The 72,089-nt window shown below is 31.2% G+C and overlaps 5 protein-coding genes and 1 pseudogene across 15 annotated transcripts in view; 3 read left to right on the top strand and 3 right to left on the bottom strand.

Annotated features, from left to right (window-relative positions):
• LOC129289274 (uncharacterized) overlaps positions 1 to 6,107 on the top strand; it is a 9,114-nt gene extending 3,007 nt beyond the window's left edge. Inside the window, exons 4-6 of the mRNA XM_054926053.1 lie at positions 1,560 to 1,723; positions 3,205 to 4,062; positions 5,256 to 6,107. Coding sequence (XP_054782028.1) covers positions 1,560 to 1,723; positions 3,205 to 4,062; positions 5,256 to 5,911 — 1,678 coding nt within the window. The 3' untranslated portion in view covers positions 5,912 to 6,107. The remainder of the gene's footprint in view (positions 1 to 1,559; positions 1,724 to 3,204; positions 4,063 to 5,255) is intronic.
• Positions 6,108 to 6,135: 28 nt separating this feature from the next.
• Positions 6,136 to 8,531, bottom strand: LOC129288357 (chaperone protein dnaJ 8, chloroplastic-like). The gene is made up of 3 exons (XM_054924880.1): positions 7,899 to 8,531; positions 7,606 to 7,674; positions 6,136 to 6,721 (listed from the first exon to the last, which is right to left on the bottom strand). The coding sequence occupies exons 1-3, from the start codon at positions 8,112 to 8,114 to the stop codon at positions 6,536 to 6,538; spliced, it is 471 nt and encodes a 156-aa protein (XP_054780855.1). The 5' UTR covers positions 8,115 to 8,531; the 3' UTR covers positions 6,136 to 6,535.
• A 13,894-nt stretch (positions 8,532 to 22,425) lies between these two features.
• Positions 22,426 to 25,869, top strand: LOC129288355 (UPF0481 protein At3g47200-like). 4 transcript variants are annotated; one of them, XR_008587983.1, is made up of 3 exons: positions 22,426 to 22,641; positions 24,224 to 25,055; positions 25,140 to 25,869. XR_008587983.1 is itself a non-coding variant. In XM_054924878.1 (2 exons), the coding sequence occupies exon 2, from the start codon at positions 24,379 to 24,381 to the stop codon at positions 24,964 to 24,966; it is 588 nt and encodes a 195-aa protein (XP_054780853.1). In that variant the 5' UTR covers positions 22,426 to 22,641; positions 24,315 to 24,378; the 3' UTR covers positions 24,967 to 25,869. The 4 variants fall into 4 exon arrangements, 2 of the variants coding, with proteins under 2 accessions (XP_054780853.1, XP_054780852.1); XR_008587982.1 differs by having other exon boundaries at positions 24,224 to 25,066; XM_054924878.1 differs by having other exon boundaries at positions 24,315 to 25,869.
• A 139-nt stretch (positions 25,870 to 26,008) lies between these two features.
• Positions 26,009 to 28,351, bottom strand: LOC129288356 (chaperone protein dnaJ 8, chloroplastic-like; annotated as a pseudogene).
• Positions 28,352 to 35,056: 6,705 nt separating this feature from the next.
• LOC129288489 (probable protein phosphatase 2C 21) lies at positions 35,057 to 43,370 on the bottom strand. Of its 7 annotated transcripts, none has more exons than XM_054925093.1 (12): positions 43,255 to 43,370; positions 42,949 to 42,990; positions 42,684 to 42,806; positions 41,254 to 41,317; positions 40,312 to 40,420; positions 38,709 to 38,862; positions 37,843 to 37,968; positions 37,163 to 37,286; positions 36,946 to 37,022; positions 36,651 to 36,703; positions 35,971 to 36,025; positions 35,057 to 35,861 (listed from the first exon to the last, which is right to left on the bottom strand). In XM_054925093.1, exons 3-12 carry the CDS (start codon positions 42,798 to 42,800, stop codon positions 35,631 to 35,633), a joined length of 1,110 nt encoding a protein of 369 aa, XP_054781068.1. In that variant the 5' UTR covers positions 42,801 to 42,806; positions 42,949 to 42,990; positions 43,255 to 43,370; the 3' UTR covers positions 35,057 to 35,630. The 7 variants fall into 7 exon arrangements, with proteins under 7 accessions (XP_054781068.1, XP_054781070.1, XP_054781071.1 ...); XM_054925095.1 differs by lacking the exon at positions 43,255 to 43,370 and adding an exon at positions 43,177 to 43,191; XM_054925096.1 differs by lacking the exon at positions 41,254 to 41,317 and having other exon boundaries at positions 40,312 to 40,376.
• Positions 43,371 to 48,618: 5,248 nt separating this feature from the next.
• Positions 48,619 to 51,657, top strand: LOC129288712 (shikimate O-hydroxycinnamoyltransferase-like). Of its 2 annotated transcripts, XM_054925438.1 has the most exons (3): positions 48,619 to 48,744; positions 48,886 to 49,314; positions 50,521 to 51,657. In XM_054925438.1, the coding sequence occupies exons 2-3, from the start codon at positions 48,904 to 48,906 to the stop codon at positions 51,415 to 51,417; spliced, it is 1,308 nt and encodes a 435-aa protein (XP_054781413.1). In that variant the 5' UTR covers positions 48,619 to 48,744; positions 48,886 to 48,903; the 3' UTR covers positions 51,418 to 51,657. The 2 variants fall into 2 exon arrangements, with proteins under 2 accessions (XP_054781413.1, XP_054781412.1); XM_054925437.1 differs by having other exon boundaries at positions 48,685 to 49,314.
• The last annotated feature ends 20,432 nt before the right edge of the window (positions 51,658 to 72,089 follow it).

Here is a 72,089-nt window from a genome sequence, read left to right as displayed (position 1 = left end):
TTAGGCCAAAATAATTCTTGTTCTGTATTATCTTAATATAATTATTCTTTTTATTTCTTTTTACCAGCTCCATTTTTTGTTATTAATATATAAAGTTAGATTCTAATTTTATATTTTAATAAAAATTTATCTTTTTTATTTCTTTCTACCTATCTCAAATCCTATCAAGATGAAAGTGTGCCTAAAGGTAAGTATAAAAATGGATATGAAGTTTATAAATAATGATATGGTAGGGTGTTGAGTTTAGTATGCACAAAAGAAATGTAAATGATTAATTCTTGTGAATAAAGTTGATAGTCAATTGACATATTATTTAAAAACATTTTAGTCTAAACACACATAAAACTAGCTTCTTATGAGTGGATTTCAAAAAAGATAGCTAACATCTTGAAGACAAACAAAACATTAAAATATCTAACATTGTTATTGTATTAAGGGACCATTATATGGTTGATGTATCTATGTGAAAGGCATATTTAAGGCAAGGAGAAGGGCGTAGGTAACAATTGATGATGATTGCAAGGAGCAATAGCATTAGCTAAAATATTATTGTAATGAACCTAAGAGATGCAGCTTGTAGACAATTTTTTGTTTAGTGATTGAAAGACCATTGGAGAAGCCACATGTGTTTAAGAAACAAAAAAGAGGGGCAAATGACGATGCAACATCAAAGGCGAGGACAGAAAATATAAGCTTTAAATGTTCATGTTGTGAGAAGTATAGACATAGTGAAAGGACTTGTAAAGATCTCAATAAGCAACCTGCAAAGAAGCCTATGCGTGTTAAGTCCATTAATGCAACTCCTCAAGGGAACAATCAACCTTGGTTTCCGATGTCAACTTCTTATAGTTATGGAAATATGTGATGTTTTGTGGTACATGTTTTGCACATGGGATGTGACTTAAATGGTTCTTGGGATGACTAATTATCACTCTATCAAGACAAGTTATGACTTTATGTGCAATGGCTGCCTCAAGACCCGAGCTCAGTGGGGAAAACTAATTTGGATAAGAAAGAGAGAACAACTGATAGTAACCATTATCATATCATAAAAAAAAAAAAATACTACTTTAGCCACACACACAAAAAATCAAATACAAGCCATTAGACGAAGATGAGAGGTAATCTTCTCATATTTTTTAATTATGACAATAAAATATTTTTCTATATAGTTTAAATCCTCTATTAGTTTTCATCCATAAAAAAAATAAAATCATTTATTCTATGTCTACTTCTCTACGTTGTCGAGCGGAAGCATAAAAGGAACAACTTTGATTCCTTTTTTCTTAAGCCCACAAGCTATGGTATTTCTTGTCAGATCCGTTTGATCTCAATCTCACTCAAAGCTAAGTTAATCATTTGCCAATTGGGTCCATAGGAGATTGTGCATCTTGTATATTGTTCTCATTTGGACTGAAATTAGTGGGTTCATGTCCCTTTCGGTCCTTTTTTTATTCCCCCCCCCCCCCCAACCAACAAAAAAGCATCAAGTCAAGTATCACGTGGTCCCTTGTTTCATTATATAATGGGGTCCGTGCTCTGAATCCTTTCGTGCTCAGAACTCATAGGCCCTTTCTCCTTCACCTACATCTGCTTCCCTCTTCGCTGCCAGTTGGATTGACTTTCTTGGGCCCTTCTCCCAGATTTGCTCATCGTTTGAAGATGATATGGCCTTTGTCTTTAAAGGAACGTCTGCGTCTTCATTTCAAAAAAGTAATGGAAGGTCAGCATTTTATTATCTGATGTAACTTTTTTTATTTGATTAGATTAGTGAAATTTTATTAGATAGAACATGAATGACTTGATGTACTAAATTTATATAAAAATGTTTCCAAATTTAATGGTGTTAATGGACATGTTGGCATTCTTAATATTGTTTGTGTCACATCAAAATCCTTTTAAAATTATAAAAATCAAAACTTGTGTGCAATACAAGAACCAAAACTTATGTTTCTTTTTTATTTTTGAAAACTATTTTGTAAACCAATTTTCTACAAACTATGTTTTAAAAAAAATGAAAATGTATTTGATCATGTTAATTTTGAAAATAATTTTAAAATTAAAAAAATGATCAAAATGGTAGTTACTAGTGGTTAATAATAATGGGCTGTGATAGTGGTTGAGCATAATTGAAAATAATTTATAATAGTCAAACATTGTCTTTAAAAATAAAAAAAATGAAAACAACACTAAATTGTTTCCATCTTTAAAAAAAATAAAAAATGAGAACCTCTTTTAAAACATTTAAATGCAGTATGCTTATCCAAATAATTTTTAAATTTTTTTTAAAAGGAGACCAAACATGCCCTTGTTCTTGTCTACTAAAGTGCTTGTTTTCCTATTAAAATAAAACATATGAATCTTTCATAAATTATTTATTATATAAAAAATTTTATTATTAATATTTTAAAATTCATTTATTTTAATTTAATTGGAGAAAATTACATTAAATGTATAAGATTAACTGCTTAAATCAATCCCTAATTTGGAAAGAAGGGAATGGTCTCCTTATCCAAACAAAAGGAGCCTCTCCAACCAAACTAGGAGTAATTACTCAAACATACTTTTTTAAATCAAATTAATAGACCATAAATTTTAAACTTGGGGAAATGACAACAAAAAAAAAAAAGAAAAATAATAGTTAGATCTCAAAACATTGAATTAACGACAATCAAGTTCCTGACAATTTTTTTTGAAAATTAAGTTAAAAATATCAATCAAAGTAATTATAATTTAAGAAATTTCAATTGTAAATAAATATTTAAATATTAAATATAACTCTTAAATTATTTATAGCTGTTTTAATTGATATTTACAATTTATTTTTTTAAAAATTTTTTTTGAGCACTTAACTATTATTAATTCAATTATTTGAGACATGTCATTCTCCCAAAAAAAAATAAATTATCATAAAATATAATAATTATTATTTAGTCTTCATGAATTGTGTATCATTTTGGTTTTTGATCAAATAACATATTTTTCATTATTGTACATTAAGAAATGACTAATTTTATTGAGTTATTGATTAAAATAAAATAAAAAATAATTACTTTCTTTTTGCAAATTTATTGATCAATAAAAGTACAATTAAAGTAATGATTTTCATTGTACATTGGAATCAAAATCCCAGAATGTCATTCTTTCTATTTCATTTTGAAAATTTGGTTTGACTAATAAACTTAATAAATCGTCATGTGCAAGGCCCACTACGATGGCCGCCGGTGCTGGGGCTGGGGCGTCAATGGATCATTGACATTGAAGGGACACTGGAATTCGTAAATGAATTCAACGTAAAGACGCGCACCATTTGGATGGTTCCAGAGAAACTTAGAGCTACGGGCCTCAGTTACAGGCCTCAGCTTGTGGCCATGGGACCCATTCACAGGGGAACCGGAAGCGAACTGCAAATCATGGAAGACACTAAATGGCGCCACGTGTACCGGCTTCTTTCGCGTGCTGCCGCCAGTGAGCATAAGCGAGACTGGAGGGTCGCCCTTAAAGATTGCAGCGGGCGCCTGAAAAGCTTAGACGGTATAATTCGAGCCAGCTATGCCGATGGGGAGAAAATCAAATTGGAAGCAAAGGAGCTTGCCGGAATAATGCTACGTGATGGCTGCTTCCTCTTGGAGCTTCTGCACAGGCTCCACGAAAATGTCATCAGAGATCCGCCTCCCCGTGCCGATCAGATTGAACCTTCTCTGGATTTTACCGACGACAAGAAAAAGATCTTGCGTGTTCTCACTGATCTCACGCTGCTCGAGAACCAAATCCCTTTCCTTGTTCTCGATGTTTTGCATAAAAAAACTGGGCAAGGACTTCAACCCCTCGGACTTGCCGAGTCACTCTTTGGATGCAAGGTCTCCAGAGGTGACTTCCACGAAGGTGGTGTTCATCATTTCCTTCATCTCATGCACTCGTGCTCCCCGGATCCCTATGACAAAAACAAGAATGTGACATCCGTGAAAGCTAAACAAGAACTGAAGCGCTGCGCCAAGGAGCTCCAAGCCATGGGACTCGAAATTGATTCCAGCTCACCAACCATTAGAAGCTCTCCTCTCGGTAATGTTGAAGTAAAGGGCATATGGTTAGTGTTCATCCACAGTAGATGAACACTTACCACACACACACACACACACACACACACATATATATATATATTTTAAAAATAATTCTTATAGACTAAAATCTATTGTGGGTTGTCCCCAAAAAAAATTCTGATCATAATAAAAAATATTTGTGAACATAAAATTCATAATGAAATATAAGGTATAATATTTTTGGTAAATGTAAGAACTCTACTTATTATTTATTGTTTATATTTTTTATATGTATAAGATAATTAATTGTATTATAAAATATAAATTTAAATAATAAATCATAAAATAGAATGTTTTATTGCAATGAGATTACAAACTTAATTTATATAAATCATAAAAAAATGTGTATAATTTGATGTATAATTTTTATTATTTCAAATCTTAACTCACATGAAATAACAAATCCTATATAAAATATTCTTTAATTTTATTTTTAAAATATACATGATAATAAATTATAAAATAAAATAAAATTATATGGGATAAATATTGGCTTATTTTTGAAATTAAATTGAACATTGAAAAATTATATGTATGGCTTATAGTAAAAATGATAGGTAAAAGACCTATCATGACTTAATTGTATTGTGTATATATATATATATATATATATATAAAAGATAATATCACAATAATTTTTTAATTTTACTCTTAATAATATCACAATTAACATGTATAGTCAAAACTTTAATATGTATGGTCCAACCAATTTTTATTATGGAATAAATTATTATTTAAACTTTAATTTATGTAAATTAACAAAATATGTTATTTTGAGTACACAAAAATAAATTATTTTTATTTTTATCCTTTAAACATTTTTATCTTTCGAATTGTTACAAATGAATAGTAAAATAAATTTTAAAATAAAATAATTTTTATTTAAATTTAAATATGCATAAAATAACATATCACAAGTGCACAAAAAATAAGTTATTTTAAAATTTTCATTTTTTTTATTTTATGCTTAACCTTCAAATGATAAAAGATCCTTACAAATATTCAAAAAATATCTTAAATAAGTTTTTACAATACTTGTAAACAAGTAAAAAATATTCCGGTGCGTCAGCACGGGCCAAAATCTAGTTTATCTTCATTACTACTGAATTATTACTTAATTAGTAATTCACCTTTAAAATCTCGCTCATGTTGCAGACAACAAAACAGGAATTGTGGCTTCTGCGCTGAGGGAATTTGTGGAGATGTTCGATTTTAATATACATATGCAAGAGGACGAGCAGCTGAAAATCCCAACGCTGTGCATAAAAGAAGGAACGGAAGAGAAGTGGGGGAATTTCATTGCTTGGGAGCAGCTCGGATTAACAGGAATCAGCTACAAGTTCACCTCCTACGCGTATTTTCTCAAAGGCCTAATCTGTTCTGTTCAAGACATCGTACTGCTTAAATCAAAGAGCATTATTGTAGTGGATGAAGATTTTGGGATCAGCGACCAGAAATTACTGGCCTTGCTCCAGAATATCACAGCCGGGGCTGAAAATATGGATAACAGATACAGTGATTTGTGTGTGCAATTGAACGCAGTGAAACAGCGTAGTGTTCCTATGACAGGATGGTGGACCATGAAGCGGCATCGTTTCCAGAGTTTTCTAGAACTGCTAGGATCTCGGATCAGAAACACCATCAAAATCCTAGGATCTCAGATCAGAAACACCATCAAAATCCTATTTAACAAGTACATTCCTGACACGTGGATGCTCCTCAAGGTTGGGGCAGCTGCATCTCTTCTTGTCCTCACTGCTATTCAGACCATTTACACAGTGAAAACCTATCATGCCCCAACTGGCCATTGAGAGTTAAGAAAGGATCAGAAAAGCATGTGGAGTACAAATTCATGTCACTTTCTGAAATTTCTAATAATTTGCAGCCCTTATCTGTAATAATTATAATTCATAGGTCATGTCTTCTTCACTTGTCACCCTTTCAAGTTTCGATAATTTACAAGAACAATATATATATATATATATATTTGACATGATATAGCACCTAGCCTAGCTGATGGGAAAACATAACCAAATGAAGAACATAAAAGTATTGATTTGCCTTTTTGAAATGTATTCATAATTCATACGCATACACAAAAAGTCACTTGCTCACTCTGCTCCAATTATTGATCAGATGAGAGTGACTTTCGACCTACCGACACTATATACAAACACCAACCACTCCATACACATTGATTCAACTTTGAATTAGGAATCACACCAACCACCATATACATATGATCTTATCTGATCAACATGACTCAATTAGAATTAGTAAGAACACCAACCACCAAATAGATCTGACCGATGGATCCAATTTGACTTGAATTCGTAAGGACATCAACCAGTAGATACATCTCACCCCAACTTGAACTGGTTGAGTATTAACATGGCTTCTGAAGATTGAGAGCCATCAAAGCGACAAGGAAATGATCAAATGTAGGGATTAATATGAGAAGAGTAGTCCCGGATCCCAGCTCCTTCCCATCCCATCCACTCTTCCCACAAATCCCAATCTGGATTGTTCATTCCTCTCATTGATTCATCATTCTCTCCATCTCCATCATCACCATACATTTCACTTCCATTTGCTCCTCCTCTCAAATTCTCCATCACTATCTGCTTCCCTACATTTTCAACATAAGTTGTTGCTTTCATTCAAATTCAACTAACTAACAATAACATGACCAAATCAAATACATATATATGGCAGATATGTGCAATCGTGTTATATATATATATATATATATAACATGATCATGTATATATGTGTGGCAGATATGTGTAAGCATTGGATGAGATAAGTTTCATCCACTTAACCATTCCATTACTGTTCTCTTTCAACATTAGTTCCAACAATCAACTGCAAATTTGTTCAACAATTAACTCCTATTCACTTCTTCAATCTTCAGCAGCTTCATTTTTCACAAAAACATAAAACCGCAAATTTGTGAAAGCAAGATGAATGTCCAGTAATTATATATGTACATATATATACTCTCTCTGGTCTTAACTATAGGGCAAAATTTTAAAGACAATCCTAATTATAGGGAAAAATTGTGGTGCTTAAAACTCCTTAATTGCAATAAGTTATTGGCATCCTTTGAAATCCTATACATCAATTTATTATAGTAATAATTCTAAAAATGGGTAAAATTGGAAATTTATGTATTTTTAACAAATTTAAATATATAATTAAGACCAAAGGAAGTATATATACACATCAAGTGACTGATCTTATCTTCACTCTTATGGTTCTGCAATGAGTAATGAATCATACATGCCACTGATGCAATATTAAATATTCAATTCGCTACAAAAACAAAAACATGACAATCACAGAACAGCCATTGAATTCGATAAGGAGCTACTTCAGAAGCAGTAGCTCTCTCTCTCTCTCTCTCTCTCTCTCAATTTCAATGTAGTGCAGAGAAATGATTAACCGATATTCAATTCACCTACAGAACTATGAAAATTCTAGAGAAGGGATTAAGATAACTCACATCATAAGCCTCATTGATTTCGTGAAACTGTACACCACAATTGCTTCCTCTGCATACATCTGGATGAAACTGATGCATAATTAAAAAAAAAAAAAACCAATCAGTATTTTCCATTAGAAAAAGAAATGCCAATATAACCAAACCCTAGATATTGGTGAGACGAATAACTTTAAAGTGTAGACCCAAGAACGAAAAATCAAATTGGAAGCCAAATATCAAACATCATGCGTGCATACAACAAAAAACCCTAAACTTCTGGATAACAATTATGGCACTGAGATTGAGAATCAAACCTGCAAGGCAAGCTGTCTAAAAGCTTTCTTAACCTCAGATTCAGAGGCACCAGGCTGGATTCTTAAGGTCTTATAAGGATCCATCACAGAAGAAGAGGAAGAACAAGAAATCTTAACTCTGTTCAACCGTTTCTGCTTCTTTTCACTGTTTTTAAATTGAATCCAGGAAGAACATGACCTATTACTACCAATAACTCCAGCAACGGAAGCAGCCATTGTAACTCGTCAGAAATCAACAAAATCAGAAGAGAAAAAACCCATAAATACCTAGAAGAATCTTTGGCTATAAATAACAAAGCTATGATCTTTTCTGAAGGAAGATTTTATTTAGAATGGATCAAAGGGCACGCACGTTGATTTGGTCTTTGATGGAGACGGCGTGTTTGAACCCTAAAATGTGGCTTCTTTGAAAACTCAAATAATTGAGGAATAGATCAAAGGATAAACAACAAACCCACTAGAATCTAAAGACGAAGGCGAGATATTAAATATCCGTCGAGAAATTATATTGATTGTTGAAGAGGGAACAAAACTCAGACATTTTATACACATGTAGATAAAAATTGCAGGCGAAGAGAGAGATTCCTGGGCTTTATCCGTTTTGTTTCATAATTGGTCAGAATTGGACGCGGAAGATTGTTCTTTCGGTTTATTTGGAGGTATGTTCCTGGTTTGTATGAATTTACTAATTCAACCCCTTCTATTTTCTGTAAATACTATAGCGGTTATATTTATTTTGACATAATAGATAGATTTGTAAATTATTTTTGGAGGGTAAAGAAACAGGCAAAAGGAAAGAAGATGACATTTACTTTATTTGTTGGATCAATATCTTCTTATTAAGAAGTCATTTTAATTATAAAACATTCAAACTGAAAATATGGAAAAACTTTCATAACTTTATACATTTAATTTACTTTTTAAAATCAATTCAAACTATGCACATTTTTATTCATTTCTTATCCTATAAATAAAGTTAATTGTTATCACTTTTGAATCATTATTAAATTTAACAATGTCAGTCTTTTTTTCTTTTTAAAAAATAATTATAATGCTATATGACTATGATCAAATCAAACAAAGCCTGGCGGACCAAAATCCCATATGATCCACTTCTTTCTTTTTTTTATTCGCCAAAAGAAAAAACGAAATCAGACGAGGTCAATGTTAATTTGTTTTTTGAATAAGATGATTCATTGCTCAAAGATTACAAATTAAGCTGGAGCTAACTTAACAGCTTCTCACCATCCATTACTTTCCTATAAAAAAGTGGTGGTTTATTAAAAGTGTGAAAAACACCAAATCTGTCAGGCAATGTTTTAAGGGAAAATGATAATTAAGGATCTGTTAAGAATATTAATTTTAATTACGGACCGTAAAATTTTGAAATCTCAATTAAGGATCATGGTCCTTAATTATAATTAAAAAAATATAATTTGTGAGGTGGGATTCATTATTGCCATTTGAGAATTCACTAACCCAATTTGAGAAAATTTATAACGTATATTGTGAAAGCATGAAACTTCACTTGAAAATTGAATGTTTAACAAAAAGTGCCAGTTGAAAATTCACTAACTCGACTTGAAAAAATTTCTAACATATATTGTGAAAACATGAAACTTCACTTGGGAATCGATTATTTAATAAAAAACACCAATTTGAATAAGTTACTTTTTATTAATGATTCTTAAGTGGGGTTTCATTTTTTCACAATATACGTTAGAAATTTTTTCAAATCTAGTTAGTAAATTCTCAAGTGATGCTTTTTGTTAAACATTCCATTTTCAAGTAGGGTTTTATGTTTTCACAATATAGTTAGTAATTTTTTCAAGTTGGGTTAGTAAATTCTCAAGTTGCGTTAGTGAATCTACCTCACAAATCATATTTTTTTTATCACAATTAAGGACCATGGTCTTTAACTCTGATTTCAAAATTTCACGATCCGTAATTGAGATTAATGTTCTTAGCAGGTCCTTAATTGTCATTCTCCCATGTTTTAAAATCTAGGACATTAAGTAAAAAAAAAAATGTAACGATTGACAACTTCTTATGGTTTATTTGATTCAACCGGTGATATAATAATTATATAAAAATATTATATTTCTTCCGTTTAAAAATGTTAGACATTTTTAACTGAATTTTATCTTAATAAAATAGTTACATACTTTTAAACTAACCCTATCTTTTCATATTTATCTCCATTAAATACTCTACAATAAATATAAAGTCATTCATCAATAAGGTCACTTTTGAAAAAAAAAAAAGCAATGATTATATCTCAAAATTAAAAATATCTTAAATTTTTAAATATCCAACTCTTTAAAAAATATCTTACATTTTTTAACATAAGGAATATGTATATGCATAGATGCACGCACACATAATAACACTTGATAAACACAAGTACACAAAATAAACGCGGGATGCTAGCAAAAAATGTTACATAAACATAGTTAAAAATATCTAATAATTAATACTTTAAATGTTTTGTAGTGATTTTTAGTTTAAACATAATAATCAAATCATAATATCAAATTTTTTTGCTACAATTATAGGATAGATGAAATTAAATCCCACAATTAACTTAACTTAGTCCTCTATCGTCAAGGCTCATGAATTAATTTATTATAAAAAAAACGAAATCCCAAAACTGATAACTGCCATAATATTTTTCAATAGAATTAATATTAATATTAACATAATTTATTCATTTTGGGATTTCTATCACCAAAGCGTATGAGATACACTTCTTCCACCTTCACTCTCGGCTCCCAAGACCTTCCTTTCTTCCCTCTAGCTTCTCGTTTCTGACTTTATTCACTCCTGAGGCTTCATTGTCCTCCCTCCACTAGTTCCATCTCTTGCCTGTGTCTCTTGATCTTTCTTTCTTCGCTTTAGTTATTGTTCCCACAGACGAAGGATGACGATGAAGATTAGAGAAGAGATTATAAATCAAGGTCAGTGTAATGAAAAACCAAGACGGCATCACAGCAGGTTGTAGTCGCACAAAGAGTAGTAGACAGCAAGAGTAGCGAGTTGCAGACAGGAAGAGTGGAGCAGCGTTGGAATGATCAGTCAAAGCTTGAGGGAAGAAAGGAAAGTACAGAGAAGAGTGTCAGATGACGTCAAAGAATGGTTTTTGGGAATTAGAAGATGATTTCAGACGACCATTAGAACCTCTTTCAACCAGCTCCAGGTTCCTCAAAAGTTGGGACATCTTCAAAAGTAACAAAAGCCAATTTTTTCTTAAAACCCTGGTGTCCATTCCATCCGCAGATTGGTTGTACACTTCTGATTTTTGTAGTAAAACCAAACCTGAGATGCCAATTCTTCCTCAAACTGATGAATCTCAAGAACCGTGTAAAGAAAACAACAGTGCTAGGTACTTTCAGTATAGGATGGTGCCGTGCCGTGTATGTGTCTTGTGTACGTGTCTGTACGTTGTTGCTTAATAGTGGTGCATGTTATTCAGTGCTTCTCACGTGCAAATTATGTAATTGTCTCTAGTCCCTTGCTCTAAGTTAGTTACCTCATTTTTGACGAGCAAAGAAATATACTACTTGGAGTCCAAGTCGTGGACCCATTCTATGAACTATACAAACTATCTTGTCTCAAAATAAGTGCATTCTATTCTTCATGTTATGGCACTTTCTATTACAAGTTAGACATTATGAACAATCGTCTCTGCACCTTCACTGATGTTTTCTTTACCTTGTGTTATGAATTATGATTGCCTTTAATGTAGCATTCAAAGAGGGTTGATTATTCTGATAGTCAAACGGACAAACAGTGCATCCATGCCCATTTAACTGATCTGCACTTTTGTTTCCATGCAGTAACCAAACAAATGTCTCATCAAGACTACCTGGACAGAGCTGATGAAGCAAGCAGCCAAAGACTCTCATCCGGCTATGCTAAGTGATCTTATGCTTTGCATTTATCGAATAGCTTAATTAATAATCCAGTTAGACTAGTCAATCAAAGCTTAATGCCGTGATAACATTTTATTATATCTCCCTTTTCCTCCTCTGGTTTTTTGTATGGCAGAGATGTTCTTCCTTCTTGTCATTCTGAGTATTGTAATCCATGTAGCACTGCTCATTGCTTTGCTCGTTTGCAAAATTTGATGGTTAACAGCTTTCTATTCAACGTCATACTTTCCATTGGCTTGGTTGATATATCTAACATGATTGGTAGTAAATACCATAAATAAAGTTTACCTAAACAGCCAATGAATATCGTTCAGTTTGGTGAGGATACAGCTCATACTCTAAAAGTATAGGTTCGAACTTTGAATCCTGCTATGAATATCAATATATTCGTATTGATATTTCTATAAACTCAGAGCTTTGAGGCTTGTTAGACGTAGCTGAAAAATAATACTAAACTAATTTAAACATTTCTACAAAAAAGAGAAAAAACTCACCCCAAAAAAATTTTATCAATAAAAAATAGTCCGAATGTATTTGATTAATCATCTTGTATAAAGCTTTGAAATAATTTATACAAATGAAAAATATGTATTTAATAAGGAATATTAAAAAAAATCTACATAATTTGGAACATTTTGCCATAATCTCTAAGGCATAGACACGAGTTATATGAGAATCATACTTTTGTTTTTTAATAAAACAAGATAGTATTATTATTTAATATATTGTACAAAAGTGTATCTACCAAGAAAAGTGGCATTGTCTACGTGAGAGTTGGCTTTTCTTAATTTTCCCACTTTCCACTTCCTTTTTATTCCTCATCTCAACCATCAAATTCATCTTTGGATGGTTGAGATTTTTCGTTTTATAAAATCATTTTTTATTATTAAAACATTAAATTTATGAAAAAATAAATAAATTTAAGATATAATTAATTTTATTTAATTTACAATTCAAAATTTAAGATTATAAAATATTAAATTTCAAGCATTCAAAAATGATTTGATGGTTGAGATGAGAAGTGGAGAGGAGGCGGGGAGAGAGGGAAATGAAAGAAAGCTAATTCTGTCCAATGTAGGTTTTGTAACAGTCAGGGGACTGAATGTTTATCCATGAAATATTGAGCATGAAAGAATTTAGCTAAAAGTAAACCTAATGGGGGAACAACAAACATTGAAGAGTCCTTGTTTATTATTAATGAAAACCAAAGCTTCTTCTAGTGCCACATCTGAATTTGAAGACGTCCCATGTTTTGTATCTAGTTTGTATAATTTGAGTAGACGACGTGGTTGCATCCATTTAATCCAAAATCACATGGTTTTCAAGGAAGTTCTTGTACGTTGAAAGTTTGAATTCTATAATCCAGCTTCCACTTCCTGGCCGGTTGAGGTTACAAATTGAGCAAATCCAACAAGGAATTTTTTTTTTTTTGGAATAGAGTTTAGGTGAGTTTGATTTTGAAAGAGTCAAGGCATGTTTTCAGGTATAAGGAATGCCAATAAAAATATTTATAAATTGCTTGTCAACAAGTTTTTCATATGGTAGCAAAATTTGGTTTTACAGTCTTGTAGATTTTAAGGCCAAATCTGTAATAACTAGATCAATTTTTGTTAATATCTAATAACAAAATTGAATGGGGCCATCTCTGACTTGCCTTTTTTTATTAGTGTAGCTCTCGAAGTAGCTTTATAAATTCATATTTTTGCCGGTAAGAATGGATGAATGAATTCTTGTTCAAATTAAAGCGTTTAAATGCACGATTACCAAGTGAAATTGGTTAAAATAAGTGATGCCCTTAAAAGAGAAAACTTACATGTAGAGTCTGTTTGGTTTTGTTCTCTCTCTCTTCGGAAACTCTCTCTTGATTCTTATCTCTCTCTGCACTCTCTCTCTCTACAGGTCTTTGTACTTTTTTCTTTTTGCGTCCCAAACCCATGTAGTTTTCCCCATCTGCAATATGATTCCTATATATTATAGGGACATTGATGTGATAAACGCTATTAAAAATACTAATAAGTCCACTAATACTGTTAAGCTTGTGCTAAGGGGTTAACTTGGTCCTGAGATGTAACTTTTCAATCAGCAAAGGTTAGATTAGATTAAAAAACGCTGACATGGAATTAAAAAATACCCTCTCAGTATGAAACGATCAGCAATATATTAACAAGTATTTTCCAGGCACAACCTTGGCACCAAACGACGTGGAAAAGAGAAATCGGGACCCAGTGACCCCACAACCCCAGGATGCCGGAAAAGACCGTCGGATGATGCCTCCGCAATAGTCAACGGTGGTGAATGAACACCGGACAATGTTTTGGACGAGCCAAGACTTCAACATTTGACACGTGCAACAGAAGTGAGGATCGTTCATTTGTCGTCTCTGTTCTCTGTGTGTTGTATCCCTTGAGTCCAACGAGGCAAGAATCGGCATTGCACTCCTCCGCACTTGTCTTGTGATTATCGATTTTGGAATATGTTTATTGGTTCATCATTGCCTCTGATCATCGTCTGTATACACTTGGTCTATTATCCTCCACACTTATGGTATGTTCGTCGCTCTGCATTTTATATGGCTCTGTCTTTTGCTCTCTTTTTCTACTAAGAATGATTATTGAAGTTTTCTAATTTGCTGCAAGGTATAATATGGACTGGAGAATGAATATAATGACAGTAGCGAAGGGAAGGGTAGTGGAAAGGAGAATTTGCCAGACATTGATATTAGTGATTTTGAACATATTGATGATCGTTATTTTAACCAGTATGTTGGTGTTGGTGTTGGTGTTCGTGATATGTTAGATGAAGTAGTAGGCGATAAATGATAGCTGCACCTGATCAATTAGTTGAGGATAGGAACTTACATGAGGTTATAGAGGAGAAGATATTAACTTTATTACCTGATTACAAATCTGATGAGCTTCATGACGATGAAGTATCTTGTGATGATGATAATGTGACAGAGTACCGATTAATGAGAGATAATGGGTGATTTAGGAAGTCAGAGAAATGTTAGGAATAAGTATTATTTTTAATTTATTTTAAATATTTTTTATTTAATAATATTATTAGATTTTATTTGGATATTTATCCAAATATATAATTATTTAAATTTTATTAGATATTCAATTATTTTGAATTGTATTTAGTATTATAAATATGATTAATAATTTAAAAGCTAGCATGCCATAAATAAAATAGATTTTTGACTTTTTGAAGATTTTTTTAAGTATGACTATTAAAGAAGTATAGAGTAAAATTTTTATTTTATATTATCTGAATAAAATTATCTTCTTATTTTTTTATCAGCTTTATATTTTTTTATTAATATATAAAGTTAGATTATAATTTTCATAAAAAAGAAAGGGTCAGAATTGAGGTAGAGAGATATTCGAGTAGGATCTTCGAATTGTGAGAGAATGTCTGGTAATAGTGAGGGCAGCAGTGGTGGGCCAAGGGGTGGATTAGGAGGTCAGAATGATGGGGAGAGTGGTGAGATGATCTTCTCGAGTCCTACGCTGGTAGATAAGGATCAAAATTAGAAAGGGTCACAAAATCCAAGGAAAGTTATTTCATATAGAGACTCACTATTGAGTTTAAATTTTGTTGGCTTCTTGTCGAAGAATGAACCAAACTATGATATTATAAATGGATGGAAGGGTTATCTAGCTAAACTGAAAGAGCAGGAGCATGTGGCAGCGGCGAAGCATTTCGATATGGACGAGGAGGTAATGGAATCGGGCAAAAGACGGATACCAGAGCTTAAGGTTTCAAAGGAAGAATATGAGGCATGGTGCAGGCCTTGGGTAAATGCTTTGATCATTAAGCTTCTGGGAAAAAATATTTCGTTACGATTTTTACGTCCTCACTTGACTTGGATGTGGAAGAATCAAGAGCCTATGCGGATCACACCTTTGAGTAATGGTTATTTTATCATTTCATTCTCTACCCAAGAAGTTTTGGAATATGCTTATCAGGAGGGACCTTAGATGATTGATGACCATTATTTGTTAGTTCAAAAATGGCGTCCAAACTTCAACCCTTGGAAAGCTGAGAGACAGCATAGAATTGCTGAATGGATCAGAATACTGGATATCCCTATAGAAATGTACAATATTGAACACCTTCAGAGGATTGGTAATAAGGTGGGTGATACCTTGAAATTGGACTTATCAACTTCAATTTCTGATAAAGGAGGTTTTGGTCGAGTCTGTGTAGAACTTGATCTAAGTCAACCTCTCCTTCCATTATTTACTTGGTGTGGGGAGGAATATAAGATTCAATATGAAGGGTTGCATTTGGTTTGCTTCCATTGTGGAAAATATGGACACCATCAAGAGGTTTGCCATATAATTCTTGCCCAATACCTGAACACAAGTGAGGTCAAGGATGTGGTACAAAATGATCAGGTGAATTCTGGGTGGAAACATGTTGAACCAATGGCGGAGAGAGTGGTGGTTTCTGGCAAGGTTGAGTGTGAGTCTCTAATGACTAGATATGGACATGAGTTATTGGTTAAGCGGGATTTTCGCAACAGAAATGATAAATCAAATTCTAAGGGATCTCTTTATCAAGATGCAAAAATTAAGGAGAATGATAAGGTGTTTGGAGAGTAAAAATTGGGATCACGTGGTGATTATTCAAGGCAACATGGGGATAATGGGAAAAGTATAAATAAAAAAGGAAAGTCAATTGAGGAATCCCATGATTTTGGTATTGAAGTTAAGACTAATGCTTTCAAATTAGTATGGGTCCTGGTTGGGGAAAAAAGAAAGGCAATTATGAGGGTTAGAGGGAGAGGAAAGGAGAACATTGCTCCAGCTGTTGGGCAACGCGTGGCGAGAAGAGATTTTGCAAGTACTTCAAATCATGGGCACAATTCTTTTAATAGTCTGAATTCTTTTGCTATTTTGGATACTAGGCCTTGTGACTTCATGGGTCCATCAAGTGGAAATGAGAAGCTTTAAAGGTTATGGTGTTGGAGAAAAATCTTCAGTTCATTCATATACACTTTGAGAACGTGAAGAAGGAAACTTGGTTTATGATATTTGTGTACACTAGTCCTAATATTAATAATAGGCGCAGTCTGTCGCAATCACTTGGAAGAATTTGTGATAGAGTTACAGGTCCTTGGAGCATCGCGGATGACTTTAAGGCTACACTCATGCAACACGAGCATAGATCTAGTGCTGTCTATCTTATAGGGGTGGATAGAGATTTCTGCTATGTCATGTTTCATGCAACAATGCTCTTTGAATGACGTTGGTTTTATTAGCCTGACTTTTACTTGGAGTCGAGGTGACTTAGAGTGCCGCGTTGACCATGTTGTGGCCAACTCAGATTGGTTGGAGAAATTCTTGAATGCTTCTGTAACCCATCTCCACTGGTTTTCTTTGGTCATCATCCTTTATTAGTCCGTTTTCAGACGCAGTTGCATGATCAGGGTGTGTCAGATAGACCTTTTCGATTTATCGCCTTTTGGGTGCTTCATGATAAGTTTAATGAGTTTGTGAAGAGGTCTTGGAGGGAAGATGAGCAGTGGTCAAATCAAATTAGTTCCTTTACAATAGATTGTTAAAAGTGGAATAAAGAAGTCTTTGGGCATGCAAGTAAAAGAAAAAAAAAAGAACTTATCTTTCGGCTTGATGGAATTACTTGTGCTTTAGGTAATGGTGGAAACAAGAATTATCTTGAGGAGCTCCAGAAGCAACTTAGGTTGTAACAGGAAACAGTAATGATACAAGATAGCATTCTTTAAGCTTAGCAAGCTAAAAGTAATTGTGCTCTCCTTGGTGATAAAAACTCATGCTACTTTCACTTTATAACCAATAATAGATGTCGAGCAAATAAAATTGGAGCTTTATGCAATAATGAAGGCTCTTGGATTTATGATGACGCACACTTCAAGGTATGGCTATTGATTATTTTTCCTCTATATTTATAAATGATACGAAAAATTCTCCACCTTTTGAGTGTAATATCTCATATCTGAATATTGATGAGAATGTCATTACTACTTTTGGTCGAAATATTACGGATTTAGAGATTTGGGAGGCTATTAAGGAAATGGGGGGTATGAAGGCTCCGAAGCTTGATGGTTGTGGAGCTTTTTTTTTTTTTTTATCAGAATGAGTGGAACTGGAATGTGGTGGGTGGGACCTCCTGTTTGTAGACTTATTAAGTACATTTTCTTGAACCTCCCAGTTGTTGCTAATCTTACTAAGACGTTACTTATTTTGATCCCAAAGAGAGACCTCCTAAAACTATTCGAGATCTCTACCTAATTAGTTTGTGTAATGTGGTGTATAAAATAATTACTAAACTGGTTACTTCTCATATGAAAGTTTTCTATCGAGTATTATCTCTCCGAATCGGTGTAGTTTTGTTCCTAACAGACATAGTTTTGATAATATCATAGTGGCTCAATAATTGCTTCATTCTATGAGGCATACGAGAGGGAAAAAAAGTTTTGTGGCTATTAATATTGACTTCAAAAAAGCGTATGATTGAGTTAATTGGAAGTTCTTGCAATCTTGTTTGAAGGAGTTACAGTTCCCTAGTCATATGGTTGAACTGATTATGTGGTGTGCCTACTTTTATGCAACTTCTTTAGAATGGCAAAAGGACTGATTCATTTACTCCTACCAGAGGGGTTCGTCAAGGAGATCCCATCTCTCCTTACTTGTTTGTTATCTGTATTAAGAGACTTGCTCATCTTATTCAGCAAGGAATGGCAAAGCAAGAATGGAAGCCTATTAAGTTAGGTAAAACTGACCCTTCTATTTTCCCACTTTTTTTTGTAGATGATAGTTTACTTTTTGCAGAGGCTTCTATGGCTCAAGCTATGGTTATAAAGGATTACTTAAGTGCTTTTGTGCAAGCTCGGAAATGAAGGTGAATGCTAGCAAAATCAAAATGTTTTTCTCTAATAATATTCATAATTGCAAACGTGAAGAATTGAGTTCATTCTTGGGTTTCTCTAGAACAGATGACTTGGGTAAATATCTTGGTGTAAATCTCCATCATAAACGGGTTACTAAGGAGACTTTTGGTGAAGTGGTTGATAAGGTTAAGAAGTGACTCTTTAGTTGGAAGGCCTCTGCTTTGTTGATGGCTAGAAGGGTAACTCTTGTGTCATCTATCACTTCGGCAATCCCTTGTTATTCCATGCAAACCTTATTGCTTTCGATTAGCACTTGTAATTCCTCAGATCGGTGTGATAGAGAATTCATATAGGGTTCTATAGATGAAAGAAAGAAGAGCCACCTTCTTGCTTGGGATAAAGTTTGTGAATTGAAGAAATATAGAAGACTAGGTCTTAGATATGCAAGAGGTCAGAACCAAGCCTTTATGATGAAACTCGAATAGAATCTTATCAAAAAGCCTGATGATTTATGGGTACGTGTTGTTAAAGCTAAATATAAGTATGCTACGAATCTTCTTCCTATTATTGATACTGAACACTTTAGTTCTAATCTTTGGTCGGGAATTAAGGGAATCTGGCATATGGTTGAGGAAGGAATTAAGATGGCAGGCAACAATGATATTCAATGGAAATGGGAAAAACACGGTTTGTTTACTATCAAAACTGCTTATAATGCTATTTATCCATCCAAACAGGACACCAGTTTCTCTTGGAATAGAATATGGAAGCTTACAGTTCCTCAGCGATGCAAGACCTTCCTATAATTGTGCTCTCATGATAGGCTTCTCACAAATGTGGTGAGGTGCGAGAGGAAGATGACAAACGATAGTACATGTTCATGTTGTTTACTGCAGAATGAAAATTTGATGCATGTTCTTTGAGATTGCCCACTAACTTATGAATTATGGAGAGGTATGGTGAAACCTGGGAAACGTCATATATTTTCTCTCTAGGCCTAAAGGATTAGTTAAGGTGGAAGTTAAGATATTCTGGGAATGAGTCAATTGAGGATTAGAGTGCCATATTCACTACTATCTGCTGGCTCTTGTGGAAGCTGAGGAATGCTTGAATTTTCAAAGGCAAGTCTATATTAAATGAAGGCATCATGACTGAGACATTTGCAGTTCTCAAAAGCTTAAGGGATTTATCTCTTCAAAGCAGGAAGTTGAACTGGTTTGGAATCAAACCAAGGAGTGAGGTAAACCGATGGCTTCCACCCCGTAAGGATTGGTTCATGGTTAATGTAGATGGGTCATATATTCTTACTCTTGTGAAAGGAGGCTGTGGTGGTGTTATTTAAGATCACCAAGGCAATTTTATTTAAGGCTTCACACACAGTCATGCCGTTATGGATAGCTTCAACATGGAGACTTGGGCTATACTAATAGGACTTAATTTTGTTTGGGAATTGGATAAACATATGATAATTATTGCCTCAGCTGCACAGAAAGTGATGGAGCTTATTAATGGAGGAGATTTCAATCTTCAGCAAGACAGGTTGCCATTGGAAGAGATCATATCGATGCTTCAACAAGAGTGGAAAGTCTCTTTCATTTATGTGTATCGCACGGCCAATAGAGTTGTTGATTTATTAGCTCGGCAAACAGCTCAAAAATGACCAGGTTTCTATAAACGTAGCATAACTTAGGATATTAATTTGCTTTTGGATTTAGACTGTATTAGCATAAGCAGCTAACCTGCTGCTTGTTTTGTTATAAAAAAAGATTATAATTTCATATTTTAATAAAAATTTATCTTCCTTATTCTCTTTACCTATCTTGAATCCTATCAACATGAGAGTGTGCCTGAAGGTAAGTATGAAAAATACAACCTTCTGATACGCACAAAAAGTTTCAATTCAAGTCAGGCATGGAGAGTTTACTTCACTTAGTTTAAGGATGCACTAAGAGAATATGCCTTACTTTAATGGATGTGAAGCTTATAAAGAATGATAAGGTGCAGTGTCGAGTTAAGTGTGTATAAAAGAAATACAAATGGTTAATTCTTGTGAGTAAAGTTGTTGATCAATTGACATATTGTTTAAAGACATTTGGGTCTAAACACACATGTGAGTTGTCCATTAATGGGAAAATGGCTTCTTATAAGTTGATTTCAAGAAAGATAGTTGGCATCGTGAAGGCAAACAAAAACATTAAACTGTTTGATATTATTGTTGCACTAAGGGACTGTTATATGGTTAATGTGTCTATGTGAAAGGCATATTCAAGGCAAGGAAAAAGGCAAGGGTAACAATTGATGACGATTACAAGGAGCAATATCATAATATGAACGATCATTATAATGAAATTAAGAAATGCAGCTTGTAGACAACTATTTGTTTAGTGACTATAAGACCATAAAAAAGCCACCTACATTTAAGGAAACAAACGAGAGGGGTAGATGAGGATGCAACATTAACGAAGATGACAAGAGAAAATACAAATCTTAAATGTTCAAGTTGTGAGAAGTAGGGACACAATTGAAGGACTTGCAAGGATCTCAATAAGCAACCTGCAACGAAGTTGAGGCATTCTAAGTCCATTAATGCAACTCCTCCAAAGAACAATCAACCTTGATTTCCAATGTCAACTTCTTGTAGTTATGGAAATATGAGATGTTTTGTGGTACATGTTTTATACATGGGATGTGACTTAAATGGTTTTTAGGATGACTTTTTGTGTTGATTATCACTCTAAAGATAGGTTATGACTTTATGTGCAGTGGCAGCCTCAAAACTCAAGCTCAGTGGGGAAAAACTAATTAGATATAAAAAGAAAGAACAAATGACAGTAACCATTATTCAGTAAAAAAAAAAAAAAAGACAGTAACCATTATCATATCATAAAAAAATACTAACTTCAGCCAAAAAAAAAACTTTAGCAAAAAAAAAAATCAAATACAATCCATTAGATGAAGATAGAAGGTAATTTTCTCATATTTTTTCAATTGAGATAATAAAATATTATTTATTTATTTTAGATAGTTTAAATCCTCTATTATGTTCCATCCATAAAAAAATAAAATAGTTTATTCTATGTCGACTTCTCTACATTGTTGAGCAGGAAGCATAAAAAGAACAATTTTAATTTCCTTTTTTCTCGAACTCACAAGCTATGCTTTTTCTGGTCAGATCCGTTTGATCTCAATCTCATTCAAAGCTAAATTTATCATCTGCAAATAGGGTCTCCATAAGAGATTGCACATCCTCTATGTTGTCCTCATTGGGAATGAATTGAAATTTAGCATGTTTGTGGAGGGATAACAAAAAAACCAATGTTTTAAAAAACGAATCAGACAATAAATCAAAAATATTAGTGAGTTACGGGTCTCATGATTCAACTGGTTAGACTGATGGTTAAATCAATAATATAATAATTAAATAAAAAATAACATTTATATATATATATATATATATTTAAAAATGGTTTAAAATGATTCAACTACTTTGAGTTCTGGATTTTTACTTTAGATCTTCAGAAACCACTCAAATCAAAGTAAGCCAATTTAGATCAACTTTCAAATAAGTCAAATGATTGAACCAAATTAATTTTTTTTTTTAAATGATTGTTCGACTGGTCTAACCATTCAGGTCTTCAAACATTATAAAAAAACTATATCTTTTGCTGAACAAGCGCGTCCCCCTTGGTCTTTTTTTGATTTTTTCATCTCTTCCAACTTTTCCGATCATCAAGTCAAGTATATCGCGTGGCCCTCTGTTTCTATATAATAATGGGAATTTTGCTCTGAATCCTTCTGTGCCCAGAAGCCCTTTCTCCTTCACCCACATCTGCTTCCCTCTTCGCTGCCGGTTGGATTGACTATCTTTGGCTTGGCCCTTCTCCCAGATTTGCTCATCGTTTGATACTGAGAGGGTTTTTGTTTTTAATTCCAGGTCAGCATTTTATTATCTGACGTAACTTTTTTTATTTGATTGAATAGATGAAATTTTATTAAATAAAATATAGATGACTTGAAGCAACAGGTCTGTATAAAAATCTCTCCAAACTTAATGGTGTTAATACATGCTAGTATCTTCAACACTGTTTGTATCACATCAAAGTCCTTCTAAAAATATAAAAAGTAATGTTATAGATAACAAAAAGTATAGGAATTTGGAACATCAAAAGAAAGTAAGAGGCTTGTATAAAAACTTGTGCAAAGTAGAGGGACAAAAAATTATATTTTTTTTTATTTTTTGAAAACTATTTTGTAAACCAATTTTTACAAACTATTTTTTCAAAACAATTTTAAAATTTAGAAAATGAAAGACCATGTTAATTTTGAAAAAAAATTTAAAATTTAGAAAATGATGGATAATGGTAGTTGCTAGTGGTTAATAATAATAACCTATGATACCTATAAAAAAAATAATGGAATATGGTTGATGATAATTGAAAATAATTTATATTAGTCAAATATAGTGTGCTTTAAAAAATAAAAAAAGTGAAAACAATTTAAATTGTTTCCATCTTTTTTAAAAAACAAAAAATGAGAACCTTTTGAAAACATTTAAATGCAATATACTTACTAAAATAATTTTTTTTATTTTTTAAAAGAGATCAAATATGCCCTTAATCTTGTCTACTTAAAGTATTTGTTTTCTTATTAAAATAAGACATATGAATCTATTATATATTATTTATTGCCTAAAAATTATTATTAATATTTTAAAATTCATTTGTTTTAATTTAATTGGAGAAAAGTATATTAAATATAATAAAATTAACAGCTTAAATATTTAAAATCCCTAATTTGGAAAGAAGGGTATGGCCTCCTTAGTCTCTCCAGCCAAACTAGGAGTAATTGCTTAAAGATACATTTTCAAATCAAATTAATAGACCATGGATTTTAAACTTGGGATAATGACCCAAAAAAAAAAATAAAGGAAGAATTATAGTAAGATTTTAAAATATTGAATTAATAATAGTTAAATTATCAAAAAAAATTTTAAAAAAAATAAATTAAAAATATCAATCAAAATAATTACACATTAAGAAGTTTCAATTATAAATAAGTATTTAAATATTAAATATATATATCTAAGATTATAACAGTATTTTCTATTTGTAACTGTGTAAATTGATATTTATTATAATTCATTTCTTAAAAATTTTGTCAAAAACTTTATCATCATTAATTCAATCTTTTGGGAATTTTCATTCTGCCAAAAAATATCACTTATCATGAAATGCAATAATTATTATTCAATCTCCAGCCTGTGTCATTTTGGTTTTTGACAAAATATCATATTTATTCTCAATGATTATTATATATTAAAAAATGACTACTGATTAAAACAAAATAAAAAATAATTACTTTTTTTTTGTAAATTTATTTATCAATAAAGTATAACTAAAGTAGTCATGTTCATTGTACATTGAAATGAATTTCCCAGTATACCCAGCATGTCATTCTTTCTATTTCATTTTGAAAATTTGGTTTGACTAATAAACTTAATAAATCGTACGTATAAGGCCTAATGTCAGGGTCGAGAGACGATGAATGGATCATTAAGATTGAAATGATATTGCAATTCATGAATGAAAACAACGTAAAGACGTGCAGTATTTGGAGGGTTCCAGAGAAGCAACGAGTTCCAGGCCTCGGTTCCAGGCCTCAACTTGCAGCCATGGGACCCATTCACAGGGGAACCAAAAGCGAACTGCAAATCATGGAAGAGGCCAAATGGCGCTACATGCACCATCTTCTTTCGCGTCCCACTGGAAACTTGCAGTGCATGACCCTTAGAAGTTGCTGTGAGCTACTGATAGGCTTTGACAGTATAATTCGAGCCAGCTATGCCGATGGGGAGACAATGGAATTGGGAGCAGAGGAGCTTGCCAGAATAATGCTACTTGATGGCTGCTTTCTCTTGGAGCTTCTGCTCAAACTCCACGAAAATGTCATCCCAGATCCGCCGCTCCGTCGCAATCAGAGTGATCCTTCTCTGGATTTTACCGACGGCAAGAAAAAGATCTTACGTGTTCTCACTGATCTTACGCTGCTCGAGAACCAAATCCCTTTCCTCGTTCTCGAACTTTTGTCACTAGAAGCTTCTCCAGAAAAAGAACTTTCTCCTGAAAAACTTGCCGAGTCACTCTTTGGATGCAAGGTTGCCAGCGCTGGCTTCTCCAAGGGTGTTTCTCATTTCCTTCATCTCATGCACTCGTGCTCCCCAGATCCCTATGACCAAAGACGTGACATCCATGAAAGCTAAACAAGAACTGAAGCGCTGCGCCACGGAGCTCCAAGCTGTGGGACTCGAAATTCATTCCACTTCGCAAACCATTATAAACGCTTCTACCAGTAATGTTGAAGTAATTTATCTTCATTACTATTGAATTATCACTTAATTAGTAATTCACCTTTAAAATCTCGCTCATAATGCAGACAACAAAACAAGGAATTGTGGCTTCTGCACTGAGGGAATTTGTGGAGAGGTTCGGTTTTTATATAGATTTTAAGCAAAGGGATCAGAAGCTGATAATCCCGAAGCTGTGCATAAAAGAAGGAACGGAAGAGAAGTGGAGGAATTTCATTGCTTGGGAGCAACTCGGATTAACAGGAATCAGCTACAAGTTCACCTCCTACGCGCATTTTCTCAAAAGGCCTAGTCTGTTCTGTTCAAGACATCCAACTGCTTAAATCAAAGAACATTATTGTAGCAGATGGAGATTTTGGGATCAGCGACCAGAAATAACTGGCCTTGTTCCAGATTATCACAGCCGGGGCTGAAAATATGGATAATAGATACAGTGCTATGTGTGTGCAATTGAACGCAGTGAAGCAGCATGGTGTTCCAGTGACAGGATGGCGGACCATGAAGTGGCATCATTTCCAGAGTTTTCTGGAACTGCTAGGACCTCGGATCAGATACACCATCAAAATCCTATTTAGGCTTTTGTGTTTAGCAAGTTCATTCCTGACACGTGGATGCTCCTCAAAGTTGGGGCAGCTACATTTCTTCTTGTCCTCACTACTATTCACACCATTTACACATTGAAAACCTATTATGCCCCAGCTGGCCAACGAGAGTTAAGAAAGGATCAGAAAAGCAAGTGGGGTACGAACTCATGTCACTTTCTGAAATTTCTAAAAATTTTACAGCCCTTATCTGTAATAATTATAATTCATAGGTCATGTCTACTTCACTTGTCACTCTCTCAAGTTTTAATAATTTACAAGAATAATATATATATATATATATATATATGACATGATATAGCACCTAGCCTAGCTGATGGGAAAACATAACCAAATGAAGAAAATGAAAGTATGGATTTGCCTTTTTGAAATGTATTCATAATTCATATATATACACAAAAAGTCACTTGCTCACTCTGCTCCAATTATTGATCAGATGAGAGTGACCTTCGACCTACCGACACTATATACAAACACCAACCACTCCATACACATTGATTGAGCTTTGAATTAGGAATCACACCAACCACCATATACATATGATCTTATCTGATCAACCTGACTGGATTTGAATTAGTAAGAACACCAACCACCAATAGATCTGAACCAATGGATCCAATTTGACTTGAATTAGTGAGGACATCAACCACTAGATACATCTCACCCCAATTTGAATTGGTTGAGGATTAACATGGCTTGTGAAGATTGAGAGCCATCAAAGCGACGAGAAAATGATCAAATGTAGGGATTAATATGAGATGAGTAGTCCCGGATTCCAGCTCCTTCCCATCCCATCCACTCTTCCCACAAGTCCCAATCTGGATCGTTCATTCCTCTCATTGATTCATCATTCTCTCCATCTTCATCATCACCATACATTTCACTCCATTTGCTCCTCCTCTCAAATTCTCCATCACTATCTGCCACCATACATTTTCAACGTAAGTTGTTGCTTTCATTCAAATTCAACTAACCAACAATAACATGACCAAATCATGTATGTGTGTGTGTGTGTGTGTGTGTGTGTGGCAGATATGTGTAAGCCTTGGATGAGATAAGTTTCATTCACTTAACCATTCCATTACTGTTCTCTTTCAACATTAGTTCCAACAATCAACTGCAAATTGTTCAACAATTAACTCCTACTCACTTCTTCAATCTTCAGCAGCTTCATTTTCACATAAACATAAAACCGCAAATTTGTGAAAGCAAGATGGATGTCTAGTAATTAGATATATACATATATATGCTCTCCCTGGTCTTAATTATGGGGCAAAATTTTGAAGACAATCCTAATTATAGGGCAAAATTGTGGGTGCTTAAAACTCCTTAATTGCAATAAGTTATTAGCATCCTTTGAACTCCTATACATCAATTTATTATGGTAATGATCCCAAAAATGGGTGAAATTGGAAATTTATGTATTTTTAACAAATCTAAATATATAATTAAGACCAAAGGAAGTATATATAGACATCAACTGACTGATCTTATCTTCACTCTTATGGTTCTGCAATGAGTAATGAATCATACGTGCCACTGATGCAATATTAAATATTCAATTCGCTACAAAAACAAAAATATGACAATCACAGAACAGCCATTGAGTTCGATAAGGAGCTCCTTCAGAAGCAGTAGTTCTCTCTCTCTCTCTCTCTCTCTCTCTTCTCTCTCTCACTCTCTTTCAATTTCAATGTAGTGTAGAGAAATGATTAACCAATATTCAATTCACCTACAGAACTATGAAAATTCTAGAGAGAAGGGATTAAGATAACTCACATCATAAGCCTCGTTGATTTCGTGAAACTGTACACCACAATTGCTTCCTCTGCATACATCTGGATGGAACTGATGCATAATTTTTTAAAAAAAAAAAAACAACCAATCAGTATTTTCCATTAGAAAAAAGAAATCCCAATATAACCAAACCCCGATATTGGTGAGAGGAATAACTTTGAAGTGTAAACCCAAAAACGAAAAATCAAATTGGAAGCCAAATATCAAACATCATGCGTGCATACAACAACCTAAACTTCTGGATAACAATTATGGCATTGAGATTGAGAATCAAACCTGCAAGGCAAGCTGTCTAAAAGCTTTCTTAACCTCAGATTCAGAGGCACCAGGCTGGATTCTTAAGGTCTTATAAGGATCCATCACAGAAGAAGAGGAAGAACACGAAATCTTAACTCTGTTCAATCGTTTCTGCTTCTTTTCACTGTTTTTAAATTGAATCCAGGAAGAACATGACCTGTTACTACCAATACCTCCAGCAACGGAAGCAGCCATTGTAACTCGTCAGAAATCACCAAAATCAGAAGAGAAAAAAAAACCCACAAATACCCAGAAGAATCTTTGGCTATAAATAACAAAGCTATGATCTTTTCTGAAGGAAGATTTTATTTAGAATGGATCAAAGGGCACGCACGTTTATTGGTCTTTGATGGAGACGGCGTGTTTGAACCCTAAAATGTGGCCTCCTCGAAAACTAAATAATATAATTGAGGAATAGATCAAAGGATAAACAACAAACCCACTAGAATCTAAAGAAGAAGGCGAGATATTAAATATCCGTCGAGAAATTATGTTGATTGTTTAAGAGAGAACAAAACTCGGACCTTTTATACACATTTAGATGAAAATTTGCTGACGAAGAGAGAGATTCCTGGGCTTTATCCGTTTTGTTTCATAATTGGTCTGAATTGGACGCGGGAGATTGTTCTTTTGGTTTATCTGGAGGTATATTCCTGGTTGGTATGAATTTACTAATTCAACCCCTTCTATTTTCTGTAAATCCTTAGTCGTCCTATAACTTATAAGATAAACAAAATTTAGGTAATATCCTTCTAAATAAGTTACATCTGTCTCTAATTTTTTTTAGCCGACGCAATGATGCATCTATCTATATCTTATTTATTTTGACATACTAAAGTGGAAAAAAAATACTATAGTAGCTATATTTATTTTAACATAATGGATAGACTTGTAAAATATTTTTGTAGGGAAAAGAAACAGGCAAAAGAAAAGATGGCATTTACTTTATTTGTTAGATCATTGTCTTCTTATCATGAAGTCATTTTAATTATAAAAACATTCAAATTGAAAATATGGCAAAACTTAGATAACTTTATACATTTAAATTACTTTTTAAAATCAATTCAAACTATGCAAATTTTTATTCATTTCTTATCCTATAAATAAAGTTAATTGTTATCACTTTTGAATCATTTTTAAATTTAACAATGTTAGTCTTTTTTCTTTTTGAAAAATAATTATAATGCTATATGACTATGATCAAATCAAACAAAGCCTGGTGGACCAAAATCCTATATGATCCATTTCAATGCAGAACAGAAATCAGACGAGGTCAATGTTGTTGTTGAATGAGAAGATGATTCATTGCTCATACTTTAAATTTTGTAGTGATTTTTATTTTAAAAATAATAATCAAATCATAATATCAAAATTTTTTGCTACAATTATAGGATAGATGAAATTAAATCCCACAATTAACTTAACTTAATCCTCTATCTTGAAGGCTTATGAATTAATTTATTATAAAGATGAAATCCCAAAACTGATAACTACCATAATATTTTTCAATAGAATTAATTAATATTAATATAATTTATTAATTGTGGGATTTCTTTCACCAAAGCGCATGAGATACACTTCTTGCATGTTTGGATTGCTCATTTAATCAATTTTTTGAGGCGAAAAATCAATTTTACAATCAATTATTCAAATGTCAATTTTTCAAAAAAAAATTAATTAATTTTTTTTTTTTGCAAAGCTATCACAAGCAGCTTATGCATTCAAATCACAAAGGCATATGGGGAAAATTATAAAAAAAAAATTCAAGAAAAAATTATAAAAAAGGCACAAAATTTAATAAAAATAAAATTAAACTCTCTTTTCTTTTCTTTTTCTTAATAAAATTCAAACTTTAGATACTCAAAAAAGTTATTAGAATAAGTTCTTGCCAACTATCACCCTTCACTTAGTACTTGCTATAAAACTAATTTAAATAAAATAATATTGGTAGAGAAAGATTAATTTAATTTAATTTAAAATTGAGGGTCATTACAAAGATTATTGTAAAAGTTGAGAGAGAGAGAGATTTTGAATCATTTGTTACATTGCTAAATTTTTTATGTTGCCGAAATTTCTAAGCAATGCTTAACATCTTTATTAGATATAATTTATGTTCATGATGTCATTAGAGATTAATTTATACATTATTATCTTCATTAGTTATTGTAAAATTGATATTTGATATTTAAGATTTAAATCTTTCTCTTTTATTAAATTTATTTGAACTAAGATATATTGAGTTATTTATTTATATAAATCAAAATTGTTAATATTAATATAATTCAAATTTTTATAATTAATCATATATATAATTTAAATAATATATTTTACTTTTTAAATATTAGATACAAATTTATCAATAATTTAATTTTGAAAGGCAATGTTCTTTATGGTAATTTACACAGCTAAAATTGATTCTGAATAAATTATTCAAATATCTTTAATTTTTTTTAAAATTATTTTTAAAAAAATAATATCCAAACTAGTTACATTATAATATAATTAATTAAAATTAAAATCTATCATTTAATTAATTATTTTTATAATTTATTATATTTAATTAAAATTCAAACGGGTACTTCTTTTACCTTCACTCTTGACTCCAAAGACCTTCCTTTCTGGCCTCTCGTTTTTGACTTTATTCACTCTTAAGGCTTTATTGTCCTCCCTCCATTGGTTCTGTCTCTTGCCTATGTCTCTTGAACTTTCTTTCTTCGCTTTAGTTAATCGTTCCCATAAATGAAGGGTGACAATAAAGATTAGAGAAAAGATTATAAATCAAGGTTAGAGTAATGAAAAACCAAGACGGGATCACAGCAGGTTTTAGTCACACAAAGAGCAGTGGACTAGAAGAGTAGCGAGTTGCAGATGGGAAGAGTGGAGCAGTGTTGAAATGATCAATCGAAGCTTGAGGGAAGAAAGGAAAATACGAAAAATAATCTCAAATGATGTCAAAGAATGGTTTTTAGGAATCAGAAGATGAATTCAGACGACTATTAAAACTGCTTTCAACCCGCTCCAACTCTAGGTTTCTATCTAACTCTTGCTCACTCAAAATTGCCTTGTAATGTTTTTAAAACTGAATTCGATATCAAATCAAAAAGGTTGGCGGTTCATAGTTCGTATAGTCCAATTAGATTAGACTAATAGTAGAACCAGTGACACAATAATTAAATTAAAAAAACATATATATGTATATAATTATATCAATATAAGAAATAAATATGAAATTATTACTTAACTTAAAAATAAAATCAAGTATTTTAAATTTATTATGATCTAACAAGCCACATAATGCAACATAACATTAAATAATTAAAAAAATTAGTCATTTTCTAAAAAAATTGATAAAAAAAGAAAAAGTGCATTTTTTTTAACAGTCTGATTTTTGAAAATTGAATCCAGTTACTCGTTTGATCCTGGTTCTCGGTCCAACCTCTAATCTAAAGCGGCCTAATCCAACTCGACTCCCCAAAAAAATTTTTAGGCTTAACTAAGCTATTAGCCTGACTAATCCAATCATCTGGTTCAGTCCGATTTTTTAATCATTGCTGCTTAGTTCTAAGCGATTCAAAATGGGTCAACTCTCCAAAGGGTTCAATAAGTTAAACTGAGTCATCTTCATGCCTAGGTGACGATTTGACCAATTTGATCGCCTTGATCAATTCAATTTTGAAAACACTACTGTTTGAAATATTACTTGTTAAATAATGAGCATAAAAATTTGCTTTCCTTTGCATAAACTCTACGGACATACACCAATCTTTGTATAAAAAGCAAACAAACTTCATCAATGAGATCAAAATAGGGTTGATAGGTATGCCCATTTTGCAATACAAGATAATTGTTGTAGTATTGAACCTTAGTTTTGATGATTATAAAATAAGATAAGTTTGTATTTAACAGCTTTAATAATCAAGAAATAATGGCTTGTAAGGAAATTGATTAACTTTGATTTAAGTTTCTGAATCTCGCATCTTATTGCCATATATTTTCTTATTCTCAAGTATGTGTCTTGTTTTCAAATAGCCAAAAAACATGTAAGCTTTTTTTAAAACCTATCCATATTGTGTTTCTCTCTAAAGATTGAGTATTTGACTTAATTTTTATTTCTTAAGGACCACTTATATTCCTTGGAAGGTGTCTCAAGTGGATTTAAAATACATAATTCAAGTCTAAGAGCCTTTATCGTTTTTCAAATCCAATGGCCTTTATTTTGAAATAGCTTACTTATTTCGAAATAGTGTATTCCTAAGTGAATTCTCCTTTTTCCAATTATCAACTCTCATGTCCATTCAAATATAGCTTAATTAGGAATAGTTGTTCTTATTTTGGAATAATCCTCTATTCTTCAAAGCTTATTTACTCAGCATTCTTTTAAAGTTTCTTATTCAAGAATAAGCTATTCAAGACTAGTCTATTTAGGAGTAGACTATTTGGTAATAGCACTTCATATTTTCAAATACTGATTTTCAAAGTAACGCTTACGTAACTATATTCTGATATAAAAGTCTTACTTCAAAATATGTCTAATCCTTCTTACATATTAGCTTCTACTCTATTTCAAAATAAATGTTATTATTTTGAAATAAGCCTAACGCGTTGTGCTCTATTTCATGCAAGTAAAATAGGGGTTAATTGAAGCTCTCATGATTCATTCTCTTTCCTTCTTTTAAGAGTAATGCATGTTATCTAAACTATCTATAAGCTTTCTAAACACATTTCAGGGTTCTTATAAACATAGCTCGAGTTTATTCAAAAATTACTTATCATCAAATAGCTTTGTTCTACCAAAATAATCTCTCACCTACCTTGTCAAAACATTTAATGAAAAGTGCTGTTATTTTTCTTATTTACTGTAACAGAGAAAGCTTCGTCGAAAAAACATTGTTCCATTGCCTCAGTTCAACAATTGCTCAAACAACTCAGAGAAAAAAAGACGATGACTCTAATGACTATATCCATGAGTGTAATGGATCTTTTACGAACTCCAACTATAAATACAAGCATTTATGAAGACGGTAAACAGATGAATGAACATGAACAAACTCAAGACATTCATATTTATTGTTTACCAAATTTTTGAGTTTATATGTATTACGAGTAAGCTTCATTGATTATATATCAACTCCAAGTGAGAGTATTTAATAGTAGTTGTTCATCTTTGAACATACTCTGTTTGCCTCTGTTTTTCTGACTCATAACAAAGAAACTTAAACTTGGGCAGTTTAAGTGGATTATATCATTACCTCTGGAAGGGAGAGTAATTTAGATTTTAATTTAAACCTAGGATTGTACTATAGTTACCAAGAGCCTGGATTAATCTTGGTAAAATTAGTAGAGAAATCTCAAGCAGAACTTGAGAATTGAACATAAGCTCAAGTGATTGGAGCTAAATCAGGATAAATATCTATGCAAGCTTCTCTTCCTTTTTCTTTTTGGTGTTCGATGATATCTCTCTAAACTTATCTTTTGTATTTAATTATTATTTAGTAAATTTTTATAAAACCCGATTCACTCCCTGTTAGGCGGAGTTCCATGCTGCACAACCGACAAAAATGTTAACTCTTCAAAATAGAAATGTTAAATTTCAAAAGATCCATTTAATGATAATTAGATGTCATAATAAATTTAAAAAAAAAATGAGTTGTAAAGAGGTAGATATCAGTAACTTTATTATATATACATATATATGGACTTAATTTTCTGGACTGATTTTTTCAGTCCTTTTTTAAAATTTTTCTATATTCAACTTGATCTTTTCTTTACTTAAATAATATTCAGTACTTTTTTTTTCAGTTTTCGATGCTCATCTTGACTTTTTTTTTAATACCTTCCTCTGACAATTTTAGCATTCATCTTGATTTTTTTCAATATTGATTAAAGATGGGTATTAAAAGTTGAATATTGAAAATATTAAGTACAATTTTTTTAAAAAAATCAAAACTAATTACAGGAAAATTGAAAGATAAGTACTAAAACAACAAATCTGAAATAATTTTAGTTTCAACCAAGGACTTCGGCCCTTTCTGAAATTTCTAAAACTTTGCACGCCAACCTATAATATAATCAATATTCTTAAAAGGTTTTTCATTTACTCCTAAAGACAGAAGGGGCAATTTCAATCAAAATAGAGACGAATGATGATATTTAAAAAAAGGGGCAATACCAAATAAAATTAGAGATAATGAAATTTTTAGTCTCTTAAATTTGTCTCAATTATCAATTGTCTAGTTTAATTTTTATTGATTTGTTCTTTATTATTTGAAAAGTATATAACAATGTTAAAATCCGATACCATGAATAATAATATAATGAGTTGACAGGTATATAGATTAATACAAAAAAAAGTATAATTAGACATCTTTCTAAAAAGAAGGAAAACAATTTAAGAGATTTTTAAAAGGGTAAATGAGTAAATTATCTCATGAATTTTAAATCCAATAACACCATAAACTCTAAACTCATTTATTTTGTAAATTATTCACTCAACTTTAAAAGGGTACAATCTAGCCTCTTCCATTAACAAAAGTTAATTTTAAGTATTAGTTAATTAGAAAATGACATAAAAGGAAATAAAAAATTATAGAAATGACAAAAAAAACTTCTCTGTCCTTGTCTATAATTTTGCAAGTTGTTAACCACAATCTTTTAATCAACATTTTTAAAAGTTTGGTATATAATAAATAGATCACAAAAATGTCATACAATCTATATAGCTGACCTCATATAATGAAATAAGGCATGTTTTCATTATTGCCTGTAATTTTTGAATCCTTTGTTGTAATTTTTTTTTATAATTTTGATATTCTTTTCTATCATTTTTTAATCAACTAATAGTCAAATTTAACTTTTGTCAACCACAAAAGCCAGATTGTACTGTTTTCAAAAGTTGAATAAAACAATCTGCACAATAAATGAGTTCAGAATTTCTAGTACTATTAGATCTAAAATTTAGATAATAATTTACTCATTTACACTTTTAAAAAACAAAAGACCTCTATAATTTGTTCTCACTTGACTGTATATACATGTCAAGTCTTTAATCTACTTAATAAATCATATTAATTTGAAAGTTAATTTGTAGCAATTCGATCCATGCTATAATTTATTATTCATACACGTTGATAAAATCCATTCATTTAGCAACACCTTAAGATGGCATTCAAGTTAAGGGAGAGGTTTAAATGAGAAAAGGCTTTTAACACAAAGGACTAACGGGCAATAACTTCAGAAAACAGAGAAAAAACAGAAGTAATAAAAAATTAAACTTTTATGAACCAAATCAATAGCTAGAAGTTTCATTATCATTATCATATAAAATTAGGACATCAAATGAACATGTGGTTGACACAAATGCAATCAATAGCGTACATGATGTTTTAAGTTCACAAAGAAAGTGAATGCAGAAAACATCATAATCCTTTGCCAAGTTCACCTCCATGGCTTAGACCAACATCTTATGGCTCCAGGCCTTACTTTTACGTATTCATTTGAAGGGGAAAAGACACAGAATTAAAGCCCCTCAAGTGATTGAATTTCCTAAAGATAACTTCAATCATCCTTGAAACTGCTCCCTGTCAGGCCTGCTCAACAACCCCAAACACCCTCCCCCCTCTTTTTTTGCCATTCGGTATTCTAAACATCAAAGCCTATGTACAAAAGCCAATAATAAACAGAAGAATTAAAACATACAATTCGCTTTTGAGAAACAACATCATGATTTCATTTCTGGATTGAAAATCACTCTTCTTCCTTCTCTCGGTTGCTTCAACAAATTGCAGACCATCTGGCCTCACTTGGGCCTAAAATTCTTTCTCGCTTTGATTCTGATAAACTTTTACCAGCCTTGGAAGTTTGAAACTAGACTGGTTGGTCTAAACTTCTTTCGCCATTAGATGGGTGATTTGAACTCTCATCATCCTTGGATGGTTGAGCTGATGATGGAGACTTGTCCACAATGGAATCATCAGGACTTGAAGGCCTTTTGAACTGAACCAAGATCATGGTCATGTTGTCACATCCCTCGCCGCCGGCTGTGGGTGATAAGCACCGATCAAATACTTTCTCGCAAACTGCCGAGAGTTTTTCCTCCTACATAGCAGTGATATAAATGTGTTACAACCAGACCACGAGATTTGTACTATTTTAGTAGGTTTTTTAAATCCAGAAAAACATAACAATGTGGCCAGAGAAAACTTACCGTCTTCAACTGTGAATGTATAAAATCCACAAGCTGTTGGCTAGACATGCAATCCCTACGTACACAACATGACCAACAATAAAGGTCATAGTATTAGAATGTATTGAAAAATTCCACATTGATTAACTAAAGAATGAATTGAAGGCATAAAACATTAAGGCAAGTCCCATCAAATTGGCTTAAACTATATTGATAGAAAGACCAACCTAATATAAATATATATATATATCAAACTCAACAATGTTTAATACATAGCAGAGCATTGGATATAACAACTATTTCATCACCAAAAGAGAAAGGAGCAGCCATCTTGATTTCTTAAGTATCTTAGAAACAGAAAGGTAACATTGTCAACATAGAGTACTGTGAAGAAACATTCCCTAATGAAACAGGGCATCAAATCAGAACAAATTTTCAGAAAGTAAATGTGGGCTAGATCATGTGACATTTTAATTAACTGTTGCAGTCACAAAATTATGTTCAAATGTGTACTAATAATTTTAGGTGGCTTACGAAAATAGAAAAAGTTACAAGAAGTGAAAATAGTTGCAAAAATATGTACATATCTGTTGGAGGCATGCTTTTATGTAAATGAATTAGATACCGTCCATGGCCCAAAAAAAGAATTAAATATTGTCAACAGACTTTCTAGAGGACGTTTCAGCAACCAAGCAGCTTACCATATCCCGTCACAAGCTATTACCAGAAATTCATCATCATCGCAAAGTTCAACCTATTCCAGAAAAATGTTTAAAAAATAAAAAAGTAGAAAATTGTAAAACAATGAAAACTTGTTAGATGACTACAGAAGAAAAATATATTTGTTCTATGAAACACGTAATCTTAATATTATTTTTGCTCGGATAAATATAAGTTGTATCAGTGTAACATGACCAGAGGCTCATATCAAATACAATCATTCCACAACGATCAACCTGTTAATAAAGAATAGTACTATATACTTGCAGTACATACAGAAGTTATGTCTGGATCAGCGGTCACGATCTGCTTTTCAGCAGGTAAAAACTTGTTTTGCTTGAATTCCATGTCTCCTGTAAAATTTCATACTTCAAAAGGGTAGGGTGAAAGATGAAATCTATGATCATACGAATTGTAGATTAGGGAATAAAAAAATGTCCCTCATTGTTTCCTTTACACTAACAAATTGACGAATCATGATAAAAGGAACTACCAATTGCTCTGGCCAAATTTAGACTTCCATTAACTCGCCCAACTTGTATGAAACCACCAGCTTTTAGAATTCTCTCTCTCTCAACTTCAAGGTCAGGCTTGTGGTCTTTAGATAAATTATGTGCCTACAGATAAAATTTCATCAAAGAATCAGACACCAGAATCATACTGAACAATAACTATGTTTTAGACACCAAGTCATAGACAAGTAAATTCACATGATTCAGCGCAAACCAAATCACATGCATAGAGGGAGCAAACAGGAGAAAAGGCAGTCTGGACTCTGCAAAGAAATGTCTAGATTTTGTAATCATTTCATGACATAACCATCATGGGTAAAGACATGTTAATGAACAATCTTCTTCAAACTGTTGCAAAATCATATGTGCATGAAAAATGGTGAATCAACCACTTGCAATTTTATAGCTACTGAAATATCCATCCAACAACATAAATTGCACTCAGCAAATTGGCAACCTTTCTCATTTTCTTATTCTTTAAATAACTGCTTTTTTCTCCTCACTCTTCATATCCCCTTTCCAAATTGGTACCCTCATCAACACCTATTAAAGCATACATAGTTTGGATACATCATGCACCTACACCCTCAATGTCTGTACCCAATATTCCATGCATGTTACAAATTAAGTAAAAAGGGTACTCAAGAGGGAAAGGTGGTACCTGGCCCTTCCTTGATATTACACAGCGAGAATCACCAGCATTTGCAACCACAAGTCGGTTGCCTCGAATGACTGCCACACAAGCTGTGCATCCAGAGTTTGGTCCAGTAAAATCAGAATGTGGCCCCTGATTTGCATCATTACACACCCTCAGTTTGAATGAAAAATATTTATATGCTAGGGATCAAAAGGGAATATGCCTGACATCACAACATATTTTTTTAGATGGAAACGGTTGATAAATTTCTCCAGTCTACAAAGTCATTCTAAAAGTAAATTGCTGTCAAACTGCCACATATCATAAAAACTAACAATATATGAATACATTAAGCTCCAAAACCATAATATAGACATTTAGAAGACACTGGAAACAAGCACAGATATCAAAACATTAGGAACCTAATCCACAGAATCCAATGATTTTAGAAAGGGAGAACTGGTGGAAATTGGAATGAATTAAATGTTGTTTAGTTTGCTTAGTAACTAGTAAGCAATTCCAACAAAGATCAATGCGCAAGTAACCAAAATGTAATATCAACATCAAGAGACATAACCATCTCTGTTAACTTCAAACTAAAACGGTTTCAATTCTTGAAAATTTCCATTTGTTTAAAAAATATAACAGATGCCAAAGTGCTTTTGACAAAAAGTGGTTGATAATTCTTTGATGCGTTAAAATATGAAAAAACATGGAGCAGTTTATTGAGATTTCCAATCCAAAAGTTTAATACACTAAAATTAAAGGCCATGTATATGGCATTAAAATCTTCCCAAAAATGTGTGTCCAACAACAGAATGAGTAAATCAGAATTAAGGAAAAAGAAGCAACTGTGCAAGAAAAACACAAATGCAGTTATTATTTGTTACCTCCTCATGAACCCAATCATCAGAATGGTCATTGCCTTCACCTCCTCTGGGAGACCATATAAAGCCCTCCAGCATGCCAGATAACTTTTCTATATTATCTCCCAAGACTGCCAATTCTCTCCACCCTCTTTGTCCACGCATCATCTCATCCATTCTTTCTCAATAGGAAGAAAATGACATATGTAAGTGATAGAGACCAAAACAGAGAACTAGGAATTCATATGAAATGAAACAGTAGTTCTTACAAAGAGCAGGAGAATAAAAAACTCCCTATTATTTGAGATGCTAGGAACCCTATGCTATTTGAAAATTTACCTGCCACTCTCCTCAGCCGCCCCAAAACTGTCTACAACAGTTATAAAGGCATCCAATGCCCAAAGAAATACCTAAAACTGTCCAAAACAGTTATGCAACATTGAAACTGTTTTTAAACTACTAGCCTGCTGCCAATAAGCTGTCACAAGTGGTTGTAAAAACCAAAATAAGACTTACACGTGCCCTTGGGTGAGGGTTCAAATTCACCTATGACAGATCAAATCTTGCATTGGTAGCAAATCTAGACAGGGAGACCCCCTACCACTCAAGGGCCAATGAGTCTTTAAGTGGACCCTGCCGGTGATATAGGAGTGTCATCCCTGATATTCACCTTTCCCATTAAAAAAAAAACAAAAGAAAAGAAAAAACCGACCAGTCTGCTGCCAAAGCTGTCCAAAAACCACCCAAAATAGTTCTAAAATGGTGGGCCCATTGATAAGGAAAATTGCGCAACACTTTGATTTGACTAAGTAATTTATGTCTGAAATTCATAACTGTATCCCAACACCAGTCATTGTTCTGTGTTTGTTGAACTTAAGATCTATGAAAACTCTTAATGTGTAACTAAGTTTACCTATGGAGAAAAGAAACCTAGGCAAATTATAAACTCCATTGTTTGACGGAAAAACACCACTAAAAGTTAAGATAGATCCTTTTATCAGAGAAGAATCAGATCCAACTGCATCAAAAATATCATTTAGAAGGGTCTTTCACATTCAATGAGACATATATATCTAATTTCTTAATAAATTATTTGCATAATATTGATGTTAATCAGAGACATGTTAATTTGTATAACATTGATGACAATATAGCTAAACTTTTAAAACTTTTAAGGAATAGTATCTGTCTGAGTATAGATAAATTAAATGTCAACCTTCATTTTTATTTGTATCATTAAGATTTTTTATAAGCTTTTTATCAGTTTTGAAACAACTTGAGAGACAAAAAAATATATATATATATATATATATAGATGTTGTACTCTTATCATTAAGTATGGTACAGATATCATACCAGATTTGTATCTGATAAAAATACATCTACTTTTTTAATATCTGTGCTGCCAACATAACAGATCATCACACAAAAAACAGTAGAACACAACATGATGATGCTTCAGCCTGGGGCTAGTTAGTAAAAAGACAAACTACTTTACAATGCCATCCTTAGGATTTCATAATTAAAGAATTATATAATATTAATGTAGATCATAAACAACAAGAAAGGGTCGGCTACAAGGATTGAATGCCGCAATAAACAACAAAAACAAAAATTAAATAATAACCTGAGAAAAGTTTTCCGCAAAGATGTGCCTACATCTCCAGCTACATAAGCTTCATTCTTAAGAACCTGTCGGTGCAGATATTTGGCACAAAATTTAGCAACAGCTTTACCTGAAAAGCAGCAGATTGTATGGAAGACTTCAAAATCATATACTAGACATAGGTCTGATGGACATGTCAGCCTACTGAATTAAGCCCTTTAGAAAGCTATAATCAGTAATCAACAGTAATGAAATCTGAAAATAATTTATAGCAGACAAAGCATAACAAAAGGGGGGGGGAATCTAAAACATGAACCAAAAGCCCCCAGGTGTCAATTTACTGGTACTCAATTAGACCTCAGGTGATTTTAGAGCATTATGATGTTGTGTGATATAATAAGGCTGCATGAATCTTGTTTGTCAAAACTGGAATTACACTACAATTAGACTCGTCAAAACCAAAATAGCACTGTCTCTGCAAGGAAACTCTCAAAAATGGATAATTAAATTATCAATTTCTTCCAGAACAAATTCACAAACATCAAAGAATCATAGAAGTCAACCATATTCAGGTAGAGAATAAAAAAAAACAAAGAGAAAAACCAAAATCCGACCCCCACTCCCCTGGCTGTATGGATCTATTCACTAAAGAATGAAAAAATCAAGTTCCATGCCAGATCAAGCATTCAATACTCCTCCCTTGAGGCTGTCGGCTTGCCACGTGGTGAAAAAGATTTCCTATTTATAGTGGACACAAGCAACTCCAAATATAAGAGAAAGGTCTAACATAATTCAAATGGCTTCTATTTAAAAAATAAATAAATATATAGTGTTGAAAAAACTCTCCCCTAAGAAATACATTTTTTTAAAAACGATACATTGAAACATTGAATAATTTAAAATGGATTATATTTCTGATCATTTAATAACCATTGTTAAAAAGATCATAATGAAAATACTGACCTCCATGGCCGTCATAAACACCAAAGAAAGATGTTGACTCGTCCAAATTTAGATGGGCTGCATGCTGGCAAGCAATATAAAAGAAGAAAATTTTGTATGCCCCGTCTAATAGATTGTAATTTTGTAATATAACATGAGGCTACTGATCTAGCATTGAACCCAGGTGTTAGTGAATCATCAACATCATGTCCATGCAAGATTCGATTCAAATGATAGGAATTTTCATATAAGCACAAGGGCATGTTGTATGTTAAAAAAATCTGGAACATTATTATTCATACAGTATCATGTTCGTAGCAGTAGCTGATTAAGAAATACTATTACTGATTTGCAACTAAGATGTAGAACTTTTGCTCTATTAATTACAGCCTTTAATGATGGAAAAATCATCTACAAGTTCATTAAGAAAACAAAAAAATACCATGCATATTACAAACTTCCCAAAGCAATTAATAGAATAACAAATTAGGAAACTTCTAACTGCAAGGAGTTTTACCAGATTTAAAAGAAAAAAAAAATTATTTGAAGCTTTTACACCAAATCCTGTAAATAAGTATTGTGAAGGGTTAAAAAGATATATCTGATCAAGTGTATTACATGCCCATTAATGCCAGAAAAAAATTCTCAATACAAGTAACAAATTAGTCCAAAAAAAACTTATTCTGAGCAGACAGCCAGACATCCTATCACAACTGTGTATTTACTTTTAGCAACAATATTTTGTTAAATTAGAAGAATCATTTTAATAGCGCAAGATTGCATAAATTATAAATGAACTGACTTATTGAGCGTATCTTATCAGATCAGAAGTTTCATATATCACAATACCTTGAATGCGCAAGATGAAAACAGAACGCTAACAAGACTTGAAACTCAGGAAGATTATAAAAAGCCAACAAGGACCTGTTCAACTGGTAGGATCTAGGTGCATGATCAAAGGATCTTCAGCAGTTCAGTTAGATTACTATTAGTGATCCTTTGTTGGCAGACATTCATCACTTGCAATGCACCCTTCCTTTAACTAGAACAACCTATCTAACTCCATTTTTATCTTACGAGAAAAAATAAAATAAAATAAAATTTTCATAACTTTCTAGCAACTAAAGCTTAACATTATTTCAGCCACAGTGAATTAAATCGTCAATCTCGGGTTCGTCCTTTTCTTCACCACTTAATTACCAGGTAACGGGCAAGACTGGTTTTAAACCCACTATACTTTCTCCATGAACTTGATTTATGCCCACAAAAGTAAAATCCAAACCCGTAATTGTGGCAGTTAACAATAGAACATTACCATATGATATACCCAGTCAAAAGACAAGGTGGGGGGGAATTGATCATGCAGTTGCGTGTTGAGAACAAAAATACATAGCCACACAGAAATTGCAACTGCCATTTCATGAAATGAATTGAGTCAATGGAGTACTTACAGCATCTTCCATGGTAGCACGCCATCCCTGCATGGAAGACAACCCGTAGCGAAGACTGTCATTCTCACCATCATCAGAGGCCTTCTCTGTTTTCGGGGCGCTGAGGTATATGCCCATCTTTAACTGCAACCAAAACGGAGTAACAAAGAATCAAAGCCAGACACAGCAGAAAGACTACTACGTGTCCGCTCTGCTTTATTTTTCATTTAAAAGAAAAAACTCCAGTGCCCCCACACACCCAAAAAAAAAAAAAAAAAGCACCGACTTAATTGCCGATCATCACTTATTCAAATCGTACCAAGCAATCCTGTAAACAAGATATCCGAAGCATCAGAATCTCAAAAAAGATATGTCCACAAAAGAAAACAAAGGAGACGAAGAGGCATTGGAGATGCAATATAAATGTCAGAAAAGCAATTCCCGCATCCAATCCATAAAAAAGAAAAAAAAAGAAAAGAAAAATGAACTTCAAAACGCCAACGATTGAAATCACCATGTACAAAATAAAGAAAGTTTTCACAAAGCACAATTAAGAGTTCTAGGGTTCTAGGAAGAGAGGGAGTAGGCATACAGAGTGAGCGATCTGTCTCTTGGGTGAAAAGATGAAACAGAGTGAATGATCGCAAACAGTTTCAGTTGCTATGCCTCTCAATCTGACGTCGGAAAAGTAGTTTTGCGTTAAAAACCAGCGGCTCCCACGGGCCGTGCAGATGCCTCTTTTCTTTCCCAAAAGATGGTCATTTTTAAAATTTATTTAGAAGACATAACCTGATGACATAAATTATGAGTCATAAAAATTATATAATTAATTTTAAAATCATATAATATTTTAATTTAATTTAAAATATAAAATTATTAATTTCATTACAAAGAGGAAAAACTAATCTGCCAAACCTTATAATTTTGCTTACCTTTTTATTTGGTTATTAGATTTTATTATTTTTATTGAATCCCTATATTTACTTCTATGCAATATGCATATGAAAATTTGAGTCAACTCATCCAACTGAATCAAAAAATTATTAAACTAGTATCTTAACTAGTTTAATAAAATATTTTATTTACAACCAATTTGACTATCGTTTATCAAAATATATCATGTTTCATGCAAGCTGATTTATTTTAGCTTATTTCATAAAAAAATCACTTATTTTTTTAAAAAATTATTTTGTGAGTTTTTATGATATTTGTTTAAACTTTCAAAAATAGTCAAAATAAAAAAAGCATATTTTTTTTATTATTTTAAAAAACTATTTTGAGTAGCTCCTGAAAATCATCTAATACGATAGATGAGAGAGTGTTTTAAAGAAACAAAATATTCAAAAATATCATAAAATTTTAAAATAATATGATATTTGTATAAAACAAAAATTTAAAAAAAATATCATAAAATTTAAAAATAATTAACTAATAATTACTTTTTCATTATTATAACCAAACATATAATAATGTCTGGTTTTATAAAATCTTTATAAAATAAAATTTTTTTTTATAAAATATCTAAACTACATAAAAATTACCTACTTTTAAATTTTAAATAAATAGGCTTGTAATTATCTTTGTAAAAATAAATATAAATGAGAAATTATAATAAAATTAACATCATCAAATTAATTTAAGATCAAATTAGATGTTAAAAATGTATTTTTCATATTATTTTTTTAAATCAAATAATTTATGGCAAATTACACTAAATTAATCACAATCACTAAACAATTAAAAAACATTCACTAAAATTACACAGAAACTAAACCAACCACATTGAACTCCTTCGACGATGGGCTGACCCAATGACGTCACTGGCGATTCCTTTGACGCAATGTGGAAGCTGGATTGGTGCTTGGAGATGAAGGCATTGGTTTCTAATTGGATGGAGAGGGTGGCTTGAAGGGGATAGAAAGAAGAAATCGTGAGAACGGAGACTATGGGGATGAGAGAGAGGAGGAATGATGGCGGGAAACAATGATTAAAAAATTAAACCGAATCGAAACCATTGACCAGTTAGGCTGAAAAAATTATTTAAAGAGTTGAGTCAAATTAAATCACTTTAGACTAGCTTTTGGACCGAGAATCAGATACGGTTTTTAAAAATTGAACTGTTAAAAAAATATTCTTTTTCTATCTTTTTTTAATGACTCATTTTTTCAATTATTTAATATTATATTATATCATGTGACATATTAAGTCATAATAAACTTAAAATATTAGTTTTATTTTTAAGTTAAGTAGCAAGTTTATATTAATTAATTTCTTATATTTAAGGTATTATATATATATATATATATAACCATTGGCCTTTTCATTTAATATTCGGTCCAGTTCTAAAAACATTAGCAGGAAATGAATCACAAAAACAAGAAAGAATCAGAGCCACAAGCTAATGGGAAGAACTAACCTTCGAAGAAGAGGTGAGAGAAGAAGAGCGTAGCGAAGAGCACAATGGAGAAGAAGAATATGCTCTCACTAAAGATAATGTTGCTACCAGGGTTGAAGAGTAAAAGGTAGATGTTGGAATGAAATGTTTCTCCAAAATTTATCCACTTTTGCAGAGAAAAGTTGGAAGGAAATATGGTGAGTCCCATACCCTCATTTTTTTCATTACTTTTCTTTCCTTTCACTTTTTCTTCCTTATCCAAATTGGTAAAAATTTATTTTCTCTTGTGTTTTCTTTCCATCTAAACAAAGCATAAAACATCAAAAGTGAATATATACATTTCACATTTTCATAATACTAAAAATATTTAAGACATACATATGAGGGAATTTAAATTTTCAATTATGTCTGCACCTTGAGTCAATCAAAAGGGGACCCATGGATACTTGGCAATTCAAAACTCCCACATTCTATGAGAAACAAGACAAAAAAAAAAGGATTTGTGGCTCTAAAAATTAATGCCGAAAAGGATTTTGATAGACTATCCGGGACCTTCATTGATGACATTCTCAAATTAGTCAGAATAAATAGCCATCTCAGGAAATTAAGAGGAAACTAGGGAACATATGATTTTGTTATCTCATTGGCTAAAAATTTTTGGTTTAGGGGTCATCTTGAATGGAAAATTAAAAGATCCTTAGTAAGTAGTATTGAAGATTGGGTTATACTACTTGGGTTATGAATAACAACCTTTATGATACGATTAAGTGTAGAATAGTTTTTACCTGTTGGTATATTTAGAAACTTTGATACAGATTTGTGTTTGAAGGTAAAAATTTTGATCCTATTGAGGTGAATGTTTTGGTTGACAGACTTTTGTGTGAAATTAATAATGTGCCGATTTCTAAATTTGTGAGAAAGGTTGATGTAAATAAGAAAGTGAAGTTGCCTTGGTGTTTTCCTAGTAAAGGTAGGATGAAATTGAATTATGATGGAGCTTTTGATGAGATAAAAGGTTGTGGTGATACTGAGATTGTTGAAAGAGATGATTTAGATAACTTTGTGATAGGTTTAAGTGAAAATGGTAGGTTCTTCAGCTTTGATGATTGAAGCTTTGGCTTTAAAAATAGCCCTGCTACTTGCTAAAGAATTAGGAACTGTGAGTATATATGTTGAAGGGAATTATGAGATCTTATATAAGGTTGTTACTGATGATATGGCTATTACTTGTGATCGGAAAAGTATTGGCATTATCAATGATATTTGTTGCTTATGGCCTTTTGTGAAGAATTATTGTTTGTCCCTTGTTTGCAAGGATGGGAATAAAGTTGCGAATTTTCTGGCAATGGATGGTAAAAGGAAGATATAACCGATTGGTTTGTTGTTGTTACCTCCATCTACCTTAGCTCAAATTTTTCTTTTTGATAAGGCTAAAGCATTGAATATTGATGATGTCAGTAGAAATATATCTTTGTAAGGAAAGGCATTGGTTGATGACTTTTATTGTATTTTGTTTTTCTATCGGTTTTTTTCTTTTTCTTGGATTTTTTATTTTTGTTAAATTGGTTTTTTTTTGTGTGCTTTCGTGTGTTAGGTTGTATGTGTAGAGTTTTTTTTTTTTTGGAATGTTTTTTTCTCTTTAGCTATTAGCCTTTGTAATTTTTTTTGTGATCAATAAAATTTGCTCTTTTTCTTGCAAAAAAAAAAAAAGTTCCACTCCTTGATATTATTTGTAAGGATAAGAGAGAGAAAAATTTGCTTCTATTTACAAATTATGTCATCAAATTTTTATTATAAGTTTTTTTTATTTTCATTAAATGTTGGTGATAGAAAATACTACATCATGATTAAATATAAGCAAAAGTTTTCTATGATTTCTTATTTTTTATAAGGAAAACAACAACTTTCATGACATCTTTCCTTAATCGCCATTCATTAAATGATAATACCATAATTAAACGTGGTAAAATGAAGGATTAAATTACAAGGTCATTTTAGTCCAAAATTTTCAGTTTTAGATATATATTAGGATTAACTAATTTTCTTAAACTATATGAGCTTATTAAATTTTTCTTATATTTAAAAATAGAGAAATTACATTATTAAATTGTGTGTGTACCAAAGATAAAGTTAAAAGCTTAAATTTTTACACAATGTTAATGAGTTCTAAATTTTTTTTCTTAAAAACATATTTGAAGTAATTTATACATAAGACTATAAAAAGTAATTATTTTATGATTCATTAATCCCCATACTTTATAATTCAATTATAACTTAGTTTTTAAATGATTAGATAATTTTTTTTTTGAAAGTGCAAGCAACAATTAATAAAGGACTTAATTAAACTTGAATGGTTGAGAGTTTATTTGGTTGGAGAAATTAATCGAGGAGAGGGAAGGCAATTTTTTTTCCTTCTCTCCCCTCTCCCTTATCTCTATTATCCTATATTTGATTTGGATTGAGGAAATTAAAAACAAGAGTAGAATACAAGAAAAAATTGTCAAAACTTATAATTTTTTTTTACTATTTTTAGTCATTTTCTCTCCTAACATTATTTTCTCCCTATATAATTCAAAGCACCCATCCAAAATGGGGTATTTTGGAGAAAGGGAAAAGTAGTTGTCACATTTAATTTTCACTAAAACACTGATACTTATTTTTATTTTTATTTTTATTTTTTCAAATATCCCACAAACCTACCCATCAATAATTGTACTGGATAAGTGGTATCACTCTTGCCCATTTGCCTCTCGTCTTGCTCAGTTATTCCACCAAGACTTTCTCAGTTTTCCCCACCTTTTTTCGCATCAAGTCAAAAGACAACAATTATTGGCCGTTCATGTTTGTTGTTTGGGAATCTCTTTCTTAAACTCTTTCTAAATTGTTGTTGGTCCTAATGTACTTATTTATCTATATATAATAAACTAATTTATATGTAGTTTGAAAAGAAAAAATTGTTTTCTCATATTGAATAAAATTTTTTAATGAAATTAATAATATGTTAAAGTTAATGAAATCATCTTGTAAAAACATAGTAAAAAACTACCAAACCAACATCGAAAAAAATTATTTGTATTTGTATGTAAATAATTATTTATGTATAATAACTTAGCTTAATTATAATTAAAAGTAATCACCCATCAAAATTTTACTTATATCATATTAAAATACTAGCTTAATAACATCATTCTTTATAAAGATAAGCTGTATATATATCTAAAAAAACTTATGAAAATACAAAATTAAAAATAATTTAATAATTAAAATTAACACATCATCATTATTATTCCTTTTATTTCTCAATCCTATAGCATTTATTTCCCATTCTATATATAAAAGAGGAACTTTAATTTCTTAAATATCTTTTGAATCCTTTTATTTAATTTTAAAATTTTAAAAACAGTGCATAAGAAAAAATTTTCCCAATCATTTAAATGATAATTTTTTAAATTATTTTATATAGTTAAAAATTTTATTTATTTTTTTAAATTATTTTTTTCGGAGTAAGAGTTATAAAATTATAAAAAGTTACGTTAGTGATTGTTGATGCGCGTGGCCATGGTCAGTTGCATTGTTTATTAGTTTTTCTAGGTTGGTAATTTAGGGTTGCTGCTCTCACGTTCCTTGTCCCCTTGCTTATCCTTGCAAGCTCTCCGTCCATACGCTTCCACACACCAGAAAAAACTTGTACCTTTCCGCTGATCCTCTTTTCCCGATCCATTTTCATAATCTCCTTTTCAATTCCTTCCATTAACTCATCTTTTCTTTCATATCTCCTCCTGAATAAGTAACGAGCTTTTCTGTTTTTGTTGTTCTTTTGATATATAGATCAGGTTGGAGTCGACGATGGTGATAAACGTGAAGGAGTCGACAATAGTCCGACCGGCGGCGAAGACGCCGCGGAGGGTACTCTGGATTTCCGACGTCGACTTGCTCGTGATGCATATCCACATGCCGAGCGTGTACTTCTACAGGCCGACCGCCGGCGCATCAGATTTCTTCGACGGCAACGTTCTGAAGGAGGCTCTGAGCAAGGTTCTCGTGCCTTTCTACCCAATGGCCGGGCGGCTCCGCCGGGACCATGACGGCCGCATTGAAATTGACTGCAACGGCGAAGGCGTCCTCTTCGTGAAGGCCGAAACGGACATGGTCATTGACGATTTCGGAGACTTCGCTCCAACGCTTGAACTCCGGCAGCTCATCCCCACCGTTGATTATTCCAGTGGAATCGAAACTTATCCCCTGGTCGTGGTGCAGGTACCATCCTGTGACCTCACTCTGGTTTTTACATTTTATTTAATCTTTAAGAAGATTGACCATTCAATGAGTTTTCTGATTGATTCTCCAGTCCCTGCTACTCAATTCCCTCGCCGCGCGCTTAAGAAAATCTCAGGTGCCTAGTGATGGTAGTTTGTGAGAAAAACGAAAGTTAAATGTGAAGATTTTAAATATATTAAGGAAAAATCGCATCTAATTAAAAACCTCTTAAAATGTTTATTTCAAAAAAGGATTAAATAATTTTGAAATCGCTTCGCAAGAACAAAAAAGGTGAAATCTCACATTACCGCTCAACAACTCGTTAAATCCCGAAGGCGGCCATTGGGTTTTGAAAACAGGACCCTTTGACCACCAAAAGCTTATGCTATCATCGAGCCCCTCCATTGTGTGTGTGTGTGTGTGTGTGTGTGTGTGTGTGTGTTCATTGTCATGGTCACCTTGGGAATTAATGTGTTGCCGCTCACCGGGGTGCTGCCAACCGGCAGAGGATCTTCGACACCGGTGACTATGGGATTTCACTTTTTTAAAAAGGAAAAATATGAGGATTAGTTTAGTTTTTTCCCAACCTAATTTAATTTTTTTAGACCTCTTGGTTATGTAGAATGATTTCAAAATTATTTAGTTCTTTTTTTGTAACGGACATTTTTCAGAGGTTTTTGAATGTGATTTTTCCAATATATTATAATGCTAATAACTATGGAGAGAATCACCAAACAAAAAAAAATCCTTATAAACTATAAGAAATTTTTATTAGAACTTTGAAATGGCCTAATTAATGACTTTAAGGTATCAATAATGGATTTCTATGAGAATTTTTTTATGAAATTACCTCACTATCCCTCTGCATAGTTAAAAAGAATTCTCGGAGCCCCTCAAAGAGTTATGATATTTTATTTTAATAAATATTATAATATTTCATAAATATTATATATAAAAATATTCTCATAGACTTCAGGTGTTATAACATTATAATATTTATTATATTTTATTTTATCATGATTTTAAGGTGTCCACAACTCCTTAAAAAAGACTTCAGAGATAAAATCAACCATATAGTAGACTGCAATGCAAAAGCCCTGAACCAAACACAACCTTTAGGAATAAAAAGCAATATGGGATCAAAGCTCTAAATCCATATTTAAATTTGTATTGATTGCAAAGTAAAAACTGACAAAATTTGTTCAGGTGACGCATTTCAAATGTGGAGGGGTGTCACTTGGAGTTGGTAATCAACATCAAGTAGCGGATGGATATTCCGGTCTTCACTTCATCAACACATGGTCTGAGATTGCTCGTGCCCTTCATCATCTCACCATCCCTCCCTTCTTCGACCGGACCCTCCTCCGAGCTCGTGACCCTCCTCGGCCGATTTTCGATCACATTGAATACAAACCCCCTCCGGCCATGATAAATCCCTACTCCTTGCCGCAGCCGCCACCATCAGCACCAGCTATATCCATGTTCAAAATGACTCGTGACCAACTGAATCTTCTGAAATCTAAGTGTAAAGAAAATGGCAACACAATGAACTATAGCTCTTATGAGATTTTGGCTGGCCATGTGTGGAAATCTGTGTGCAAGGCACGTGCCTTACCCCACGATCAAGAAACCAAACTGTACATTGCTACTGATGGAAGGTCTAGATTTAAGCCAGCCCTCCCAGAAGGTTACTTTGGAAATGCGATATTCACAGCCACACCAATGGCTTTTGCAGGTGAACTCATGTCAAAGCCAACTTGGTATGCCGCAAGCAAAATTCATAATTCCTTGGTGAGAATGGACGATGAGTATTTGAGATCGTCTTTGGACTACTTGAAGCTTCAACCTAATCTGAAAGTGCTTATTCGGGGTGCTCATACATATAAATGTCCGAATCTTGGTATCACAAGTTGGGTTAGATTGCCAATACATGATGCTGATTTTGGGTGGGGAAGGCCTATCTTCATGGGACCTGGTCGGATTGCATACGAGGGACTGTGTTATATAATACTAAGCTCATCAAATGATGGTAGTTTGTCTTTGGCCATTTCTCTCCAGCCTGACCATATGAAAGTGTTTCAGGAATTGTTGTATGACATTTAATTCTTTTTCTTCTTCATTGGATTATAATGAAGTTGCAGAGTGTACTCCATATAGGGACCAGGAAACCATGCATTTACAAGTTCAGGAAACAAAAAAAAAAAAAAAATTGAAGGCTTCTGAGTGCTTGAAAAGCTAGATAATTGTATTAAAGGAATATCATGAGTGATTATGGATGAGCTTATTTGATGTATTTTTGGCCCTATAATTGTTTGATTAAATAACATAGCCTTCTTCTACATATTCAACAGTTATAGATTGTTCATGTTCCATTTCAATATTATTAATTATATCTTCATTATAAACTGCTTCTATTTAAATAATAATTTAAATAGGGATATCCATCGTTGAGGTCCGAGGGGGTTTCTTACCAATTTTACAGAGCAGCTCCTAATGAAAGCTATGCCAAATACCTTTTTTTTTGGTAATATAAATAAATTTTTTTAAAAAATTATTTTCTTAAAGATTTAATTATATATATATTACCAAAAAATGAATCTTTAATTGTATTTTATTTAGAAAATAAATTTATGTTTCATGCACGCCAGTCAAGTTTCTTGTGTGTTTTTTTTAAATGAATTTCACGTTGAAATAAATTTACAAGTTCTTAAATAAGATAAGCAAAAGTGTACTTTTGTCATCTAACTATATACTAAGGTTTCAGTTAGTTTAGTTTGTTTCCTTAATTTTTATAAAATATTTTTCAATCTTTTAATCCTAGTAATATTAATCTAATGTAATGATTTTTTTATTATTTTAAAAAATTCAACTTATTAGTATATATCAAAGTTGAATGTTGATTTTGTCTATTAATAAAATTAACGGTGTTAGTATTAGAGAACTGAAAACATATTTTATAAGATTAAAGGACTAAAATATAACCTTAATTATATAAAATTAAAAGATTAAAGATGCATTTTTACCAATAAGATATTTAACACTTGGTTTTGCATTTTACATCTTTTAAGGTCTCATATCTAGACAATTTAGGATTCTATCTCATCTTCAAGTGGTTATATATTTTGGATGATGGAAAAAAAAAAGGAGAAAGCTTATATTCTTAACATTATATATTTAAGATGTTTATATCCAATTAAATAATGACATGTGAATCTTTTTATAGATTATTTATTCTAAAGAAATGAACGTTTGAAGAGGAACGGATCATATAAATGTAAATATCTGAATCCCTTTGATGGTTAGTTAAGAAAATTAGGTTATGAAGAGGGACAAAAATAAGGAGGATAAACTTTATAACTTTAGATATTCAAAAATTTAAATATGTAAAAAATTAAATAAAAATAAAAGTATGAGTGAGTAAAGAAATAAATGCATCCACATACTAATAGGGATGAACAAAACTGAATCGAAAACAAAAATCAAACTGAATTGAATCGAATTTTATCTATTTGATTCGGTCTATTCTATTTTTTGGTTCGATTTGATTTCTTTTAAAAAAAATTTTGGTTAATCAATTCAATTCGATCTGAGAATTCTTGAACCAAATAAACCAAACCGAACGAATTATACATATGTTTCTTTTCATATTTTAAAAAATGTGAATAAATTCTCATTTAAGTGAGTAAGAAATATCTTTCTACTACATGTAGCAGTAGCATTTTTTATTTAATGTGATGTTCTAATTTTTTATTTCTATAATTTAGTTTTTAATACAATAGTACTGAGTCTTATTAACTTTTTCATAAATTATGGTATAAGATTGCTATTTTTTGGTTGGGCAAATTAGATAGAAAAATATATAATCAATTAAACTTCATAAACCCAAATCAAAGTCTATGAATTAAATAAATCGATCAAATCGAACCATCAAAATTTGGTTCGATTATACATTTCAATTCGATTCAATCCAAATTTGTTATATAATTCGGTTGATCGGTTTTAAAAATGTTGAAACTGAACTGACCAAATGCTCACCGTTACATACTAGCCTATAAAAGATGTTCCAAATATATGAAAGTGAACTTCAATTAATGCAATTTTATGATGCATTTGTTATATGTCTTTTGCAATAGACTTAAAAACACCTAAATTAGGATATAATTGGAATATCTATATAAACTTATCAGTTCTATGTTATCAACAGAAGTTAAGTTCAATGAAATGAGCTAATTCTTCACACCTAGCAAATTAAGATTTAAAAATAAAAGGACACATGTATAGAATTAAAAAAAACAAAAGAGTTTATGTTTATGACTTATATATGATTTTCTTCTGCTTTTATATTTTGCTTTGATGATATGTTGATGATATTAATAGTGATAATGTTAGCCTCTTGAAATGAATTTATCATAAAATAAATGAGAAATTAATTTTGTAAGACTTAGTGATATTAATGTCAATATAATCAAGGAAGAAATTCAGTTAAGTACCACAGTAGAAACTTAATTACCGGTTCCAAAAAAATTATAAAATTTTAATTTAGTCTAGAGGAGGAAAGTCAAAAGAATTTTGATGGTGAAAAGATCAAAATATCCTTCACTTGTTATGCAGAATTACTAATAGTTAATTTTCTTACTCTATTTGTTAATTTATGAATATGGGTTGCAAGTTACATGAATTGACATATCAATAATTATATAAGACTTGACATTAGTTGTTCAATCATAAGTAATAACATCAGTTGCTAAATTGCTAATTTTACTTGTTAATTTACTAACATCAATTGTAAATTACAAGACTTGTTAGTAATTTACAATTAATGTTAGTAAATTACAAGATCTGTCAGTAATTTACAACTAATGGTGGTAAATTAACAAGTAAAGTTAATGAATTAACAACTAATGTTATTGATTACCTGATAAATTGATGTAATTTATAAGTAATATTGGTAAATTAATAAATACAATGAAAAAAATTAATAATTAGTAATTTTGTATAATAAGTTAAAGATATTTTGTTTTCTTCCATCTTTCGTTTTGTTCTCCGTTCGGTAGTCTAAGCCTTGCACAGGCAATTTAAGGAACATTTATTTTTTAACTTATCAAATCTATGCTATTGCGATTTTATGCTTCTCTTGCCCATTTGAATGCTGTTAGACAGAACTTGAGGTTATTACTCATCCAATCTATAGTGCTTCTTTTGGGTCTCTACGATGTACCGCTTTACTGGTCGACATTGGGACATAATGTTTGTAGAATTTATACAGAATGAATAGCTGACTTTTTTATCATATGAATCTTGGAGCTTCATCTTTAATTTGTTGTTCGAATAGCAGCAGCAGCATTTCTTAAAACAACTCATCCTAATTTTGCACAAAAATTATGTTTTAAGTTTTACTTTCATCTGTACTTCAATTTGTTGATGGACTTTCCAATAGACCTACCAGGATTTTGTTCTCAAACAAGGAAGAAGAATTTTGCTTACCTTATAGGTATCTGACATAATGGAAACTTAGCCTCCTAGGCGTTTACTTTTTTGCATGGATAAAATGCCTTTCAATTGAGGGGAGTTGGAGATGGATGCATTAAGACTTTTTACTGTACAATTTTTGTTGTTTTGACAGATGAAAAGTGGAAATTTGATGAGTTGGTTGAGGATAAGGGTGTGAAGATATTGATTGATCCAAAGGCTCTTATGCATGTTATTGGGACTAAAATGGATTCTGTAGATGACAAACTAAGCTAACTATTTTCTTTAATCCTGCTTTATGTTGGTGGAATTGTTGTACTGTGTTTTGGGGTGGAAGTTAGATATGTCCCTTTTTAATGTCTTTAATGCCCCTTGGATGTTTATCTGAGAATATTCATACTTTTCCAATTGTGTCTGATTCTGAGATGAACATAGAATGTCAAACAAAAATCTAGACATATACCTTGGATGAAAAATAAAACAAAAATATCTCAACATCTAATAATTAGAATAGTCTGGAAACATACATTAGCTTCATAATTATATCTTAAATTTCCATAGGATGTAGATATTTCTAAAATCTGTCTAGGTCATTTTAGAATATTCTGGAAGAAATGATTAACTCCCATTTTTCAATATCTTCTGTGTTTTCCGCCTCTCCGTATAACCTGCTATCTGTCTTTAATCTCCCACCTCTACGTAATTATTCCTCCCAGATCTCTCTTTCAAGTAAACTGATCCTCTATTCAATGTATTGTTCTTCTTTTAGGTTTAGTCTTTATTTTCTTTATGTTATTTACTCTGTTCTTATAATTGACTACACTTTTTGCTTAATATTTGTGTGCGTACATGTTTTCTGGCACCAATCACCACACTTATGACATGACTAAGTCATATCCTCTTAGATAAAATAAATTTATGTGAGATCTATCTGCCTATAATTTTCTTAAAGAGGTCAATTAAGTCCATGCTAACAAAACAAGTCACGACGAATTTTTTAAGAAGAATAAATGAGAACAATAGCAAAAGCGCTGAAGACCGAAAAACATGTAATGTTATACTGCATTCGATCCTAACATGCACAAATTCCTTCATCTGTGATTTATTTTATTTCTATTTGTTGCTCTTTTAATTGATTTTAATGTGCTTGGAATGAAATTTTTTTTTTCCTGTTACGTATCTTGGTTGAGGTTCCCTTACGTAGAGCCTTTTTTTTTTTTTTTTGTGTGTCACCCATTGATTTATTCAGTAATGGCTAGTTTGTTTAACTATGAAATTAATTGTATGTAATTGATTTATAAATTTAAAAAGAGAAATCAGTTATGTTATGCAACAATTACATTTTATTTTATCATGTTTTCCATGTCCTCTAAACAAAAAATTATGAGTAATTAAAAATTTAAGAGATATTTTATCACTAAACCAAATGTGTCCTATCCAGTAAATTTCTTAATTTCAGAAAATACAAACCCAACCTCAAGCGCCTCCATTTTTGTTTCCTCCCATTTGGTTTCTGAAATGCTTTCCCTACTCGGACTTCAATTCAATTTTCATGATTGTTTGCTTAATCCATTCCTTCATCCTGCAAGGTCAGCTTATGAATAATATTAAAAAACCTTTTCATTCTTGGGCCTCCTCAAATCAATAGAAGTTCAAGGAGTGCCTGCAATTTCATGTTCAAAGAATTGCTAATCCTTTTCAGGAGGTTTTTAATTTTTGTTTACGTTTATTCGCTATTCTTATGACCTATGACATTGGTTATGTGGCTCCAATTACTTAACCTTTTGTTGAATTGTTTTAGTTGCAACTGAAACAAAACTAGAACTCTCTATTTATAAGGTTTGGTTAGTTTTCACCTATTATCTAGTCTTTTGAGTTCCATCAGGAATCATTAATAGATTTATTTGAAATATTTGTTTTGTATGTTCGTGCATTTGATGGTCCTTTTTCTTATTTTAATACTTTATATTTCAAAGTGTGTAGCAAAAAACAGACGACATCACTTTATATGAAAATTGATTTGGGAATGTTTTTTCCATTGTGCATGTTAGGATTCTTGACCATCCCATATATTGAAGATTCTAGTGGAAAACAGGATATGGCTTTCAACGATATTCCTTTGTTTCAGTTGAGCTTGGTTGGTTGGCTTTTTTTTTTTTTTTGTCTGATTTACTACGTAATCTAAGTAATTGGTTACTATTGTGTGATATCTTGAGTAAATTTTTCTGATTGTATAGTTTCTCTGTTTAGAAAAAGAAAAGCTGGTCACTGGGATGAGCACCTGAATAATTACCATAAGTTGCGAGGTTTTTCAAATTTTAGGTTTTTTTTTTTCAATTCTTGTCATTCTAATTTATAAAAAGCGACCTGTCTATTAATTTTACATTATCTACTACATTGTAACAAACGATGTCTACGGAAATATACATATATTCATATATACCAAAAACTAAAACAAAAAAATATATTTTTTTCCAAAAAAAAAGGACATGCACCGTCCTAAAAATTATTTGGTGACCCCGTTTTAAGACTGACTTGTATTTTTTAAAAATTAATATGTCTACATTTATTTTATCTTCCCACGTGACTGTAAGAAAAAACCAAACCCACATCACTATTGCAATGATTTTCTGTATTTAATATGCTACAAATTATGTTACAATATTCTCCACACTATATAAAATTGTATAACTTTATTTATAAGTTTTCCATTAAACCCATTAGTCAGTACATTAATACACATTAAATGCAAAATCATACAAGACTCTTAAAGGATCAAGAAATTAAATACACTTATTTACTTCAGTCTCTATTTTATAAATAATTTATCCAACGAATGCTGTCGTTTCCAAGAAGTAAGTATGATGTGTTGTGTGATTAATTCATGTATTATTTAGTTTTAATTAATTTACTTAGTTGAAAATTTCATATAATAAAAAATGAATTTTATTTAACCAAATTTTATGAATGATTATTCTGACATATAGTACCTCTATATCTCTTTTGCATTGAAACCTAATATTAAGGGTGTTCGAAACCGATCCAAACCGAACGGACCGATTCAAACCGAAAGGAACCGATCAAAACTGATCAATAATCAAGTCTGCTTCGATTTTTATGATAAGGAAACCAAATCGTTTGGTTCAGGTTTTGATTATGAGAATTAAAAACCCAACCAGACCTGAACCAGACCTAATTAATAAAATATTATTTATTTATTTATAAAATATTTAACCTTAATCTCAATCCAAATAAACCCAAACCCCCTTATGCCTTACCCAACCCATTACCCAATAAATAAACTTATTAATTAGTAGCCCACTTTCCAAGCCCAAATGAGATCAGGAGGCCATCGGACTCTGACCAGGCTTCACGACTTCACGTCATGGCTCACGGTCACGGATTCATCACGATCACGAAGTGGTTCACTGGTTCAGCTTCAGCCTGGCCTGACTTGAGACTTTAGACTTTAGAGCTTGGAGTTGGGTTGAGACTTGAGAGACTAATCACTAAATCAGATCAGACTAAGTCGAGAGTCCGAGATAGTGAGAGTGCGAGACCATCAGCCATCAGGATTAGAGTTCAAACTCACGAGTTAGCCTCAACAAATCACGAGCTAGAGTCATAACGTCCTATCTTCCTTTACGTGTGGCTCACACTTTAGGTTTAGGTTTCCCTGTTGCTTGAGCCTTGAGGCTTGCACAATATGCATCACACACAGACTGCAGAGAACCTCAGAACCAAGCAAAAGATGTAGACGCAAAGCGAGAGATAGACAGAGTCAATCTTGGACGACAGACACAAACGTGAAGTCCAGTACCCCAGTCACACACAAGCCACAGTTGTCAGCCACTCACAGCGTCGCACACAGGCCACAGCCATTGCCTGCCGGTCACTCACAACATTGCAGACCAGAGAATTCGTCACAAAGTAGAGTTCATCGTCGGCTACTCAAGTTTGGTTTTTACTTTTTGTAGTTCCACTTCCAAGTCGCGCACACTCACATAGGCCATAGCCGTCAGCCACTCGCGGCATCCTAAAACAGAGTCCACTTGAGTTCAGCTTCTACAGTTCCACTTCTAAGTTTGAGCCACAGTCTGAATCACTTTTTGCAGTTTTACTTCCCCATCTCAGTTGCTCGGAGCTTCTTTTGGTATAATATTCTTGTTTCCTAATCCTACTTTGTTGTTGCCTGATTGCCTCGCCATTATTCTTATCTTGGTGTTTAGGTTGACTTAAATTTATAATTTATATGATGTGTTTGTTTAATTAGGTTGACTTGCTCTGCAATTGATAAATATTGTTTCTTTGATTTTAAAACAATATAAGCAAGTGGGGTAGACCGGTAGAGCAAAGAGGCCAAGAGGGACCACTTGTTTTATTTTGATATCATATCAATGATATGCACGTGAATACCAATAGGCAATAGAGTAAACATAATTTTTAACCTTTTAGTAAAGAGGATATCATATTGTCTTTTTAATAGAACAACTTAATTTAATTTACTTTATTAAGTTAGGTTTCCTTTCATAATATAATGTAGGATAGACTATTTATCTTTCTTGGGAAGCCACTTGCACAGTGCATATCCTAGAATTTCAATATGAGTGAAAATGAGGTAAATGTTTTATATGGTATTTTTTTTACAAAAGGCATTTAGTATCATATTTGATTGATATAATTTTTTATGTTTTTTCAGCAAGAAAGATATATGGAGTTGATGGATGTTCATGATGATGATGAGCAACCTAAGAACAACAAGCCGGAATTGATTAACAATGCTCATGTAACTATAAACTCAAATCAACAAAAAGAGAAAGAGCAAGAGAAAGAGAAAGAGCAAGAGAAAGACAAAGGTGAAAAGCAATCAAAAAATTCAAAAGTTACAGGTAAAAGAAAACTAACTAGACTTGAATCTTGGGTATGGAGTCATTTTACTTTGATGGAGGGTTGTGATCCTGAATTTCCAAGGACAACATGTAATTGGTGTGGCTTTGATTATGCTTGTCATAAAAAAAGAAATGGCACTTCTAACATGGCAACACATTTAGAAGAAAGATGCAAGAAATTTAGTGTTAGAGATACATATCCTAAACAACTTAAACTTTCCTTCCAACCGAAAGAAAGGAGAAGGAGAAGGTTATGGAACTAGTTTTAAGGGGATGACATTTGATCTTAATTCTTGTAGGCAAGCTCTTGCTAGAATGATAATTGTTGATGAGTTGCCTTTAAATTTATTGAGAATGAAGGTTTTCAGTATTTCATGAGCATTGCATAACCTCTATTTCCCTTTCCATCACGTACTACAGTAGCTAGAGATTGCTTGAGTCTTTACTTGTCTGAACAAGCTAAGTTGAGGAATGTATTTTGTAAATCAAAATAAAGTGTTTGTTTGACCACTGATTGCTGGATATCTTTACAAAATATGAATTACTTATGTCTCACTAGACATTTCATTGATGAGGAGTGGAAATTGCATAAAAGAATTTTGAACATTTGTCAAATTGCTAATCATAAAGTGAAACTATTGGTGAATTGATTGAGAAGTATTTGTTGAGTTGGGGAATTGATAGAGTTTTTACAATTACAGTTGATAATGCCTCAAGTAATGACACTGCTATATCTTATGTTAAAGATAGGATACTTGATTGGAATGGGCACATTATGAAAGAAGAATACATGCATGTTAGATGTTGTGCACACATCTTGAATTTAGTTGTTAATGATGGGTTGGAAGAGATTGGTGAAACTTTAACAAGAATTAGAAATGCAGTTCGATATATTCGTGCATCGCCATTACGATTCCAAAAGTTCAAGTCTTGTGTAGAGCAAACAAGAATTCAAGAAAAGGATATTGTAAAGTTAGATTGTCCTACAAGATGGAATTCCACTTACATGATGCTTGAAAGTGCCTTGAAATTTCAAAAGGCATTCAAGAGATTAGAAGAAGAGGATACTACTTTTGTAATTGATAAGGAAGGACCCCCAACCATAAAAGATTAGGAAAATGCACATATTTTTGTCAAGTTCTTGAAAATATTTTTTGATGTCACTAAAAAAGTCTCTGGCTCATTGTATGTTACATCTTCTCAATATTTTCATGAGTTTTGCTTGGTAATAAAAACTTTGAATGATATGTGTCTAAGTGATGATCCTTTATTGAATTCAATGGCAAGGAAGATGAAATAAAAACATGACAAGTATTGGGGGAATGTTGATAATTTGAATATGATAATCTTTGTAGCTGTAGTGCTTAATCTTAGGTACAAGTTAAAATTTGTGGAGTGGAGTTTGAAAAAACTCTGTAATGAAGATATGGCTGAATATTTCACTAGGTAGGTGAAAGAGTTGCTCTTCAAGATGTATGATAGATACAAGTCTTTTCATGGCCTTAAAAAAAGTTCAACCAATACTCAATCCCAAGTGAAAAGAGGTGTTTCCTATGATGATGGTGAAAAAGATTCATTTGCAATGGAGTTTGATAAAGTTATGAATGAAGATGATAATATTGAGAATCAATCAGAGTTGGACCTCTACTTGATGGAAACTAGAGAAAAAACAAATCCCAAATTTAACATACTTAATTGGTGGAAAGTGAATTCATGTAAATATCCTGTCATTGGACAAATTGCTAGAGATGTATTGGTCATGCCTATCTCCACTATAGTTTCTGAATCTACTTTCAGCACTGGGGGTCATATATTAAATGAGTATAGATGTTCATTGGGTATCAAGACGGTTGAAGCCCTTATTTGTGCAAATAATTAGTTTCAATCTACTTCATTAGCAAGTGATGTTGAAGAGAAGGTGGATGAAATTGAGAAAATAGAAATTGGTAATATTTTTACAATTGAAAGTGATGTTTATTTAGTTTAATTATTTATTAGATTATTCATTGCTTTGATAATTTGTTTTATTATTATAGATCTTGGTGTTGTCACTTTGAATGAAGATGATGATAATTGGCTATCAAGATCTTCTAACCTCTTTTTGTATATGTAATTGGTATTATTTTTATAAATTAAAAGTGATGTTTATTTAGTTTAATTATTTATTAGATTATTCATTGCTTTGATAATTTGTTTTATTATTATAGATCTTGGTGTTGTCACTTTGAATGAAGATGATGATAATTAACTATCACGATCTTCTAACCTCTTTTTATATATGTAAGTACTAATGTACTATATATGTGTCAATTATTTTATTTGTCATAAAATTATTCTTTTTATTTAGGTATTAACTTGTTTTCTTCCTTCATTTTAGATGTTATGCCTCATATAACAATTGATTGATGCTTGAGATGGAATGATTTTTTTTTTGGATAGTTTCGAGCATATGAATGTCTCTTTTTGGTTTAAAGACAAGTTGTAATTAAATATGTCAATTTTTTTTTGGATGCTAGACATTTGATATATAGTTTAAGTGGATATTATGATAGATATTATGATATTGAGAGATGATTGTTAAAGACATGGGGTTACATAAGTTGTATGTGTTGAGAAATGAGAATCTAACAATTAGTATCATCTTATTGCTTCAGATTAAGACAGCAACACTTGGCAACTTTTTGCTTTCTCTATGTTTGAATATTTATTGGCTTATCACATGCACACCTTGAAGGAAGTCAAAAAGCAATAGCATGGAGCAGACATGCACAATTGCACATTTCTCTAATACGCATGATAATTATGCTTTTAACTAAGAGAGTTTAATAATAATTATAGAAAATTCAAACGGGGTCAACAGCTTTTTAATAATCCTCATCATATATAATTATATATTTATCACACATGCTATGATTATCCTTTAATTAGTTACAAGTTAAAAGTTTCATACATTCAATTTATTTACAAGAAACATTTTGTTTAGATTTTTTTATAGTTATTTTTCATTATATATTACATGTTAAAATATAGATATGTAGATAAATATTTTTAAATGACCTGAATAAAAATTCATAACATTAAATAATTTTAATCCTAAATACTATTACTAATATCAATTTTTATGATTAATTCTTGTTAGCATATTAAAATTTTATTATATTTTTATACCTCTATGTAAAAAAAGGGAGTCAAAAAGATTAGGCTTAATTTAATATACACCTCACCAACATTATATTTATGAATATGGATAAAAATAAATAAATAAATTTATTAAAATTTGATCCATACATTAACCAAACCAAATGTAAAATCAAACCAAATCAATTTCAACAAAAACCAATAAGGTCCCATTAATAAGTAAGCCGATTGATTTGGTTTTTGTCTAAAACCAAACCAAACCAAATCTATGAATACCCTTACGTAATATAATTGGATAGATGTTTACAACATTTAAAAAAATAAATACAGCTACATGTTGTTATAAATGCTTGTCCATGAAACTGCCAGTACAATGCACGGGTACCAAAGCCTATTTATATATAAGTTTCATATAAAAAATTAATTACTTACAAGTCCCAACTTGTTGTAAATAGTAAAAAAATTGACTTGTAAATAAGTTGAAAAAATAACTAATCTCCTTATTTAGAACTTAATTGTAATCTGTTCAAGAAAATATATCTAGTAAAACACAAATAGATTTGGTATTTTTTTAATTTAAATATAAAATTAGTATCATTGTATCCTATATGATGCACAAACATGATATGTGAATTGGACACAACACAAATCCAATACATCAATACTTTTATTATGAAAAGATATAAGATACGATACATCTAAATTATGTAGAGACACACACATATTATAAATATATATTTAAATAAAATCATTTATTTCAAAATATTACTTTTTCTTTATCATAGAAGATATTGAAACAAAATAAAAAATCCAAAAACTAATTTATAACCAAAAAGTATAGAAATACTTTAAAGTAAATAATAAAAATATTAGCAAGTAAGCATAAAAGATTAGTAAAGATTTGATTCATAATTTACAAGGTTATGTGATTAAATTTTGTTGTCAATATATTTTGTTGGTGGGTAATATGTAAGTATTTTTATAAATGTTCTTTAAATTTAGAGATATGTTCTCACTTCGGTAAACTCTTGAAACCCAATTTTTCTAAATTTTTTGCTTATAAAGAAAGATAACAACAAATAAAGAAAATATTTATTTTTGAAAAACAATACAAGAACCGATTTTTTAAGCAATTTTAATCTTCAATTTTAAAAAAAATCATGAAATGATGTTAAAAATAAAAAGATTAATATAGCAATCTTGAATAAAACTTAATCTCTTAAAAAAATTGTCTAAAAGTTTTGGTTTTGAAGTATTATTGACTCACAATTTAAAAATGTTAGATACATGTCAGAAATTAAAAATAATATTTAATATTTTATAGATACATATCGAAATGTTAAGCACAAAGGAATTTGTGAAGTAAGATATGAACATTTAAAATATCGGTAATTTATAGATTGTATTGAAAAAAAAAAAGCATGAAACAAAGCCTATTATATTCATGAAAATGTTCATATTTAGTACTTAATTTTATCTTAAATAAAATTATCTCTAATAATAAAAGAATATATGTTAGGAATGGAAAAATATTTCTTAAATTGGGAGGATGTGATCGACTGAGTTGGGTGGGGGTGTGGTCTGAGGCTGCCAGCCCAAAAAATTAGGAACAAATTAAACATGAAAAAGGGAACAAAAAATTAGGCATAGAATAATTAGGCATGTGATCGGAATTAATATGGCGCCACCAACACCACCCATTTAGGCGGCGGAGACCACCGGCAATTAACTCTGACACCTCATCGTTCCACAACCACCCCCGTTGACACCCACCCGCCACACAGTTTAATTATTTCCATGCAACACCCTCCATGTTTACACAACAAATAATATTCATGCGCCGCCAGCTTTCTTCCTTCCTTTCTTTTTTGTTTAATTAATATCAAAGTCATACCAATTCAAGTAAAATTAAATTAAACTTAAAAAAAAAAGAATATTCATGCGCCGCCAGTCTTGAATTATAATACTCTTTGACAAAATTAGAATATAAGCGCCATCACCACATGGGATTAATTAGCCGATTTCCATATCATATCTTTAAATAAAGGAAAAATTAATTATTTAACCTCTATAATTTCTATTCAGTTACAAAACTTAATCCCTTAAGGACTAAGGAGGTTGAGTCTATGGAGAAGTGTTATAGTTCCTCACAACAAAGGTTTGAGTTCTTATTGAAAGATATACATATATTTAATACCTAATATTATTTTAAATATAATTGTATTCAATAAGAAGATATCCATGAGTAATAAAAAAAAAAAGAATTTCATCCCTTATGCTATGGTTGGTAGGAGGAAAAAGTGACAGGGAGAGAAAAGTAAGAGAAAATATATGAAACCTATATATTTTTACCTCCAACTTTTTTTTTTAGATATGGGGAGAATTTAGAGAAAAAATTTTATTTTTAAATTTATCCATCAATTTTTTTATTGTTGCCTCTTGCTTTCTTTTATTTTTATTGTGATATTTGTAGTATAGTTACATTTTGATCATAAACTTTTGTTAAACAAACAGTACATTTAATTTTTGGACTAATTGAACAAATACTAATTATAAATTTTCAAGTTAATTTTCAATTAAGTACTTTATATTTGATTGTAGTTTCAAATTTTAAGATTATTATATATTTAATAATTTAATAAATAAAATTTTAAATTGGATAAATTAATTTTTTGTCAATATTGAATAAAATAATTTTTAATGATATTTTTGTTCAGTCAATAATATATAATAATTTTTATTATATATAATATGTTAAAATATTAAATTTTATTATATAAATATTTTTATAAATAATAAGGTTACATGTGTCCATATAAAATTAGCAACTTTTCTCTCCTCTCAGTTTCCTCTCGCTCAATTCAGTACAATGAGAGAAAATTACATCCCTCTCATTTTCTCTCCTCTTTATTTTCTCTCCTTCTTATTTTTCTCTATGAGCCAAGCACAATATTAGGGTATGTTTGAAAGTATATAATGAAATGAAAATGAACAATCATTAATAGAATGAAATGTGGTGAAGTGGGTGGAGTGAAATAGAATGGAAGTTTAAGAGTTTCATAAAAGGAATAAATGATTTTATTTAACCATTATTTAACAATAATTATAAAATTAATAGATTTGAATCAGATATAATTATATTTTTTTAGTTTTAAAGTAAGGGGGAGTGAAAGGGGGTAAGAAGTATAACGTTAATTTTGTAAAAATATTATTTATATCATATCATTTTATCATTGACCCCTCAAGTTAGGGGTCAAGAAAAAAATGAATTTGGGATGGTAAGAGATGGTTTGGAAGGCTACTCCAAACCACTCCACTTTTGTTTAAAAATTTCTCCCAAACAATGACATAAGGCTTCTAGCCATTTTATTCCTTTCCATCTTTTAAAAAACTCTCAAATATTACCTTAAGTTACATTCTTTGGTATATACTTCATAATGCTGAGAAAGGAAAAAAATTAGTTTTATTTATAAATCATGTCATCAAATTTTTATTATAGGTTTTTTCTTTTATTCTCATTAAATATTTATAGAAAATACTGCATCCTATTTAAATATAGCAAAATTTTTCCATGATTTCTTATTTCTTATAAGGAAAACAACAATCTTCAAGAAACCTTTATGACATCATTCCTTAATTGCCATTCATTGATCCAAATTTTTTTATTTGTGTGTTAGGATTAACTAATTATCTTAAACTGTATGAGTTTGTTAAATTTTTCTTATATTTAAAAATAGAGGAAGTACATTATTAAATTGTGTGTATATAATAGAGACAAAATTGAAAGCTTAAATTTTTACACAATTTTAATGAATTTTAAAATTTTTCTCTTAAAAAAATGTTCAAAGTAACTTATACATAAGACTATAAAAAATACTTCCTTTGTTTTAAATTATAGGGTACTTTTAAAATAGTTTTTCCGTCTCAAAATATAAGACACTTTGAGTAGATTAATGTTTAATTAAATGCACCAAATTCAATATTACCCTTTCTCTTTCTATAATTAATTTTCATCACTTCTCTTCCAATATATTAAATAATAAATATTTTGAAAAGTTTATATTTTTTTAGAAAAAGAAGGTTGTTAATTGTATTTAATAAAATTTATTGATATGTGAGATTTTATCTAAAAATATCTTATAATTTAGGACAGAGAGAGTAACTACTTTATGATTCATTAATTCCTGCACTTTATAATTCAATTATAACTTAGTTCTTGAATAATTGGATAATTTTTTTTGAAAGTGCAACCAACAATTAATAAAGGACCTAATTAAACTTGAATGGCTGACAGTTTATTTGGATGGAGAAATTAATGGTGGAGAGGGAAGGCAATTTTTTTTCTTCTCTCCCTCTCACTTATCTCTATTATCCTCTATTTGATTTGGATAGAGGAAAATAAAAACGAGAGAATATTAGAAAAAATTGTTAAAATTTATAATTTTTTTACTGTTTTTAGTCATTTTTTCTCCTAACATTATTCTCTCCCTATATAAATCAACGCACCCATCCAAAATGGGGTATTTTGGAGAAAAGGAAAAGTAGTTGTCACATTTAATTTTCACTAAAACACCAATGCACATTTATTTTTTTTATTTTTCAAATATCCCACAAACCTACCCATCAATGAATGTACTGGATAAGTGGTTGTATCACCCTTGCCTGTTTGCCTCTCGTCCTGCTCAATTATTCCACCAAGACTACAATTATTGGCCGTTCATGTTTGTTGTTTGGGAATCTCATTCTTAAACTCTTTCTAAATGTTATCTGGCTTGGCTGCTAAATTCTTGTCGGTCCTAATGTATTTAATTATCTATATATAATAAACTAATTTTTATGTAGTTTGAAAAGAAAAAAATTGTTTTCCAATATTGAGTAAAAGTTTTTAATGAAATTAATAATAGGTTAAAGTTAATGAAATCATCTTGTAAAAACATAGTAAAAAATTACCAAAACAACATCGAAAAATTTTTTTTATAACTAAAATGGTAAAATATTTCAACATTAAAAATGTAAAATATAATAAATATTATGGTGTTAATATATTCTTTTATAAAAAATAAAAAGAATTAAACTAATATAAGCGCATACTTAATTATTCATAATAAACTCTCTTCCATAATCAAATAAGAATTATTAAATTTAAAGAATTAAAGAGCAATTTAACCTCTAAATTATAAATTTAAAAGTGTTTGAACTATAAACTCATTTTATTTTTTATGCAAGTTAGCATGCATAATTTGATGATAAAATGAGTTTTCAAGTTTACAAATTCATAATTCAACACATAATTAATATCTATGACTTACCTCAACTTCTATCCCTACCCCAACACCTCCTTCTATAACCCATAGGTTATAGTTTAAAAGAGTATCCCATGACCAACCTTTTTGTGCAGTCATTGGCTAGAGATTCTCTGCATTTTAGAGAGAAATCATGGAATTTTATCCACTTTCCACAGTCTAATCATTATGATTTAGTGAATATCTTTGGCTATTTTTTCTCTCCACTTCTAGGCCGAGAATAGTGAATAAAAAATAATAGGTTTTATATGTTGATGTCTTTCCCTTCCAGATCGTAGAAATGGGTATTTTATGAACTAACAATTACCACATGGTAACAAAAAAAAGTGGATATCTATAACATCACAATAACCATATTTCAATCCCAAAATAATTATCTAGAAACAAAACAATATACCACCATATATAATCCAATTAAGTCATTTAATTAAAGGATAAAAATACATCATTAACCATAACAGGGCATGTGACTCCATCCAAAATAATATTTACAAATACTGAGTAGGGAGTACAAAACTGTTTATCAGAATATAATTTATATTGTCAACCCAACGAGACAAAACAAAATAGCTTTCAAAAACAATTCTTTAAATCCTTTTTCAATGTCATGATTTATGCTTTCTTTCATTACTACACTGCATATAGAAAGTCATATCTTTCCAAATTCTTAATAATTATCCACGATAGTGTATATCTCACATATCAATTTTCAAGAAATAATTGTAAAATGTAAATCTCATTTAATGGTACAAAATCTATGTTTGCAATTCATTATTAAATTTGGAGTTCAAATAACAAAAAACACAATATTACTAGAAACTCACACACATCAAAACTAATTACTGCATGCACATATTACAGCAAGAATTAAATCTTGGTTGTCTCAATCCTTTAAGTTAGAAGGGTAATAGGTCCAATCATAATGACTTTGCAAAACTAAATAACCTCCACACCAGGACCTAGAGGTAGTGCCAGCTACTCGAAGGCCCAAAATAATGCCTACATGGTCTAAAACAACCATAATACATGTATATCAACATCCCAAAAAAGTTCTCTTAAATATCTCAACTATCAAATTTATCATGTCAAATCCAATAACCAATTCTCATGCCAAGTTCCACAAAACAAGTCATTACATTATTTAACTCCAAATAGGTCTTTTTTGGTAAAAAAACTTGAGTTTAAAATAATAAACTACATCATTTCTAAATTCAATGAAATTTTAGACATACCATCCTTATCATCTAAGGTTTTTAACTAAATAAATTCTTAGACCAAATAATCACTCAATTAGAGAAGAAAAAAATCTCAAGAAAATTTAGAATAAGTACACCCACAATCCAAAATTGAACACAACCTCCAATCCAATCACAATTTTACATTCCAACAAGTATAACTTGGTCATTTTAATTCAGTAATCACATTTTTCAACAACAAACTCCTCAAAGTTTGAATTTCAACTTCTAACAATCTAGGTTTTCTTCAAATAACCAATATATTCAAAATCCATTGATTAGAAACTCATTTGAAGTTAGGGAAAGATTAAGCTCACCTCTTGAAGCTAGAAAATGTCTTTAATCAACCCAAAAATCAAACTCAAAGCTATCACTTCAAATAACTCCAATAAATCCTAAAATTCCACCAATTAAAGATGAAGAGGAAGGTGAATAAGAGTTAGAAATTACTTACTAGAGAGTTGGGGAGTCTCAAATCATGCTCCAAGGCCTCAAATCCTTTAGCCCTAGCTTTCCCCCCCTCTCTCTCTCTCTCTATCGCTGCTCCCTCTCTCTCCTCCATTTTTGCAACTAAACAACCAATTTATAATCCAAGTCAGCGTGTTCATCTATGGGGTGGTCATGCCCGTTATAATTATGTCTATGTGTAGGTGAACATTGAAGGGCAATTTCTCCTATTTGCCTTTCATCCGAAAGTAGTCATATCTTCACAAAATTTGTCCGCACGTGGTTAACCTTTGCATTTTGACCAATCAACATGACAATCGCATCTCCATGTGGTCAACCCCTTTGAAATTCCTCTCCATGACTAGGCGTTGACAAAAGCATCATCCACCAATGATTACCTTGCAAATGCCAAAAATCCAAATAATAATCCCTTAACTCTACATTACGTCATGTTCTAAACAACTGGAATGTTACATGTATAGTGATGCAACTAAGAGTGATCAAATGTGTAGTTTGATTCAATTTTAGTCAAAACATAAATCAAACCAAATCTATGAATTTGGATAAAAAAAAAAAAGGCACATGATTGTTTTTTTATTAAGATTTGTTTGGTTCAATTTTTAGATGGTTTGATTCGATTTGATTTATATATAAATCAAGTTTCAATATTAACATATAAAATTATATATTAAGGCTAAGCATAATTTTTACTCTCTCTTTTTATTTCATATTCCAACTCCAAATCACATTTTCAACTTTATCATTCATGAATGGAAATGAACATCATATCTAAAATTAAAATATTCAAATTTCATTACCAATAAGCACAAGAGTAAATGCATTTATAAGTAACATGAGTTCAATTTCATTATGAATTGTCTTGATTATATAATGAAAAGTAACTCATTTTAAATTAAAAGGAAATTTTTAAATCTAAAATTATCTAAAAGATCATACATGAAGTAATACCAGTATATGCATTTGACTCTTAAATATTAAAATTGAGAAAAGATTGGTTGGTAATTTTATTAAAGTATTTTGTATTTGGGCTGGATTTTAATTGAAGTTAAAATTTAAAAAATAAACACTAATGGTCTAATTTTAATCATTAAAAATATATATTTTAAAATATGAAAGGTATATGGTTTGGATGGTTAAAGTTTCAAAAAAAAAACTTAACCATACCATTTAGCTTTCAAATTTATAAAACCAAATCAAACATCACTAATAATTAGTTTTAGTCAATTTTTATTTGATTTTGCTCACCTTTAAATGCAGCGTATCACCAATTATCTCACTTTTAAAGGTGTGGTTTTGTTCAATTTTTGTCAAAACATGAATCAAACTAAATCAATTAATTTACACAAAAAATGACATATGATTGTTTTCTTTATGAAGATCAGTTTGGTTTTGTTTTTAAATAGTTTGATTCAATTTAATTTATACATGTATTAAGTTTTAATATTAACATATAAAATTATTTATTAAGGCTAAGCATAATTTTTACTCTCTCTTTTTTCTTTCATATTCTAATTTCAATTCACATTTTCAACTTTATCATTCATGAATGAAGGTGAACATCATATCTAATCCTAGATAAAAATTGAATAAAAATCAAATAAGGATATAGATTAAACCAAACCTTACTAATAATCAGTTTCATTTGGTTTTGCTCACCCTTAAATGCAGCGTACCTCACATGCAATCTTGTAGGATTGCTTGTGCTAATTAAAAATCACTACAAATGCCAAAATCAATCTACAATCAAGCTTTAAGAGATGTTTAAGAATTTGTATTGATGATTCTTGAATCCCAATTGTAAATATGTAATGTAATTTTAAAGACCTTCAATATTAGTATTTGGTACTTCTTTTCAAATTTTTCATCCATTTATTTCTTACCTCCATTTTTTTTAAAAAAAATATTTCATGAACACCTAGACCTCTCTTTATCTCATCAAATCCCTTTCTTTTCCCTCCAACATGTTTCACTCTCATTTATCAATTAACTTTACTAGATATGAAATTTTGTGTGGGTATACTTCATTAAGAAATAAAGACAATCCTTGGAATTCAAATGGAATTTTACAAAAGTACTTACTTATTACCTCCATTTTAAAATATTTTACATTTAAAATTATTGCATATTAATAAAAAAATATCATTAATATATAAAATATGATATAATTTATCAAATTTGCATCTCATTTATGTGCAATATATAGGGCTTGTTTGAAATTTTTTTTATTATTATTCTAAGAATTGATGTTTTGTAAAACATGTTCTTAAAAAAAA

Source organism: Prosopis cineraria, unplaced genomic scaffold (assembly GCF_029017545.1).
Source record: "Prosopis cineraria cultivar Desert tree isolate PC_DT_omini unplaced genomic scaffold, ASM2901754v1 PC12, whole genome shotgun sequence".
Classification (NCBI taxonomy): Eukaryota; Viridiplantae; Streptophyta; class Magnoliopsida; order Fabales; family Fabaceae; genus Prosopis; species Prosopis cineraria.
Note: the sequence above shows the minus strand (reverse complement) of the source record. Positions and strands in the feature narration are given on the sequence as shown.

Excerpts from the sequence above, each read along its gene's own strand:
- LOC129288357 (XM_054924880.1), bottom strand. The coding sequence starts at position 8,114 with ATGGCTGCTTCCGTTGCTGGAGTTATTGGTAGTAATAGGTCATGTTCT. Across the intron at positions 7,675-7,898 it reads TTAGACAGCTTGCCTTGCAG|TTTCATCCAGATGTATGCAG; the intron begins GTTTGATTCTCA and ends ATTATGCATCAG. Across the intron at positions 6,722-7,605 it reads AAATCAATGAGGCTTATGAT|ATAGTGATGGAGAATTTGAG; the intron begins GTGAGTTATCTT and ends GTAGGGAAGCAG.
- LOC129288355 (XM_054924877.1), top strand. The coding sequence starts at position 24,229 with ATGTCAGGGTCGAGAGACGATGAATGGATCATTAAGATTGAAATGATA.
- LOC129288489 (XM_054925093.1), bottom strand. The coding sequence starts at position 42,800 with ATGGGCATATACCTCAGCGCCCCGAAAACAGAGAAGGCCTCTGATGAT. Across the intron at positions 36,704-36,945 it reads CTGATCCAGACATAACTTCT|GTTGAACTTTGCGATGATGA; the intron begins GTATGTACTGCA and ends TTTCTGGAATAG. Across the intron at positions 36,026-36,650 it reads ATAGCTTGTGACGGGATATG|GGATTGCATGTCTAGCCAAC; the intron begins GTAAGCTGCTTG and ends TTGTGTACGTAG.
- LOC129288712 (XM_054925438.1), top strand. The coding sequence starts at position 48,904 with ATGGTGATAAACGTGAAGGAGTCGACAATAGTCCGACCGGCGGCGAAG. Across the intron at positions 49,315-50,520 it reads ATCCCCTGGTCGTGGTGCAG|GTGACGCATTTCAAATGTGG; the intron begins GTACCATCCTGT and ends AAATTTGTTCAG.